Source organism: Desmodus rotundus, chromosome 3, assembly GCF_022682495.2.
Source record: "Desmodus rotundus isolate HL8 chromosome 3, HLdesRot8A.1, whole genome shotgun sequence".
Lineage (NCBI taxonomy): Eukaryota > Metazoa > Chordata > Mammalia > Chiroptera > Phyllostomidae > Desmodus > Desmodus rotundus.
In genome coordinates this window covers 147,134,008-147,202,807 of record NC_071389.1, presented here as the reverse complement: position 1 = coordinate 147,202,807, position 68,800 = coordinate 147,134,008, and the positions used below count along the sequence as shown (strand labels likewise).

Below are 68,800 nucleotides of genomic sequence, written 5' to 3'. Positions count from 1 at the left end.
GTTGGATTCCCAGTCAGGGCACATGCCTGGGTTGCAGGTCCTGTCCCAGGCTGTGGCACGTGCCGAGCGAGAGATAGCCGATCCGTGTTTCTCTCTCACATTGCTGTTTCTCTCCTCTTTCTCCCTCCCTCCCCCTCTCTCTAGAAATAAATAAATAAAATATTAATTAAAAAAACTTTATTCTGGATTACTTATGAGATATGAAAAGACGTAAAGAATAAAAACAGCTTAAAAAAACAAACTGTTAAACACATGTAAATGCCCCTCCGTACAGCCCTGGTTGTGGTCCTCCTGTTCCATGCAGAGGGGGCCACCAGTCCTTCTCTCTTTCCCATGTGCTGTGTGAATATTTTTACACTTTACACACATAGTACTTTCCCGTATATATTTTTGAGACTTGCTTTTCCCCCCTCAGTATAATATTTCTGAGAGTCCTGCATGTTGATACCATTTTCGAGCTAATTTCTTTTCAGTACTGAATAACTCCAAATTATATGAATACACCATAACTCATGTGTCCATTTTATGGTTCATGGACATTTAAGCTGTTCTACTTTTTTCTGTTACCCGCAATGCTGCTGTGAAAATTCTTGTGTATATCCCTTGGTTGTACGTGGGTGGGGATTTCTTGAGGGTATTTGTCCAGAGGGGAGTGGCCAGTTCACAGACCAGGAGAACCTTCAATGAAATTAGAGATGTTCTCCAAAGTGGCTTTACCATCTGACCTGCAGTCAGCTCTTCCATATTCTCACCAGCTTGGTATTGGTAAATCTTTTAGTTTTTGTGAATCTGTGATGTGAAATGCTTCTTGTGGCTTTTATTTACATCTCTCTGACTCCTAGCGAGGCTAGGCATTTTCATGTATTTTGCGGCCGTGCCTGTTTTCTCTGTCGGAGTGTTTGTCCTTTCTTTATTGATTTATAGTATTTCATTATATACTGTGCTTACTGGTCTGTTATGGGCTAAATAAGATCTTCTCCCAACCTGTGGACTGTCTTTTCACTTTTTAAATGGGTGACTTTTTTATTGTTATTTTTATTTATTTATTTTTAAATAAATGGGTGACTTTTAATGAACAGAAGTTGTTTTAATACAGTTGAGCTTTGTATTGAAATTTTTAATATTGTTAATTGCCCAGCTTATACTTCTGTAAGTATGAACACCTGGTTTCTCCACACACCTGCCAACACCGGCCATTATCAGTTTTAATTTTTGTTAATCTGGTAGGTGAAAAATGGTGTCTCGTTGTCTTAATAATGAGTAAGCCTGGACACATTTTCACAGGGTCACTGGCCTTTTGCACTTTTTTCCTGCTTTTTGTTCATTTTTCTATTGGGCAGTTTGCTCTTTTTTAATAGATTTTCCTGATTGATCTGTACGGTTTCTGAATGTTAAGGAAATTTGCCTCTGTTCTGCCATGAAGTGTGGCACGTGCTGTGCGTCCGCCCCTCCACGGCAGCCCATTGATGGTGGGGCTCGGGAAGCCTTGCCTCTGCCACACAATGTAGCCCTTGAACACTTGGCCATATTGAGCAACCAAGTAAAAAGCTGACATTGGGGACTGTGGGGGCTGCACGGAACCAGTGCAGTCCCGTGGGAGTGGGGCTGACCGAGGTGGGGAGCCCACTGTGGCTGTGTGCGCACCTGGGTGTCCGTCTGTGGGTGAAGTGTGTATGAACATGGAGCCGGAGAGAGGGTTTGGGTCGAGGCGATGGGGACGTGGCCTGCGTTCTCATTTCTGAAGTCGAATGTTACTAGTGCTTGGATGAGTAGGTCTGAGGTGGCTTGGGTAGCTTGTCTACTCTCGGCTGGTGGTGAGAGAAGGGGAACTGAATAGTTCCGAGGGTCCAGCGTGTGCCGGGTACACAGCCCTGAGGACACGCATTATTAGGTGGGGAAAGGGAAGCTCACAAAAGCTGACTGGCTCCGGGTCACACAGCTGTTTAAGTGGCCAAGCTGGGACTCGGCTCACTCCGACTCGGCTCACTCCCCAGCCCAGCTCTTTGCAGTGTACTAAGTACTAATCGTTCTGCTGTGATTAAGCGCAATTTGGGGGCTGGGGGTAGGGTACCTGGCTTTTATAAAGCGATTTATCAGGAGAACCATCTGACAAGAGAGTAAAATTAGGGCATGTTTTAAATAGATTGCCATCTCAACAGTGAAATTTCACATCTCTGTGTTTCAGTGTTAGTAGTTGGCTGAAGCAGGCCTTCCAACAGAACGCAGGTGAATGAACAGTAGTTGTGATTGGACGCCGTTGAAAAAGAGCAAGCATCTTAGTTCCCTCCTCAAAGAATGTTTGACATAGAAACCAGCCAGGATTCCACTTTTCCCCGTTACATGTGGTAGAATTTGGATGACACCAAACTTTCTCTTCACTCATTTTTTAAAGCCAATAGCTGTTCACTAAATCCACACCTGGTGACATTTGCTAAGGGCTGAGGGTGGTGAACAGAACAGACCCAGGGCCTGTACTCATGCAGCCTACAGCCTAGTGGGGAGGGTAATCAATAAGCAAACGAATAAAACACTTAACAACTGCGGTAAGGCTGTGAAGGACATATACAGGTGCTGTGGCAGGATGCCATGGGGACTGACTTTTGATGGGGGAGTTGGGGAATGTCACCTACATTTCATGGGTGATGGGGACTAACATTCATATTTTTGGTTAAAAATGTCTCCTCTGATCAGCCTCCCTATAAACAGTCCTCTTTCAGCACAGAAGAAACAGCACCAGTCTATGAAGAAAAGCAGGGCATAAAGGTATTTCTTCTGGGGGCTACAAACTAAACTAATAACGCGGCTCCCTGGTCAGCCTCTCCTGCTCAGTTCTGAATGAGAATACCACACAGCCTTTTCATACTCTCTGGGCGTGACTCTGATTTTTAATGGAGATTTCTTATTTCAGATGATTAACTACCACCCACCTCTAATGGGAGGATCTGAATGCACTGAAGGAGAATGTAAGCCCAGAGGTCTATCCAGAGCTAAGGTGAACAATCTGCTGCCCTTCGAGGTGAAGCAAGTGTGTAGGATTTGCTTTCTGCCCCCACACTCACTCCCCTTCCCTCCCGCCAGTCCACGGAGCAGGACGTGGCTTAGATGTTTTCCTGCCCAGCAGAGTTCTCTCTGAAGGAGTTTCTTTAGTTCACAAACACCTCATGTTTTGGTATGTTGGAAGTTGGAAGCATGATAAAGAGATATGTTGGAACCAGGCTTTCAGGAATGTAATTTGATGTTCACGGTTAGGAATAACCACCCATCTCCCAGGACTTTGGGGGATCTTTTAGTTAGTTTGTTTGCTTTTAGTTATGTTATATTTGTTGCTTTCTTAAATAAAACACCATTAACACACTTTACAAATTAACGACGATTCTTTGGACTCATCTAAGCCCTCAGTCCACACTCAAATTTCTGGTTCTTGGGGCTTGAAGTTTCTAGTGTTGCTCCTCTTTCTTTCTACATTTCCTCTTCTTCAGAAAGTACCATATAGCTCCAGCCAATTTCCAGGTGTTTGGTCACCTGCGAGAGAGATTTTGCTTTTCAGGAAGAGGAAATAAAGGGAAACTGGGCCTGAAGTGTATCTGATCTAAATTAAACCCTTACCTCCCTTAAACTGGTGTTTGGGAGCCATCTGGTGGCCAAAAGGTTTTTTTAAAAAACACAAACTGGGTCTCCTTGTTTCCCTCTGGTGGCGAGAGGTGGTATAACATCCTGGGGATCCTTTCCCTGCCTTGTTTAGGATTACAGAAATAAAGAGAGAGATCAGGAGGGAAGTGAGTTAACAGTTAACGTTTCCTTCACACCCATGAAGCAGGTAGGGCTCAGAGATGAGCCAGGAGAGTACCAGCCCGGGTGTGGCATCTGCAGTTGCTGCCTGCCGCCTGCAGGATTTTAAAGAAAACCCCACATATGAAAATTCAAGTTAACAATTTTGTGTGAAGTGGGGTGTGAATATATGACATGGTCTCAATTATTATTTTTAACCTAATCACAGAATTTCAGAGCTGGAAGAGATCTGAGAAATTAGTCAACAAAATTGAATCTTTACTTTTTAGCCTCTATACTAAGTGGTGTCAGGGACCTGAGATGAGTTAGACATGGAAAACCTCGTCCTCAAGGAGTTAAAAGTGTAGAGGAAAAGAGAGATATGTGAACAAGTAAGTGCCATGTGGCGTGCAGTCACAGTGGAGGGGTAGGCACGCTGGGGACGGAGATGCACAATGGCCACCTCTGCCTGGGGGTCAGCGAAGTCCTGAGAGGGGGAGTAGGTAGCACCTGACCTGTGTCTTGCAGAATAGGGAGATTTCCAGGCAGGCTGGGGAGGCTGGGGAGGCTGGAGAGAGAAGAGGGAGGCATAGGTGATTTGAAAGCACACACAGGGAGGCAGGGTGTTGCACTGAGTGTCCAGGTGTTGCAAATACGGCTGTGGCGCATGGTGTGAGGCTCACGGTGTGAGGCTCACAGCCGATGACCTACAAAGCCTTGCTGAGTAAATGAGTGAATGACTGATGATGGTGGGAGAGGAAGGTGAAGAGGTTGGGGGGGGAAGATCATAACAATGAGAAATAAGAACATGATGCCTGGAGAAGTGAGGGAGAGTAAGGGGGAGGGCCGTTGAAGGTTTTAAGTAGTAGAGCTACAGAGTCAGATTTGTGTTTTAAGAACCATCGTGGTAGCAGTGAGGAGAAGGCAGAGAACTAATTAGCAGGCTGCTATAATAATTCAGTGAACGATGACGAAGGCCTAGAACAGTGAAAATGGGAACATTGAGGAAGGAGTGGATTTGTGTACTATTTATTATTTTTATTTCTAATTTTCCCAGTTTTACTGACATACAATTGACATGTTACTTTGTATTAGTGTAACATGTACAACATAATGATTTGACGTGCACATAAGTTGTGAAAGGATTACCACAATAAGTTTTGTTAATATCCATCCCCTCCCATTGTTACACATTTTTTTTCTTGAGATAAGAACTTCTAAGATCTGCCTTCTTAGCAGCTTCCAAATATGCAGTGTTGCATTGCTCACTGCGGCCACCGCGATGCACATCACACCCACGGAACTCACTTACTTATCTCACGGGTGGGGGTTTGGATCTTCACCCAACGCCCTCCACAGCTACCCCCTCACTCTGGCAACTACCAATCTGAGCTCTGCTTTACGGGCCCATTTTCTTTAGATTCACATATAAGTGACATCACATGGTATATTTCTTTCTCTTTCTGACTGATTTCACTTAGCATATTGCCCTCAAAGTCCAAAGGTCCGTCTACATTGTTACGAATACCAGGATTGCTTTTTTATGGCTGCATTTTATACACACACACACACACACACACATATGTAATGAGATATATGTATATATTAGTAATGACATGTATACATATGTGTGTATGTATGTCCTTTTTCCATTCATTCATGCATTAACGGACATTTAGGTTTTTTCTGTGTCTTATTTATTGTGAATAATGCTGCAATGAACATTGGGGTGCAGGTGTCTCCTTTAGATAGTGATTTTGTTTCCTTTGGATATATACTCAGGAGGGGAATTGCTGGATTATATGTTAGTTCTATTTTTGATATTTTCAGGAATCTTCATACTGTTTTCCATAGTGGCTACACAACTCTACATTCCCACCAGTAGTGCATAAATGCTCCCTTTTCTTCACATCCTCACCAGCACCTACCTCTTACCTTTTGGATGGCAGTCATTCTAACAGGTGTGAGGTGGTGTCTCACTGTGGTTTTCATTTGCATTTCTCTGATGATGAGTGATGTTGAGCACCTTTTCATGTACCTGTTGGCCATTTGTATGTCTACCTTGAAAAAATGCCTATTTAGGTTCCTCTGCCCAATTTTTAACTGAATTTTTTGCTGTTGAGTTGTATAAGTTCTTTATATATTTTGTATATTAACCCCTTAGGTATACTGTTTGCAAGTATATTTTCCCATTCTTTTGGTTGCCTTTTGTTGGTTTTCTTTGCAGAAGCTTTTTAGTTTGATGTTATTGCTTTTGTTGTCAAGAAAAATCATTGCCAAGACTGAGGTCAAGGAGCTTACCCACTACATTTTCTTAGGAGTTCTGTGGCTTCAGGTCTTATTTTGAAGTCTTTAATCCATTTTGAATTGATATCAGTGTATGATGTAAGATGGGGTCCAGTTTCATTCTTCTGCGTGTGGCCGTCCACATAATTGTTTCCATAGTATTCTCTTACGGGCCTGTACTATTCAGGGTATAGAACTGGTTGAGGAAATGAGAGAGAGGGAAGATTCTTGGATGACTGTCACCCAAGGTTTTGGCTTGGGGTCTGGGTGGGGGAGATTTTCAGAGGACTGTAAAAACACTGGTGTCTATGAGTTTCTAGGCCCATCCGGATACGTGGGCCGGGGTGTAGGATCACAAGACTGAATGGAAGTGACCGGAGAGTGTGTGGAGGAGTGTGCAGTTGGTGGAGGTCGCTGAGGATGAGCTCTGGTGAGTAAACGGGTGGTGGGGCGGGGGCAGAAGAGAAGCTGGGAAAGAAGTGGAAGGGAAGCAACAGAGGCAGATGCACGGAGGGTAAAGAAAGTGGCTGGCAAACTCGGCTGGAGTCTGTTCTAACAGTCAGAAAGCTGGGCTGGTTTAAATTTTTTTTTTTTTTTTTTTTAATAATGCTTGTGTTTTCTTACCAGTGCGTTTATTTATTCAATGCTCATCCTAGTCTTTAATAAAGCTTTTTTTCTTCCACGAGCTAAATCCCCGGAGTCTCTGTTCCATAAACAGAGGCGGCTGCAGTTGCGGTGAAACGGGCCCCCCACTGCCAGGCCTCTCACGGGGTTGGCTGATGCACGCTTCTGACGGCTTTCCCCCCATCACAACAGATCTCTTTCTGCATTCCCTTCTCCTGGGGCTCCCCACTGCCTACGCCATCATTCCCTAGCCTGGCGTCCAGGGCCCCTGCAGTCTGACCTCAACTTCTCTTCCAGCTCTCTCTCAGAGCCTGTACCCACTTCCGCCAAGACAAGCTCTGAGACACGTTACAACGCGATCCCTCTTCCTCTGTGTTGCTACCAAAACTCTTTCCATTCTTAAAGTCAGGACTGAACAATCCTTCGTTCAACCTTCCCTGATTCTTCGAGTCCAAACTTTTTTTTTTACTTCTCTGTACTTCTGTAGCACTTAACACACACTCCATTCTTTTGTAGTAAACGAATCCATTTTCTTTCCTGCAAACCCGTTGTTAGAAAGTTCTCATTTTCCTTGTTTTCTCCCAGGAACCTGACAGAGCTCCTGTACATATGCAGATGCTCAATGAATATGAGGGATCATCGACTATACAGCAATCCTTAGGAAGTAGCTTACGTGGGGTGCTATGGTCAGAATGTTTGGGTACACCCCAAACTCATATCTTGAAATCCCAATGCCTGATGTGATGGTACTAGTGGGTGGAGCCTTTGGGAGGTGTGTGAGCCATGAGGGGGAAGCCCTTCTGCAAGGGATTAGCGCCCTTATGGAAGTGGCTCCTGAGAAGCCCCTAGCCCCTCCCACCACGTGAGCACACAGTGAGCAGGGACTGGCTAAGAACCAGGAAAAGGTTCTTACCAGACCATGCTGGTGCCTTGATCTTGGACTTCTCAGCTTCCGGGACTGGAAGCATTGAGTTTATGCTGTTAATAAGCTACCTAGTCTGTGGCATTTTCTTACAGCAGTCCTGGCAAACTACGACACGAGGGAGCAGAAAAACTAATAGATTTTTTTTTTCCAAGCTAGAAATAAAGGCTGGAGCAAAAGCACCACATAAAGAGCTGTTGGGAGGAGCAGGCCTCTGGGGCAGAGCTGGGGTGCCTGAGGGCAAGGACCAAGGTCTGAGGACTTCCAATGGGTGAGACGCCCAGGACGGGGCCCAAAGAGGGTTCGCCTGGAGCCGTCAGAAGCTTGATGACGTCTGGGTTCTGACGTGCAGCGTAAGGACTAACGCTGTTCATGGAATCTGCCTGGCTGGAGCGCAGTTTGGGTCCCACATCCCCACGTGTGACAGCACTTGAAAGTCTTGGGTGATGTACATTCAGTACTGACTGCTGAGCAAGGTGACGGGCATTTTGCATCCATTATTTCTGACCCTCGAAAAGAACCCTTCAAGATAGATACTATTGTCCACCTTTTACAGGTGGGGAATACAAAGTTTAATATGGTGCTCAGGGGCACATAGCTAATAAGTGATAGAAAGTAGCATTGAAATTGACTTCTCACCTTGCGGTTCCCGGAGTGGAGGGAGAGTTGGGGTGGGGGTTAGGAGGGAAGTAAGGGTGGGTTGAGACCTGTGGGTGTGACGGGAACGTGATGCGGTGAGCAGAGGCAGAGCTGGGTTTTGTGAGGCTGAAGCTTTTACAATTTGGGGGCCTTCTAAGGAAAAAATATGCAAAATTATGTACAAAATTGTCTATTTAGGTATTTATTTAGAATGAGAAAATGATGCTTTGGAGATTCAGAATACTTTCTTCTGATATCTTTTTAGGTGATTTACCAGCTCACACAGAAATGCTTTGACTTGCAACTTGGCTTCACCTCCCCTCCTGGACCCCTCTTGGACCCCAGAGGTCTCTCAAATGAGGGGCCCCGAGGCTGAAGCTTTGTTGGCCTCACTGCGACTCACCGGGGCGGTGGCTAGGGTGTGGGGTGGGGTACAGATCAGAGATGGGACGTGAGGACTGGGAGCAGGATGCGGACCGTACACGTCACCTGATGAAAGTAAATGAGGTGGGGAGACAGTGTGAGGAGAAATGGTGTCTTGTTTTTCAGACCTCGTGGAAAATAGACCCACGTCAAAACAGCCGTGTTAAAGTGTGACGCCCCCCACCAGGGCCCGCCCCAGTGGGTGAGCAGGTGCGGGGCTGGAGAGGCCCGCCCTGGTGTGCAGGGAGGTGTCTTAGGGGAAGGGCGCCCGGAGAATTTGAGTTTTTAAAACAGTCCATCAGCAACAAAACAGTTTTAATGTTTTAGATTTCTTTATTGCAACCATGCAGCGATGAAACAGGTGTGTGGGGGTGGGGGTGGGGCAGAGAGAGGGGGTGGAGAGAGAGAGTTTGTAAGCAAGCCAGAGTTCAATCTCTGAGTAACTTTTTTTCTCCTATCTTTTTAGATGGCTGCTAAATCCTGTTTTAAATAAATATGAAAAGATCTTCTATACTGGTGAAGACAATTATTCCAAATACCTTTTAAAACTTGACTGTTTCTCTACAAAGCAAGGATGCTGTGAGGAAATACCTGGGGCAGATTCCACCTGCAGCGGAGACAGCTGACGGTGGTCTGGGCCAGTGCACCCGGACCGTTGCTCTGTGACGCAGCCCCTGCTCCGGTGGTTTATAATCTTAGCGATAGGTGGGCCCTTGCTTTTCTCTGGGAGACCTGTGAGCGGAGCTGGGGCTGAAGGTCAGGCACAGAAGGTGAGTCTCCTGAATGGGAGAGGGATAGTGCCCCCACAATAAAGCCCAGCGAATGGTGTTGATTGTTGACAGTAAGAAGAAAACACAGAGGACACAGGTGAGCAGAAGTATTGACTAAGCCACGGATATGACTTACCTGCAATCCCCTGAGAGCTAGTAAACATTTTCTATGCGATTTAATAAATTTTACAGATCTCTTAATTTTTGCTCTAAGATTATTGGGGAAGGGTTATTGCTTATCAGTCTTTAACAATTTAGAGGGACTTACTTTATTCGATCCGTTCCAGGTAGTAACTGTGGGACTTTATTTTTTAAGAGGAGGAAAGGTAGAGAGGTGGAGGTCACGGCCTGGCCCGAGGAGCAGGAGGAGTGGGGTGCTCTTGGGGCCTAAGTGCACTGGGACTTGCGTGGCACTTTGCTGATCAGTAACGAGCAGAAGACTCAGGAAGCTGTTGGGTACACATTGCCTCACACACTTTTTGCTGGTGGCCGTCTTGCACAGGGGACAGTCACCAGTCTCACTCTGTGCTTGGAATGCAGCAAGGAGCACAAACATGGGTGGAAAAGTGTGGTAGGTGGAATAATGGCCCCCTAGTCCCTGGCATCTGTGAAGATATTAAATTCTATGATAAAAAAAAAAAAAGACTTCAAAGGGGAATTGAGGTTAGAAACCTTAAAATAGGAAGATTAACCTGGATTATCCAGATGGGCCTGATGTAATCACATGAGTCTTTAAAAGTGGAAGAGAAAGGCAGGAAAATGAGTCGGAGAGATGAGACTCAAGGAGAAGAGGCTGATGAAGAGGCAGGAGAGACTCAAAGCTTGAGAAGGGCCGAAACCTCGGCTTTGAAGACGGAGGAAGGGGCCATGAGCCAAGGAATGAGGGCAGCCTCTAGACTGGAGAGCATGCCCAGATAGCCGGCAAGGAAGTGGGGCCTCAGTCCCACAGCGGCAAGGAGCTGGATTCTAACAACCTGAGGGAGCAAACGAATCACTTCTCCCCTGGAGCCTCCTGAAAGGAATGCACGCCTGCCAAGACCTTGACTGTAGCCTGGTGAGGCCATGTCGGACTTCTGAACTACAGGACTGTAATAGTGTTTTCTTGCTAAATTTATGGTAATTGTTGCTGAAGCAATAGAAAACTAATCTTGCGGGTAGGGTACTGCTTAATTTCTTGTGTCAGTGGTCCTTCACCTTCTGAGGGTCATAGACACCTTTGCAAAATCTGACGAAAGCTATGCATCCTCTATGGGGAAGAACTCACATACACACAAAACTGAATGTAATTTAAAGGGGTTCAGGAACACACCAAAGCACATCTCATAGACCCAGATTCACAACCTGTTAATGGTAACCATCAGAGGAGACGAGCAGGGTGCAAGGAGGCTTTCCAGTGATAACCTTGTTAGCTGCCAGTGACGGCTGTCACGGTGCCCAGGAGAGTGCTTAGCTGGGCTGCACCGAACCAGTTCCGTTTTGATGAAGTGAGCTTCCTGGACACTGAGCTGAAAGACACTCACCTAGCGAGAGCTTTCAATGACGGGCCCCTCGGAACGGGCCCGCACTGTGGAGTATCACAGTCCGTCTTCATCAGGTAGCTACTGATACCTAGTGATTTGAGGATCACCCCCAAAACTTAAAATGTAGAACTCACCAAGTAAGAGTGGGTATTGATTTTATTCCCCAGAGAGTATGTGCAGAAAAATCCTTATAGATATTAGAACTTAGAAAATTAAATTTACTAAAAGTTGGTGACAATACTGTTTTGGAGATTACTAACATTATATAGACTTCCTATTTGTTTACAGCAGTAGAAATATTATGTGAGCCACTTAGGTAACGCTAATAGCCACATTAAAAAGCTAAAAAGAAAGATGAAATTAATTTTAATAGTGTTTTATTTAGCTTGGTATGTCTAAAATATTATGATTTCAAAAATATCATTTCAACTGCAATCAACATCAGATTGTCAATGAGACATATTCCATTCTTTTTTTCCAACGTAAGGCTTCGAGGTCCAGCGTGCAGTTCACACTCCCAGCACGTGCCAGCTCCGACTGGCACATTTCAGTGCCGAGTAGCCACACACGGCTAGTGGTGTTCATATCAGACAGCACAGGCTTAGAAAATAATGAAGCGTTAGAGTCAAATTTTTGAGGCATAAACATTACTTAATTCATACATATAAATACATATGGAAAGAGCCTCAGATGCCAAAACACTTTTTAGAATAGTGATTGTCACTTGCTGCTCCTTTTGATTGTATATGCGGTGATACCATTGGGAATATTGTGTGAAGGAAGGAAAATAATGACAATCTAAAGATATTTTTCAGGAGATTTTAACTTAACCTTATGTGATCTTCTCTGCACATAATAGGCCTTTAATATATACATCAGTTTACTTCAGTTTTTGTCATTAAAGATCAAATTTTAGTGTTGGAAAAGATTTTAAAAATCATTTACTTTTTAAAGTGAGGAAGCACAGATTAGAAGATTAGAAGGTGGAAAGAAAATAAAGAGTAGAGATTTTTTGGCCTTTCTCGCATGGGGATTTTATGCAGGAAGCTTTGGTTCTTTCTTCCTTCCTATTGCCACCGCCGCTACCAGTCACCGACTGAGTTACTGACGCGTCAGACACCAAAAGCGTCGTTATTAATCTTTCCACAGCTCTGCACAGCAGATCTCATTGTCCCCATGTACCGGCGAGGAAACTGAGACCTGCAGTATGTCCAGGATCATAAAGCTCATTAGTGCAGAGCCAAGCGTCAAACTTACCCTTTCCTAGACCAGAGCCTGTGTTGTTTCTGACACAGTCGGTAGAACTCCCACTTATCTGTGGGGGATGTGTTCTAAGACCCCCAGTGGGTGCCCGAAACCAGCATACACACGATACAGTTTAATTTATAAATTAGCATAGTAAGAGGTTAACAGTAACAAACACCAAAATAAAACAATCACAACAACATACTGCAGCGAGAGTTATGTGAATCTCGCACTATTAAGTAAAGTAGGGGCTACCTGAAGACAAGCACTTCGATGCCACAACAGTCGAGCTGATAACCCAGAAGGCTGCTAAGTGGCCGACGGGGCGGTTTGTTGGCCAAAAGGAAGACTCACATCCCAGGTGGGGTGGAGCAGGATGGCAGGAGGTTTCATCACGCTACTCAGTATGGTGTGCAACTTAAAACTTATGAACTGTTTATTTCTGGAACTTTCCATTTAATATTTTCAGACTGTGGTTGACCACAGGAACCTGTAACCTCTGAGAGGAAAAGCGTGGGTGCCAGGGGACTGCTGTCTGCTACGTAGGCTCCGTCAGGCTGGGGAAGGAGAGGACCAGGGGGGCCTGTGGAAGTACCAGTGAGGGGTTGGTGAAGTGGTGTGTGGTTGATGAAGCAGCCAAGGGAAGGAGGGGAGAAGGGTGAGAGAGGAAAGGAAAGACGCTGGAGGTGTGGCATAAAGGGTATGCCAGATGAAGCGCCGGAGTTAGTAGAGTGGCTTTTTAGGTCGATGGCTGGAGGCCCTTTCTTGACAGCCCACCGGGTGAGTGGGCTTTGAAAAGGGGGAAAGAGGAAGACAGTGGTGACTGCCTGACTCCCTCAAAGAGGAGCTGTGCCTTGTGGCTGCTTACACCATCTTTGCCCTTGACGGATCCGTGTTTTCCTGCCTGGGGCTCTGAGCGTGGTAAGAACTAAGTGAGGGTCGAAGGCTCGTGCCCTCTATTCCCTCAGCATCCTCGAGTTTCTAGGGATTTGCAGCGTGCATTTAGTCAGACCCAAGAGACCTCTAATGTCTGCTGTCTTCTCGCACACCTGCGGTAACATTTAGTCTCATACGCACAGGTTTAGTTTTTCCTTTTTCCTTGTGCCAGTTCTCAAAAGTGGAAAGTTATTTTCTTCTAGGATGAAACTATGTGAATGAAACTAAGGGAGATAAACATAATAGTCAGTCTTTGAGACACTGCTAGTAACAGGGGTGGATATACATTTGATGGTTACCTCAGGGCATAAGGTTGCTGGCGGGCGACAGCCAGACTGACTACAAGTTCTGAGCGCGCAGCATTCTTTTTCCAGATTCTCAGCCACGTTGTTCCAAAGCACAGCTGCCAAAACACAAACACAAAACAAAATGGAAAGTCCACATGGTTCCAAATCCACAAAATGAAAACCATGGACACAAGGAGAGCTTATAGCTCTATGGACTTCCGTGATAAGATATCTTGGATTTGCTTCAAAAATGAGCGTTCAGTAGGAGGTGGGTGGGAATATAGATGAAACGAGATTGGGTACGAGATGAAAGCTGAGTGGGGGTACACAGGGCTTCATGATTGTCTCACTTCTGCATAAACTTGAAACTCACTTGAAATGCCACCAGAGATTTCTATTACTAATTTATGTAAATTAGTACCCATAATTTATATAAATAAAATCACAATGAACTTGTTTTGCAAGAAGCTCTTTTCACTCAAATGTATATTTAATCTCTTATTTATAAGCCTTTTTAAAAAAAGATTTTATGTATTTATTTTTAGACGGAGGGGAAGGGTGGAAGAAGGAGAGGGAGAGAAACATCGACGTGTGAGAGATACATTCATCATTTGCATCTTGCGTGCCTTCAACTGGGGACCCGGCCTGCAACACAGCATGTGCCCTGACTGGGAATTGAACTGGCGACCTTTCGGTTCACAGGCTGGCACTCAACCACTGAGCCACACCAGCCAGGGCTATTTATAAGCCTTTAAGTTGTTTCCATATATTTTTTAATTTTTAAAAATATGTTTATTGGGGTGGAGGGATGGGAAGAAAAGGCATACAACTGTAATTGAATAACAATAAAAATTTAAAAAAAAAGTGAAAAAAAAAGTTTATTGATTTGAGAGAGGGAGGAAGGGGGAGGAGAAAGAGAAGGGGAGTAAGATAAACACTGACTGGTTGCCTCCCACACATGCCCTGACCGGGAATCAAACTTTCAACCTTTCGGTGTACAGCAACCAACTGAGCCACACAGGCCTGGGCATCCAATCTTTAATATTGTAAATAACATTCTTGCATATGTATCTTTTCTGATTTGTATCATGGCTGATTCAAAGGTATGTATATTTAACATTTTGATATGTGTTGCTAAACTGTACATAAGAATGGTTGAACCTATTTTTTTAACTGTTTAAAAAAATATTTCATTTATTTTTAGAGTGGGGAAGGGAGGGAGAAAGAGTGGGAGAGAAACATCAATGTGTGGTTGTCCCTTGTGCGGCCCTTACCGGGGACCTGGCCTGCAACCCAGGCATGTGTCCCAACTGGAAATCAAACCGGTGACCCTTTGGTTCACAGGCCAGCGCTCAATCCACTGAGCAACAGCAGCCAGGGCAGGTTGAACCTATTTATACTCTTACAGTACTCCATCATATCTAAGCCAACACCAGCCTTTGTTAATTAGCTTTGCTAATCAAATGAAAACGTGTTATCTCAGTGTTCAAATTATTTGTATTTCTTAGCTAGCAATAATAAACGTATTTTTGTATGATTATTAGCCATTTGTAGTGTGTGTAATTTGCTTGTTCATCTTCTTTACCAGGTTTATCTGTTTAGATGTTGAACCTTTTATTGACATGTAATAATTGCTCTTTGCATATTAATGACATGTACCTTTTGTCATATTTGTTGCAAATATTCTCTTGGGTTATTGCTTCAACTTCAATTATGGTGTATGTGTGTGTGTGGTTTTTCCCCCTCATGCAGTACTTTTTAATTTTATGTAACTTAAACTTTAATAGTTTTGGGCTTTGGGGTCATGTTTAAAAAGTCCCTGCTTGCCCTGGCCGGGTGTCTTGGCTGGAATGTTGTCCTGTACACCAAAAGTTTGTGGGTTCCATTCCTGGTCAGGGCACATACCAGGTTTCGGGTTTGATTCCCAGTGGGGTGCACAGGGGAGCCAATCAATCAGTTTCTCTCTCACATCAGTGTTTCTCTCCCTTCCTCGCTCTCTAAAATCAGTAAACATATCCTTGGGTGAGAATTAAAAAAAAGTCCTTTCTCACCACAAAACTATGAAACTATTCCAATATTGTTTTATTCTTACAGCATATTTTTTATTATTAAAATGCTGCTATAAAATGTGAACATTATACTTAATGTAGGCTATTTCTTATAATTTTAACCCCATAGATAAACAGTCAATAGTTTATATTTCTATAGAAATATATATATAAGTAATATACTTTTTGTTTTTCTAAAATTGCATGCACCTTGGACATCCTATTTTGCCAATACACCTACATCTACCTCTGTCTTTTTGAGTTGCATGGTATCGAATTGTATAGATCAGTTTTTCTCAGTCTTTCCCCATTATTGTTCTCTGAAGAAGATGTTTTAGACATTTATAACCATTTCCCCCTGAAATTTCAAAACCACATATATACAGTGTATCTATTTATGTACTTTATGCATATTTGTGCTTTATATATAAAAAATCAGTTTTTTGGTCCCTCCCCCCAAGAACCAATTTTCACCTCCTTGCTTGTTACAGTGCCCCTCTGAGAATGCACAGTATAGATATTCCGTATCATATCCCACATGTGTATACTGTTTTTCATGTTTCAATGTGATATCACCTGTGTTTATTTTTTAATCCTCACCGAGGATATGCTTAGCGAGAGGAAGAGAAGAACGAGAGGACAGAGAAGGAGGAGGAGGGTGAAAGGGAGGAGGAGGAGGAGGCAGAGAAGGGGGGGAGAGAGGGAGAGAGAAAGAGAGAAAGAGAGAGAGAGACACACACACACACACACACACACACATTGATGTGGGAGAGAAACATCAATTGGTTGCCTCCCAAATGCTCCTGGGCCAGGGAAGGAACCTACAACCTAGGTATGTGCCCTAACTGGGAATTGAACCCACAACCTTTTGGTGCACGGGATGATGCTCTAACCAACTGAGTCACCCAGCCGGGGTTTACCCATATTTACCTTTATACATATATTTTGTGTTCCTATGAGATAAATACTAGAATTGAAAAGCTGTGCCAATTGGAAGAAGATTTGACCTCGGTGGTAGGCACACAATACAATACAATATAGAGATGATGTAATTGTACACTTGAAACCTATATAATTTTATTAACCAATGTCACCCCAATAAATTTAATTAAAAAAAGAAGCTTTGTCAAAAGGTATTGATATTAAAAATTTATCAGACATTGCTACAGACTGGACCAATCATATACCATCCAGTATCTCTTGAGACTCTGGCTTCAATTTTTACATGTTAAATCACAAGTCCATTTGGAATTTATTCTGGGATGGTGAATAAGGCAAAGATCTAGTTTCCTATCCCAAATCTAGTTCATTGTCCATACATACTTTATTGAATTAATCTTTTTGATTGGCCATGTATTAAATATGGCAAATACTCCTGTATATACTCAGGCTTGAATTCTACCCCGTGACTGTTTACTCCTATTCCCTTACCACCCTGTGTGTATTACTCTTGCTTTATAATATGCTTTGATATCCGACTATACAGTTTGCTTTTATAAACTTCCCTCCTATTTATTGGTATTTTAATTTTTTTCTCAGAGTGAAGTTTGGAGTAGTTCTGCTTAGTTCCAAAGCAAGAAAACAACAACAAAAAGCTCTTAAAATACTATTGGGCCTAAGATTGGGATTATACTAAATTTGTGGATAAATTTAATGAGAACCAGAGTAACAAATTTAAAATAAGTCATAGAAGAAACAGAAATAATGTTGATTTAATGAGGTATACCTGTATCAGGATATTTTGGGTAGTAAATGACAAAAATCAGATAAAAAAAGAAAATTAAAAAAATTAAAACGTTAATTTTTAAAATTTTATTTATTTTTAGACAGAGGGGGAGGGGGAGAGAAAGAGAGGGAAACATCAATGTGTGGTTGCCTCTGGTGTGCCCCCCACTGGGGACCTGGCCTGCAACCTAGGCATGTGCCCTGACTGGGAATCGAACTGGAGACCCTTTGGTTTGCAGGCCAGCGCTCAATCCACTGAGCCACACCAGCGAGGGCTCCTGCCTTGATTTATAGTTATTCACATTAGTTATTTTAATATTCATCATACTAATTAGTCATCTTACTAGTCATTCATCACATATTATAAATGCACTATTATATATTATAGTTATTTTTCCACAATAGATGAGGCAGGGACTTAGTCTCACCTGTGTGTATATTTTTCACATTACTTAACAAGAATAAGAGCTTATAATTACCGAGTTAATGAATGTATATGTAACCTTTCTGAGATGTCCCTAAATTCTATAAAAACCAGAATACCATACTAACGGCTGAATCTCATATTATTCCCTTATGAGGACCTTGGGAGGTTTTTTTCCCCCCTCAGGCTTGTGTACCAAAACTATACTTCTCTTAAGCAAATTAAAAATAGTAACCTTACAGACCATGTGAAACTTAAAACTATGTTTTCCCTCTGCTTTAGTTGCTAAGAAGCTCGAGCCTAATTTGTGGTGTTACCCCTCTAGCACACAGGACCTTTTGGCATAATTTTTTTGGGTATTAACTTACCCCGCCTTTGTTTTGCTTTTCAATTACCGTTTGTGTCTATTTTCTCTTCCAATCTTTTTCTTCTATTAGAGTGTGTATCTTTTTCTGAGCACACCAAATCTTTTGTGAGAGAGGTTGAGTATCAATAAATAATATACATCTATAAAATATATTAAAAATAGTTCTTAAAACTTGCTAAAAGCACCTTATTATTATTATTTTTTGATCTCTGAATCCGCAGAGAGCCATCATCTACTTCAAAGCCATCAGGAGAGCACTTCTCCAACTTCCCTTCCCCACTTACAGACTCATTCACCTCTTTAAGAGAGCAACGCTTTATTTGTTCTTACAATATATATTTATCATGTAGGATACAGGTAAGTAAAAAGCAGAATAGCTAAAAAACAAACAAAAATACTATCTGGTAAGAAACTACACACTGCTGCTTTCATAACCCATTTCTCTGTCTTAACAATGCATTTTACATCATCTTTCCTTATTTAAATATTCTACATCATTTTCAGTGGTTCAAAGCATCCCACTGATTGTGAATCAACATAGCCAATCACATTCCCTTCCTAGAAAACCTGAGGGTGCCCTTAAACTGATAAGAGTGAACTTCTCTTATCTGCAACTGTGTTGTCTACGTCTAACCTAGCTTTTGTTGGTGGACATGTTGAATTGAACTCCACCCAGTTCAAAGCCAATGACTGTTTCCTCTTGAGAATTTCCTAGAAGGATACTTGCTGAGTCCTAGTACATAGGCATTTTATGTACTATGTACATGAGTCATAGTACATAGGCATTTTAAGGATTTTGATACATAGTTCTAAAATGCCTGAGGGAGAAGGAAGATGTGCCAATTTCTATTCCCATCTGCAATGCCTGTTTCACTAAAACCCTAGTCCAACACTTACTATTTTCTTTCTAATCATTGCCATCTTAATAGGCATTGAATATGCCACTTATATTTATCACTAATGTGGCTGAAGATACCTATTTATTGGCCACATTTATATGTACCTTTTGATATGTTTTTGTTACTCTTTTGCCAATTTGTAAGTTTTTAAATTGTTAATATCCATACCCACCTTGACATCCTCCTTCTCAGTTCTGTCTCCTATCAAAGCTAATTTGTGTACTTGATTTATGCATCTCATCTCCTATTTCTTCAGGAATTCATTCAGTTATTGAACTGTAACCTCTGACTACCAGTTTTTTTTTTTTCCTTGCACTAATAAACATCACCAAGTCTCTTCTCCTTAAAGAAAAGCTTTGAGTCTTTTATTTCACTTGCCATTCTCCTCTGGCTACTGACATTTCCCTTTTCTTTTACAACCAAACTTTTTGAAAGAATTGTCTTCGCATGGTGCACTCACTTCGTTTCCATCTCTTCAACTCACTACAGCTTTACATTAATATCTTCAATGCCTTCTTTGTTGCTAAGACTTCAATATCAGAATTATATCATATAAATATATATATGTGAAAAAGCAGGCTACAAAATGATTTTCCCCAAATAAACTTAAGCATGCAAAAAATAGTTATGCAGAGAAAAGAACCTGATAACACATGAAAAATTTAAGTTACTTCTGGGCGGTTAAATAGTGAGTTTACATTTTTTTTCTCACAATTTTAAAAGCAAGAATAATTTACTTTGACATTAGACCACGTTACAATGTAAATTAGAAATTCTCAATTTACATTTTCTGAAAGGAGGCAGAAAACTAGAGAAGTGACGGTAAGAAGCTAACGGGCCACGCACTTCACCTCCCTGCAAGGCTCCGAGTGGTGCGAGAGGGCGTGACCCAGACCCCTGGGCAGGCGTTCCCGCGGGACACTACTGGATAACCTCCCATTAGCGCCGTTGCCTCTTCAAAGGGCCCTCCTGTCCTCTTCACTCGTCCCAGATAGCCTCGGAGCACTTCAGCCTATCCTGCTAACCGCTCCAAACCTCACAGAATCTTCAATGGTCTTGGTTGCCCTGGTAACAGTCAGCGGACGCCCAGAGCCGTTTCCATAACTCTTCCCAGCATGCTGCGCGCCCCTTCCATTCACTTCCGGGGTCGGGGGGCTGACTCCCCCGGAGGTAGATCCTGTCATTCCTAGCCTTGCGGACTGACGGGCTCGGGTGCGTTTCTGCGCGGGGCCGCGGGGACTGTTTTTTCCCCTCAACATTCGAAATGACAGGAAAGCCGAATTTTTGTTGGACTCATTAAATGGATTAGATATTAGCTATTAAAAAGCTGGAAGGTGTAAAGCACTTTAAGATTATTTGCAATGTCATTTCTTGCTCTGATATATTTTTACAACTTTAAACAACTTCCTATAAAAAGCAAAAAATTTTTGCTCAAAAAAATGAAGGCAAGCACAAACAACCAAAACACTCAAATTTTACCTATCAGAAACAACCATGGTGAACACTTTGGAGCAGTCTTCCAGACCTTTTTATGTTTATAATAAAATTTCAAAAAGGAATCACATTGTATATGCTGTTTTGTAACTTTAAGAAACTTTTATAAACACATTTAATTGAGAAAAGACACTTAAACAACATGGCTACATGTATTACATTGTAATTCTTGTTGGACACTTAAACTTTTTATCCTTTTTGCTTTTAATTAGTGCTGCAATCCGGAAATGAAAATCTTTGGAGCTCAATCTTTGCCCATGCTTTCACGTCTTTGTGGTATTTTTCTCTTTTAACTTAGTCATTTGGATTTGCATTTCTCTATCTATCCCCTAATGCCTTCCCATTTCACCCCTAAGTCTTCGTACTGTAAGAGGAGAAGTCACACACATGGCATCCGAAGCCTACTCAGTTTTTAAAAGTTTATTTTTTTTTCTGGTCATAAAGGTAATGCACACTTACTGTAGAGTACTGGGAAATTCAGAAGCATAAAATAAAAATATATGAACACCTAGACAACTAATGATCGTATTTTGGCATAAATTTATTCTAGGTTTTTGTTGCCTTCAGAATGAGTACTGAAAACATGCTTGCTAATTTGGTAGGGAAAAAGGTCATCTTTTAATTTGCATTTCTTTGCTTATTCTTGTAGGTGAATAATATTTCAAATAGTACTTCCAATGTTTATAGGCAATGATTCATTTCAGGCGACACCCTCTCTCCCCAGCCTTCCTTGAGTTTTCCATACTAAACACACTAACTTGTAATGGGTGTTCACATTTTCATAGTATTTCAAATGAATGAATAATCCTAACATGCCATCCAATTTAGACAGTAAGCATCTGTGACACATAAAGGCACTCACTGCCGTTATTATTTAGATACATTTCTTACATGCACCATGTGATCCTCTTCAACCTCAGCAATTCTCTTATTCTGTCTCTGTCACCATACCTGACTCATCGTAGTAGGTGCTGAATAAATAAATGTGTGAGCTGAACTGAATAATTTAGTGTTAAAAGAGAAGCTCAAAAAAGTTAAACCCCGAGAGGTGTGACGAAGGCCGTGACAAGCACGAAGTACTTTGCACATTGGGAGGTCAGGAGAGACTAGTTTTGGTTAGGGTATCCGGGAGTGCCCCGCGGAGCTGGTAGGTGTGATCAGGATCTGGATAAGGACTGAGGGAAGGAGCGTGAGTTGTGGCTTGGCAGTGGAAGTAACCAGGTTGTGTCGTTATCAGATTTGAAGGGTCAAGGAAGTAGTCGGGTGAGTGAGTCCAGCAGAAGCAGAAAAAAAGTTGCTGCATCCTAAAGTATGAGGATTTGGATGTGTCCAGTCGTTATAATTGTAGCTTTCAAACGCTTCTGAAAAATACTGCTTTCAGTATGGCTCGGGGCGTCAGGGGAGAGGTGGGACACAGACTGCAGTCGCCTGCCGGTGGAAACGACGGAGAGGAGGAGGACGACAGAAACCCTCAAAGGGAGGAGACTCAGTAGCCAATACTGGGTAGGAGGAGTCCACGCGGAGGCGGGGCTGCGACGCTCACGGACCCGGCAAAAACCGTGAGGGGACGCGGCGAAGTCCCCAGCACCCACCGTACAGTCTGCCAGCGCAGACTCCCACCCCTGCACTTCCCGCCCGCCCGCGCCAGACTCCCCCGACGCCTATCGCCCCGCCCCTCGCCGCCTGCCCCGCCCCTCACCGTTCGCCCCGCCCCTCCCCACGCCTTTCGCCCCGCCCAGCGTCGCTGGGCTGAGGAGCCCCGGGGGCCCGACCTCTTCGGCCCTGCCCCGCGCCGCGTCCGGTCGGCGGCGGGGACGGAGGGCCTGGCTGTGGACTTGGCGAGAGGGTGGCTGCCTTTCCTCGGCTCACCCCCGGAGGAAGCAGCGGCGGGGTCCGCGAATGGCATGGCGGGGGCTCCGGACGGGCGCGGGCCGGGCCCCGCGGCGGGAGAGCGGCGGCCACACGGCGCGTGCCAAGCCTTCCCCGAGCGGCTGGCTCAGGGGGAGCCGCAGCGCGGCTTCCTCTCCAGCTTCTTCGCTAACGACCAGAGCTGCCAGCTCATGCTTCTGAAGACTCTGCAGACAAGTAGGAGCTGCTCCCGAGGCCGGGGTCGGCGGGTGACGCCGAGACTCGGCGGGCAGGGACGGGCCTGGGCGCCACTTTCGCGGGGGGCCCGGGTGTAGTGCCCCGTGCGGCACGGGCCAGGTTTAGCACCCGGGCGCAGGCAGAGAGGGGGCAGACTCGCCAGCCTGGGGCGCGGGGGGCGGTGGGTGGGCCTCGGTCTCCGGGCGGGAAGGGGCCCCTTTCAGCGCCACCCCTGGCTGCGCAGTGCCGGGGAGCGGGGCCAGGAGCCTGCCCCTTCCTGCCCCCCTCGCCGGTCTGGCAGACAGTCGGACGTCTGGCGCGAGGTGTGCGGCGGGAACGTTAGCGTCTCGGAGGAGCAGGGTGTCGAAGAGTCCACGCTGATGAAGACACACTTACTGTCGCAGTGGAAAACGACAATTTCACAAACCCGCTCTTCGTTGGAAGGGGGCCTTAGCCTTCATACATGGATGGGCTTCAGAGTGCAGAACCCCCGAAATGGCCTGTGGAATCGAGTGCGTTTGCATGAAGTGCAGTTTTTTGGATAGAGAGTTTTTAGCTTCATCCTATCCTCAAGAGGCCCAAACCTCCAAAGGGTCAAGAGCCACTGCTGTGGGTTCAGTAAGGGCACAACTACCTGCCCACCCATTTCTGTCTTCCCAGGGTTGTTGCACTAGAGATTTCTTGACTTTTTTACATCGACACAGACTTCCCAGACACATTTCAGACGCATTTAGAACTCAAAAGTGAAGCAAGGTTACTCTTTCATCGTTGGCCAGTCACAGTTCAAAAATCAACAACCCGGCCGTGGCCGGTTTAGCTTGGTGGGTTAGAGCATCCTCCTGGTAGGCCAAGATTGCGGGTTAGATCCCTGGTCAGGGCACCTACAAGAATCAACCAATGTGGGGAGAAAATGCAGACAACTGTAATTGAATAACAATAAAAATTAAAAAAGTAAGAACCAATGAATGCCTAAAGAAGTGAAACAACAAATCGATGTCTGTCTGTCACTCTTTCTCCCCCTTCCTCTCTCTAAAATCAATTAAAAACAAAACAAAACAACAACTCAACCACCCACAGATTTTCCGACTTTCTTGAGATTACCTGCATGTAGAGAATCAAGGGAGGTGGGAGGAAGAAGGGAAGTAGAGGGAATGATGGCATTGTATTTACAATGTGCATTGAATACCTCCTAGGTTTGGTGTGAGAAAAATACCGAGATGAGTAAAGATCGTCCCTGCCTTTAAGATGTTTCAGTGGCAAACAGTGGGAAGAACATGGGATGCACAGTTAGACATTCGTTCAAATTCTGCTCCCTCTCCCTGTTAGAGCGATTTACCTCTCAGATCCCCTCTATTCCTATCTGCAAAAAACAAAGGTGAGGGGGGAGAGGTTAGTTAAAAATACATCTTTCAGAGTTTTGAGGAATAGATTTTATGAATGTAAAGTGTCAGCATATCGGGAGCTGAGTAAAGGGTAGCCGTTCTTGCAGTAAGAGCCTAGCAGTGAAGGAAAAAGTTGAGATAGGATGTGAGGTGCTGAATATGAGTCCCAGGAGGAATTAACAGGCCTCAACCTTCCGGGGAGGACGACTGGGAAAACCGTGGTGTTGAAGCATCAGCCGGCAGCTTTGAAATTCTGCACCTGAGGCTGGGGTGACGGGAGAAACCACGCCTCATGGGAGACCTTTTCTTTTTCTTCAAAGCACATTGATTCTAAAATACTGCAGGTCCTTTTTGAAGTACAAAAACCACTGTGCTCCCTGCAATTTTTTTTTTTCCAGTAAGAGGAGGACTATAGATTTTTGAACCTATTTCAACTCTGTAAAAGTCCCCTAGTTGCTTGAGTAATAATGTACTTGATATGGTGCCAGACACCTGATATACACTAAATAATACTTATCATTAATAATAATTATTTTACTGTTAACACTTATGAGGAGACAGGTCAGTAAAGCAGTAACATAACCTAACTTTATCATCCTAGTTACTACTTTTCTTTTACTCCTGTTTTTGCTTTCAACACTAAAGTAACCTTGATTTCTATTTCTATTTTTTTGCTTATGCCTTATAATTTGTTGTGCATTTATACTCTCAGACGAGACACCTATGCGAAAAGTTATTAGAGGCATTTGGGTTCATTGTACCTTCCTCTCATTGTCATAGGCTCACAGACTTTTAGAAGTGGGAGGGCCCCAGGCCCGCCCTCCCCCCGCACCACGGGAAAACCACTGTGCCCAGAGCCTGTATAGACGGACCTCTTCTGGAACAGGTTATCTGTTCTTTGAGGCTACTGGTCATTGTATCAAAAACTCTAATTGTTGGGAAAATCCTTCCTCATACTGAGTTGAAATCTGCCTCATGTAACTTCTACCCTTTGGTCTTTGGTCTGCCCTCTTAAGAAATATTGACTGAATCTATTTCCACATGGTCATCCCTTCAAATACTTGAAGCTATTGTGAAGCTACTAGTTAAGTCTTTCTTTTTTCCAAATCTACAAATTCTTTCTTGCTACTTACTGAACGTAGTCCTGTACCATTCTAATTGCTCTGCCTCGTGGAAGAGCTTCAGTGGGCAGGTCCCGTGTAGAGTGTGGAACTCAGAATGGGACACTGTGTTACCAGTGTGGTCTGACCAGGGTAGACAGCATGGGGCTACTGACTGCCTTCCTCTAAATTGGGCACTGTGCTGCTGTTTGTTTCTATGGAGACGGCCCACGTTCCCTCAGTCTTTGATCATTTAAGTAAAAATGGTCTGTGAGAAACATACTTGGTATTGTCTAAGATGTTTGGTAGTAACCATCTAGGTGTTTGTATCAGTGTTTCATTTCATTAAAGACTTGCTTTCATGTTAATTTAAGCTTGTCTTTTCTTTTTAATCAATTTTAATACAGTATTACTTTATAAGATTTGTGAATTGCTTTTTGATAATATACTGCTATTTGGATGATTTAATTGGCCATTTTTTTTTCAATTAGCATTTGTAATTGAATCACTATCTTTTTTAGATCCATATGTCAAACTTCTACTTGATGCCATGAAACACTCAGGTTGGTAAGTAAATCTTTTTGAAGGCTGCTCTATATTCTGGCTGCTAAAAATAACGCCCCCAGAAGTGGAACTACTTATATTTCACTTCAGGCCACAAAGCCTTTCGCACGTGGTAGGTGGTAGTGATTGGCTGCTTCTCTGCAGACCAGCCTTATTCTTCTCAGACATCTGCTCTAACTCTGAGTCTCTGGCTCAACCTTTCACCTTGGTTGTTTAGTAAAGACAATACTGACAGTCTTTCTGAACGTAATTACTAAACTGGCTTTTCCACTCTGCCAGCCTCAGCATTGTCCTTAATGGAGAAGAAGCCTCAGCCTATTATGTAGGAACTGCCCAGCGGTTGTTTAGCTTTGAGGAGATTGGAGGAAGTGACTTCTGAGGTCCACTTACCATTCTGGCCCAACAGCAGGAACTCCATCATATTTCCACCATGGTTTTAATTAGTTGACCAAATGCTTTAATAGTTGACCAAATGCTTTATGCAATCATAGAGTTCATAGGATTTAAACTAGGATAGACTTTAGAGACAATTTTCTTATTTTACAGGTGAAAAAACTGAGTCCGGAAGGTTTTAAGTTGCTTTCCCAGTGTTTCTTCTGTGTTTGTGGTGGAGGGGGTTTGACGTGCGGGTCTCCTGAGCCGGGCTGCTTCCCTGTGTGCGCATGCACACCGCTTCTGTACGTTGTCTCTAATCCACTCTTGCCTTTTAGTGCTGTTAACAGAGAAAGACACTTTTCCTGTGAAGATTGTATTGGAAATGTCAGTGGAGGTTTTGATGCTTCAGTGTCTCAGGTAGGCTTTTTGCCAAGTTGTTTTCTTTCCTCCAGTTCTCCTAATGTCTGCTGAGGACCTTGTGCGTGCAGGGGATTCTGTTAGGTAGACTCTGCGTGGGATGGAAAACATGAATTAGTCATGGTTCTTGCCCTTAAGGAACTTCCGCCTTCACAGGGGAGATAAAAGATGAACACAGGTGGGCATGGGTGCCACAATGGGGCAGTGATGTGATTGACTGAGAGATGCCAACAGATTCAGCCAGAGGATAAAAAGCCTCTTCAGGGCAAGGAAGGCAAAGACTGTCCCCCAAACAGGGAAGCTCGAGCAAAGGTGGCATGCTGGGAAAGAACCAGGTATATTTGGGGAATGGCATGTTGTCTCATTTACTGGAGGACAGGAATGCGTGGGGAATAGGGGAAATAGGATTGGAAAGAAGGGTAAGCCATGTGGTGGGAGGCTTTGAATGCTAAGGTAGAGAGTTTCACTTTTACATGGTGTGAAGTGATATATACCTTTGAAAATTTTTGATTAGTGGAGTGAGATTTCTCATCTCTAAAATATGGGTAATGATTGTATATGTCTCATAGAATGGTTAGGAGAATTAAATGAGAGATTTGTAGAGTGCTTATCATAGTAAGCATAGTAGCATTCAGTACATGTTGTTATTAGTTTTACATCATTAGAGGGTTTTGAGAGAATCTCGGAGGTGGTAGATTATGTCATGTGATGAGGGTAGATGAAGGTGTTATAACTGTTTCTTTGAATATAACGGACATCTAACTGCACTTAATTGTTTCCTGATGGGGAATTTTGTATGTATTTTGGTTATTTATAGCTGTTTCACAGTAATCATGGGAAAAAGCAGTATAGCACAGGGGTGAGGGATCTGGGCTTTGGAGTCAGATAGACTTGAGTTCAAATCCTAGTTCCCCTGCTCATTAGCTGTGGGGCTTGGGCAAGTTTTTGCCTTATTCTCAGTTTCCTGTTTGTAAATTAGTAATCACAACACCTTCAGCTCTCAAAGTGGGTTTTGGTAAGTTCACTGCCCCTCTCCACCCGTGCCCCCACCCATGCCTCAACCTTGGAGTTAAATTGGACATGTTGAACCCTCATGTTACTTCTCAGCAGTTTTGAACACAGTGAGTACTCTCTTTTTGATTTTTTAAAATTAAAATTTGAATTGTGAAGTATCACTTTCATACAGAGGGTCAAAAATCTGTATGCACACTGTTGATCATAATAAAGAGTGAACACCTGGGCGCTGCCACCCAGATGTGAGAACGAGAGCATTGCCAGGGCTTGGAAGCCTTGTGCCCCTCTGGGACCACAGGACCTCTCCTTCCCTATTCTGACTTTTGTGACCGTCATTCTCTGCTTTCTGAATTACTTTACCATCTATGTATATAACCCAATAGTGTGTTATTTAGTTGCCTGCTCTTAAGGTTTATTCATGGAATACTTTGAGTTATAGGTAATAATTTGTAGTTTTACAAAATCATGTGGTATATAATATTCTGTAACATTTCTTTTGCTCAACGTTGAGATTCTTCCGTGTTATTGTGTATAGCTCTGGTTAAATTTGTTTCACTGTGGGTAGTATTCCATCGTGTGTCTGTACTGCAGTTTACCCTATCTAACATTGGTTCTTTCCACCTTCGTTATTGTGGACAACGCTGCTGTGAATATTTTTAAACTTTTCTCCTAGTGCACACGTGCAAAAGTTACTCCAAGGTATATGCCTGGGAGTGGAATTGCCGGGTCATATGTTACGCGTACATTCGACTTAGCAGGCAACGCCAACCACTTTCCTTCCCATGGTGTCTTCCCATAGCGATCTTCTGGTTGCTCTTTTGCTAACTCACTTTTCTCTGTCAGCTCTTAAATGTTGAATCCCCTTAGTCCTTGATGTTAGATCCTCTTTTTTTTTGCTCTGTAGTCTGCGAAGGGGAACTCATTTATTTTCCTAGCTCAGAGCTCTCTTTTGAACTCCACACCCATGCATCCCAGTGCTCACTTAATGCCCTCACTTGGGTGTCTTACAGGTACCTCAGACCTGACTGTCCAAGTCCAAATTGATGATTTTTACCATCCCTTACCCCACCCGACCTGGTCTTTTCGTTTTGCATATTTCAGTGAATGGTACTACTATCCATCCTACACAAACCAGAAATTAGGGATCATTCTTGATACCTCTGATTCCCTTCCCATATTCTACCCATAACTAAATCTTATCTAATTTACCTCCTAGAAACCATTTTGGCTCCCATTATCCTAGCTCAGTATCATTACCTCTTGTTCAGAATACTTCGTTAGCCTTCAGCTAGTCTCTCTGCATCCAGTTTTGGTTATCTTCTGCTTATTTTCCAACTACAATCAAAAGATAAAACCAAAATAAAATGAAAGCACCCCCCCCCCCCCCCGTTTCACTCCTGCCTTTCAGTGACTTCCCATTGCTCTCAGGGTAAGGACAAGGCAATCAGTTGTTTGGCCACTGCTGGCCTTACCAGTCTCATCTCATGCCTACCCCCTCAGGCTCCCCTCCAGGGCTTCAGCAATGGGGGCTTGCTTTCAGCTTCTCAAACACTGTTCCTTCAACCGTCCCCAGACCCTTTGCATAGGTTGTTCTCTCTGTCTGGTGTGCTCCCTTCCCACTCCTCAAATTTAACTCCCATTCATCCATCAAATCCCAGTTTAAACATTCCTTCTGCAGAGAAGCCTTTCTCAACCCTCTAGACCAGATCAGGCATTCTCATTGTAAGTACTTTTGACAGCCTGGGGTTTGCTTCATGGCGTCTGTCATTGCGTGTATTTAAGCATTTTGGTAAATATTGATTAATTTTTATCTCAGTAGATTATAAATATAGTAGCTCTCAATAAGTATTATTTGAGTAAGTGGATGTTGAATGGATATATGAAATATCTGGTATACTAATATACCCCAGTGCCGGCACATAGGAAGTACACACTAAATTGTAACTGTTATTATGAGGATCCCTCACGTCTTTATTATTCTTGAGAGGGTCCTGCTCAGTGGGCTGTTGGTTTCTTGCACTTCTTTCTGAAGGTCTTTCTGAGGACTTTTCCTGGCAATTCTAGCAGAGCGGGACAGTAGTGGTCATTTATTGTTGATTCATTGTTCATTCAAAAACTTGGTAAGAGGCATTTCACATATATTCTCATTTAATTCTCACAGTTCTCTGAGGTAGGTACAATAATTACCTCCTTTTTTATAGTTGAGGAAACTGAGGCACAGGGAGATTAAGAAACTTGTCCCAGGTCACCGAATTAGTGAGGAATGGGGCTAGAATTTGAATCTGCCTGCTTCGCTCCGAAGTCCATGCTCTAAATGCAGTGCCTTGGAGTTCAAGACACACTGATAGTCCAATGAGGACGGGACGTGAATTAGTGCCCTTAATCTAAGTGCTAGGATAGTCCAGAGAGAAGAGAAGGGGCAACTTAGTCACTGGGAAGGCTTACTGGAGCATGTAGTTGAGACCGGGCCTTGATGGATAGGTAGGTGTGGGGTCAGTGGAGGAAAGTGGGTAGAGGAAATACAAGCAGGTAAGTCCCTCTCATGTAAGAGAAAGGGTAGAATCCATGAAATGGGAGTAGATTTTAGATGTAACCAAACTTCCCTTATTTTGGTGCCTCCTAGATTGTTTTGTGCCAGAATAATATCCGCAATCAGGCCCATATGAACAGAGTGGTCACCCACGAACTCATTCATGCATTTGACCATTGTCGTGCTCACGTCGACTGGTTCACCAACGTCAGACACTTGGCCTGCTCGGAGGTGAGTTTTATTGTAGAAGATGCTGTTTTTTGTTTCTGTTCTTGCAGAACACTGTGCTTGAACAATTTATTCAAGTCTAAATTACTATTTAAATGTATTCTTTTTCTTACTGTCATAGTTCCATTTTAGTCCTGAATTTCTGTTTCTAATTATTGCATACAATTTTTGAGATACAAGAGATATTTTATCTATTTATCATTATTATTATTTATTAACCCATACTGAGGATATGTTTATTGATTTTAGAGAGAGAGGAAGGGAGAGAGAGGGGTGGGGGAGAGAAACATCGATGTGAGAGAGAAAGGTTGATCGGTTGTTTCCCATATGTACTCTTCCTGGGGATCGAACCCACGGCCTAGGTATCTGCCCTCACCAGGGGTTGAACTCACAACCTTTTGGTGTATAGGATGATGCTCCAACCAACTAAGCCACCCAGCCAGGGCAATAAGAGACATTTTAATTATTTTTTTAGAATTACATTAAATTTAATCTTTAAATCCTAATGACAGTGATGATTAACTTTAATTATAATAATAAACTGTTTCTTACAGAATAAATAATATAAAAAAATAAGGATAGTTAACTTTCGCTGAGGGCTGTGTGGCACTGTTCTGCTTGTGGATTTTTTTTAAGTGAACATATCCCCCAAGATTTGTCTTCATAATAAGATAAAGTATGAAGCTGAGAACTGGGTTACATGGCCCTTTCTCCTCCCAGTTCAAAATGCTTGCATCTCTTAATAGCCAGCATTCTCTTGCATGTGCAGTTGGGCTTAATGCATTCAAGCCTCAGCACAATCTTCTTTGTAGTTTTAGCCTTTTTATGGAAAATTGGCTTAGTCTGCCCACCATAGCCACTCTGCTTCCTGTCATAGTGCCGCTGTCCCTGCACATACAGAGAGCCCTTGCCTTCTCTACTGCTACTTTGTGGGATAGATGCTTGCCACACTTCTTACAGGAAGTCTGGTGGGTTTTAGGAATGTTCACCATGTTTGCGAGAGCACTGTTAGCACAGAAAGTGTTTGTGGATTCTTGTGTAATCTTCACAACAACCCTTGGAAGTGACTGCTGTTATCCTTATTTTATATCTGTGGAAAGTGAGGCATTTGTTTAGATTGAATAGGTCAGTAAGTGGGAGAGGCAGGAGTACAACCAGGTTCTTACCTGGTTTTCTGTACTGCCCTCTGTAGGTAAAGCTCCTTTTTCGCTCTAGCAGGGGTGTCCGACCAGTGGTCTGCAGGCTGCATGTGTCCCAGAATGGCTAACAATGTGGCCCAACACAAAATCATAAATTTACTTAAAACTTTTTTTTGCTCATCAGTTTTTGTTAGTGTTTGTATATTCAATGTGTGGCCCAACACAACTCTTCTTCTTCCAGTGTGGCCCAGAGATACCAAGAAGTTGGACACCCCCACAAACATTTAGTCTAAAAATACAACATAAAAAGATATTTGTTATTGAGCATTTTGGATTGCTCTTAAGAATATAAATATAAATATGCTCCTAGAAACTACTATAAAGGACACATGGACAAAATCAAGGGGGAGGGTTGAGGTGGGGGAGGGAGGTGGGTTCAGCTGGGGTGGGGTGGAGGGATGGGGAGAAAAGGCATACAACTGTAATTGAATAACAATAAAAATTAAAAAAAAATATGCTCCTAGAGAGACCTAATTATTTCGTACTTGCATTTCATTAGTCAAAGAGTGCAATGTGCTCAGAAGTTAAAGAAACTCATATAAATTTAAAGCTTATACTTTATAACTTAGATTATTTTCTCTTTCCCTTGAAATTAATAAGTGACCTCACTATGTGTAATTCTAATTCATATTATTTAGAGAGTAGACTGAATTCTGAGTTTTTAAACAGGTCTCTCTCTTGGGTGTTATGAGGTTTAATGCCTGTTAGCTAAAGTGTGTACGTGCCTTGAGCTCTTCAGAGGAATAAGGCCACGTTATTGTGAAGTAATACGAAGTGAGTCATTCTGTTTGCAGTGAATTAGTAAAAATGTGGTCAGGTTAGCTGTAGAATCTATGTGGGTGGTCCCAAGATTTTTTCATCTATTAAAGCTGCTTTTTACTTAAAAAATGTAGTAAATTAAAAAATCTGTCCTATTCAGGTTGTCAGGCACTCCCAGCCCAGTGCCTTTGGCACTGTCTGATGCAACTCATGGATATCTGCTCTCGTGGGAGGCAGTAGAGTTAAAAAAATTCTTTAAAAAAAAGTCTTATGGTTACTCTGATCTCAGAAGGACATACTAATTTTATAATCTTTTACATTAAAAAAATTGGTGGATATAAAATTATAGAGTGTGAGCACTTACTTTCCTTTCCCTTGCCTTCTGTCTTTGTGGTAGGTTCGGGCTGCTAACCTGAGTGGAGACTGCTCTCTTGTAAATGAAATATTCAGGTTGCACTTTGGACTAAAACAACACCATCAGGTAAAAACTTACATGCAATCACTTACCTTCAAGAGTGTTAAGAGTGGAAATAATGAATAAAGAAATGAGAAGTACATTTAGTATTTGAAATTTGAAAGAACTACTCATATGAAAAGAACAAATTATTTTTTATGTTTTTGTTATTTTTTAAATTATATTTTATTGATTATACTATTACAGTTGTCTCAATTTTTCCCCCTATCCCCTTCCACCCAGCACCCCCCAATCCCTCTGGCAGTCCCCACACCATTGTTCATGTCCATGGGTCAAGTGTATAAGTTCTTTGGCTACTTCATTTCCTATACTGTACTTTACATCCCCATGGCTATTCTGTAACTACCTATCTGTACTTCTTAATCCTCTCACTTCTTGACAGCACCCTCCCACCACACCCACCTCCCATCTGACAACCATCACAATGCTTTCTGTGTCCATGATGGTGTCTCTGTTCTTGTTTGCTTAGTTTGTCTTTTAGATTCAATTATTGATAGATATGTATTTTTGCCATTTTATTGTTCATAGTTTTGATCTTCCTTTTCTTAAATAAGTCCCTTTAACATTTTATGTAATAATGGTTTGGTGATAATGAACGAACTCCTTTAGTTTTTTCTTGTCTGGGAAGCTCTTTATGGGCCCTTCGATTCTAAATGACAGCTTCGCTGGGTACAGCTGTCATGGCTGTAGGTCCCTGATTTTCATGACTTTGAATATGTCTTGCCAATCCCTTCTAGCCTGCAGTTTCTTTTGAGAAATCAGCTGAGAGTCTTATGAGACCTCCCCTGTAGGTAACTAACTGCTTTTTTCTTGCGACTTTTAAGATTTTCTCTTTCTCTTTAACCTTTGGCATTTTAATTATGATGTGTCTAGGGGTGGGCCTCTTTGTGTCCATCTTGTTTGGGATTCTCTGTGCATCCTGGACTTGCATGTCTATTTCCTTCACCAAATTAGGGAAGTTTTCTTTCATTATTTTTTCAAGTAGATTTCCAATTTCTTGCTTTTTCTCTCCTCCTTCTGGCTCCCCTATGATGCAAATGTTGTAACACTTAAAGCTCTCCCACAGACTTCTCACACTATCCTTGTTTTTTTGGATTATTTTTCTTCTTGTTCTGATTGGTTGTTTTTTGGTTGCTTATGTTCCAAATCATTGATTTGATTCTTGGCTTCATCCACTCTACTGTTGTTTCCTTGTAAATTTGTTCTTTATTTCAATTAGTGTCTCCTTCATTTCTGACTGGGTATTTTTATGCTGTTGGTCCTCACTAAGTTCCTTGAGCATCCTTATAACCTGTGTTTTGAACTCTGGATCTGATAGATTGCTTATTTCCATTTCATTTAGCTCTTTTTCTTCAGTTGTGATCTGTTCTTTCACTTGGGCCGTGTTCCTTTGTTTCCTTGTTTTGGCAGCCTCCCTGTGTTTGCTTTTATGTATGAGGTAGAGCTGCTTTGACTCTGTCTTGGTAGTGTGGCCTAATGTAGTAGGTGTCCTGTAGGGTCCAGTGGCACAGCCTCTTCTATCATTCAAGCTGAGTACTTGAGGTGTGTCCTACATGTGGACTGAGTGCACCCTCCTCTTATAGTTGAGCCTTGGTTGCTGTTGTCAGGTCAATGGGAGGTATTTACCCAGGTCAGTCAGCTGCAAGGACTGGCTGTGACCACTTAGCACCAACCTCTGCCCTCCATGGAGGATCAGCTATGCAGGGACAGGGTGGTGGTGCTCCAACGTGGTCCGTAGCTGTCCACTGGGTGTATAGGTCCTGGGGTTTCCCCAGTGATGCAGGTCAAGGTCAGCCCCCATCTGTGTTTTGCCTAGCGTCACTCTGCCTGAGCTGTAGAGCAATTTGAGATGGCTGCTACTGTGCTGGGCTAGGAGATTCTCAGGTGAAGCCAAGCTGTGAACCTAGGCTGGCTGCTGCTAACACCATGCCTGGGGCCACTTAACAAGAGGTACAGGGGCAGTTGTTTGTTTGAAAGGATTCAGGAAGTTGTGCAGCCTGAGCCAAGACCAGCCATTCATATGGAAAAGCCACTGGTAACAGCTATAAGGTGGGTTGGAATGTCAGGGGTTCTCCAAGGTGGGGCAAACAGTGTTAGCCAGTTTGATGGAATCTCAGAAATGCATTGGACTTCCAGCTCTGTGGCTCTGTGCGGGGAGGGTTCAGAAAAGGGACAATGGCCTCTGCCTGCCTTTCTGTCTGGGAGAAAGCTGCCCCTCAGCTTTTGCCTTGATGCCAGACCCCTCAGTTCCTGTGTGCCACTGCTGCCTTTCAAGCTGCTACCCTGGTGCTGGAGCTCAGAGGGGGTGAATCTGAGTAAGACCATGTGTGGATTGTGTAAGAGGGATTGCTTGGGACCTTAGCTGTTTCTTCCACTGATTCAATCCCTGCTGGTTTTTGCAGCCAGAGTTATGGGGACTTAACCTTCCTGGCTCTGGAACCCTGAGCTGGGGGCCCTGGTTTGGGGTTGGGACTCCTCACTTCCAAGATTTCCCTCCTTAATTTTTATCCATCACACATGAATCTGAGACCAGCCTGTTCTGTGTCTCTTCTCCTCCCAGCTGTCTGGATGGATGTGGTTTCTTTATTTCTGTAGTTGTCAGATTTCCATTGAACTTGATTTTGATGATTCTGAGCGATGGTGGTTCTATAATTTAGTTGTAATTTTGATGTGGTTGTATGTGGAGGCGAGCCAGATAGAATTTAGTTCTGTTTTATAATTATGGGCAAGCTGTGTGACAGAGAGATTTTAATAGTGAAAAGAACTGTTATGATCTTGTTCTGGGATACTTTTGGTTGGGGGTAGATAAGGAATGGAAGTGAGACCACAGCCTGTCTTACTTTTACCCTAGCAGTCTGGGACTTGCATTTTAAAACTATCACAGTGTTCTCAAGACTAAAAAGTAATCCCTTTCCGAAGAGACTGCATTGCAGCACAGGTTGTGGCTGTGGATGTCATAGCAAAGTTTTGGGTTGGCACAGATGTGGTCACGATGAACTGAGTTGAGAGAGATTTTGTAAACAAAACTAAACAAAGCCAGTAACCAAAACCGAAAAGAAAACTATAGACAAGGTAATCCTGTTGGAAAGCTTTGCTATCACGTCTGACATCTGTCTGCCACAGATAGATAGCGGGGGCAGAGTATAGAACTGATGGACTGACAGTGAATGTGAGCAGTTCTGCCCACGGCGCCTAAGGAGCTCTGTGTCCACACTTAGGAGAAAGGCTGGTCAGAGATTTTCTAGGGGAAGAGCTTGCCGGGCCAATTTGTGAGGGTCATGGGCATCAGGATAGCAGTTTCAAGCAGACGCCGAAAGGGTAGGCTTGGAACAGCAACAGAAAGGCCCTTGTTCTCTGGAGAAGAGAGTAACTGAACTCTGGAGTGGAGGGTAGAAAGTCACAGTGAATTGCTAAGGGAAATTGTGAACTTAGTGAATGGGAGCTCGAGGAGAAGCCTGCTGCCTGGAGAGGGTGATGACTCAGGCAAGGCTGTTATGCATTCAGCCTGGGCTAAGTCAGCTCAGCGATGTGGCACCGAGGTGCTGTGTGCCCCGTGTCTTCCGTGCCCTTGAGTCCCTGCTGCTGTGGTGAATTCAGCTTGGGCTGCGTTTGAGTGGGCTGTATGCTCTGACTCTCAGCGGGAAGGGTAGCAGTAGGATGCACATTGGCACACCCCGAGAAGAGGATAATGTGGTTAAAACATGTGATCTAGGGTCCAGAGTCTTTGATAAAGTCTCTCTCTCTCTCTCTCTCTTTACCTTGGGTAGCAGTAGCAAAAAAACAAACAGAATGAGCAAAAGGATAGTGAACATGTGGAGGTAGTGGGAGCCTAACTGAAGGAGAAGAGTCTTCAGGAATGGAGTCTTGCTTTTGTACCAAGAGATATAAACATCAACCACAATAGCATTGTAAAATTGCACACTTTTAACAGGAATTTATTATATCTAGAAAGAAGTGAATCTGAATTGTGATCTATATATACTTGTGTCTCCTTATGGCTCCAGGAGACAAATTTTTACCAGCATTTATTTTCCGTGGAGGGCTGAGATTTCCTGTTTTTCGGGCAATTGCATTTGTGGCTGCATACCATTCTTCCTCTCCTTAGTCCTTCATCCCTAGGGGTTATTTTAAAATTAGTGCTTGGTGTAATTGAGTTTGAGAAGCACTGTTGTATATTCCACTCTCAGGGAGCATCTGCAGTTGGGCATGCTGACCAGGCTGAAGTGCGACTGGGAACACGCAGAGAAAATCAATGATCGACGGGATGCACAGCCATCAGAGCCACTTTGGTTGCTTTTCAGGACAACGTTCAATGCCATTCTTTTGAGTTGTAGTTTGGGCCTGTGGAGAAATACATTGAGTAAAAGCTGTCCAAGACTTGGAATGGCAGGACCTTAAGTTTCTTAAAATATGTAGAATACTGAGAAGTTCTAGTCAGTTACTACGTCACATTAGGTAAATTATTTTCTTAGGAAGAAAACTTTAACACCCATGCAAAGAACACTCAGAAACAAAAAGTTTGATTTTTTTCCCTGAAAAATGAAGATGTGTACATATGTGTGGTTTCCTATTGCCTGCAGGGAATAGTGCTTCTCTTGAAGGAAAAATTACCTAGCATCGGTCAACTGCTAAGGAAAAGAGTTGCATAAGTAAAGCATATTCTTTAAAAAAAATCTGTGATTTTTAAAAAGATTTTATTTATTTATTTTAGACAGAGGGGAAGGGAGGGAGAAAGAGAGACAGAGAAACATCGATGTGTGGTTGCCTCTTGCACGCCCCCTTCTGGGGACCTGACTTGACCTCCAACCCAGGCATGTGCCCTGACTACGAATTGAACTGGTGACCTTTGGTTCACAGGCAGGCACTGAATCCACTGAGCCATACCAGCCAAGGCTGCATATTTTAAATTTATTTAAATTTTATTAAAACTTCAACCAGAACCTTATTTATCCACTTTTCTATGATTTTGCAAATTGGTAGGTATTGTTTGGCAATCACTGCAAAGAACTTCAGAGAACGACATCTGCTGATATTATTGGAAAGGATGAGAAAATTGGAGGAGGTCTTATTTATATCTAAATAATTTTAGGTCGAGCTAAGTATGTTCCATAATTTAAGAGTTATGTTTCTTCTTTGGAATGACTGAATAAAATAATAGGAAACTGAGTTTTGATTATGGTTCAGACACTGTATGAAATGTTATTATTTCATGATTAAATTTTCATATAAAATTAAAGGCACATACTTTTTTTCCTCTTAGACTTGTGTGAGAGACAGAGCCATCCTTTCTATCCTGGCTGTTAGAAATATCAGCAAAGAAGTAGCTGAAAAGGCCGTTGACGAGGTTTTTGAATCTTGTTTCAATGACCATGAACCTTTTGGAAGGATCCCACATAACAAGACTTACGCAAAATATGCTCACAGAGACTTTCAAAACCGTGATCGATATTATTCAAATATATAAAGACAATGACATTTTATGTTACAGAGCTTCAATGATCATGGAGAAAATATGGTTCTTAAATGCACAAATGTATGAGACATGAACAATAAATTAAATACAGATAAAACGAAAGATGCTGATTCTAGCATATGATCAGAAAAGTGAAACTGCCTTAAACTCCAAGGCAAAAATTGTATAGCTTACCATTTGGTAAGTAAGGCAAATAAATTACATTTTTGTATTTTCTACGTTTACTTGTGTTTTTTATTATTGTGATTTTGGTTTTTATTACATATGATTTTTTTTAGATTTGATTAAGAAACCTGTGAAGCGGTACTGTTATATGATGTTGATAGGTGGCCACTGTTGGTATTTATTCATATTAAGTGTACAGAAAAATGTCCTGAAGTCTTTATAGGACATTTATTGTGACATTGTTATGATCAAAACATGTAAGGAATGACAGCTGGAAGTAATTCAGTCAATGATCAGTGCCTTCCCGCTCCCTGCTCTTCTTTCAAATGTATGTGGAGTCTACGTGGCTTAACTTTCTGGGGACGGTCTTGATTAGATTTTTCATTTCTTTTCTTTCCTTTTAAACATTTTTAGCAAAGGCCAGTGTATTAAATTTATAATGCAATTGAACTTAATTTTTATATATTTATAAGATTTTTCACATAATTGTTCTTAAATCTCTTGTTAAGACCTATTCTGAGTTTTGAATTCAGAAAACATGGCCATTCTATCTGTTTCCCTTAACAGTTAATTGTCCCCCAGCTGTCCCAGCAAACATCTCTTGGCCCACGTCCAGACTGAAAGACAGTAATGCCTGTGTGTATGGTGGCTAATTAAAGGTTTAAAGATAAAGAACTTTAACTTCATTGAGTTAAAATTTGATTAAATATAAATTATAAAGTGATAACTCAAACTTAGGAACTTATTAAACATTAGAGTGTGGTTTGAGGATTCTGGGAAGAGGGTGGAATAGGAAACAACAGAAATCTGTCTTCCCACCGAGACAAAATTGCATTGGCTGAATCTGTCTGATGTAAATATTTGGGACTTCTAGAGTCTGTTGAAGGCTTGCACCTTCCAGGGGGAGTCTTAGGTGGTCTATTGAAGCTAATTTGGATCAATTTCAGCTTGTAGCACAGTGATGGCTCCCCATGTCCCGCACTGTGCCCTGTGGCAGGCAGCTGTGCGTGTTTTCCTGGGGCAGGTTGCACACAGATTGTGGGAGCCAGGTGGGCAAAGAAGCACTCTGTCCTCCGCATATTTGGGGTCTGCTCTGATTGTTGATTGCTGCTGCTTTTCACAGATCTTCAGACAAAGAGATGGTGGCATTGTTGCGTCTCCCATTTCTGCAAACTGCTTTTCATTTGGCTGAAGTGACCTGCAGGGTATTTAAAGGGTGGATGTCTTTTTTTCCTATTAATATTTATCTTTTCCTTCTTTTGGGAGCCAGACATTGAAGACTAGACATTAAAAAACAATAGCATATACAGGGGAAATTAGAAAAGTCACTTTGCATGCCCAGGAAAAGGTGCAAGCTCAGAAAAGAGCCAGGAAGACCTTAAATTTATACTTCAGGCAGATCTTTGACACAGAGATAGCCTGTAACAACAATACTCCTGACCCTCTTCCCCCCAGACAACAAAAATCCCCCAGACACCAAATAACAGCAAACACTTAGGAAGGGAGAGAATCTGATTTTTAGAGTTCCCTCATTGTTAGATTCAAATGTCCAGTTTTCATATAAACACGCACACACACAAGGCATACAGAGGGTACACAAGGCATAGTTAGGAATGTATGCCTCAAAGGAAAAAAACCCAACAAACTCTTTGGAAAAGAACTGATGGTAGATCTACTAGACAAACAATTTAAACAGTTGTTTTAAAGATGCTGAAAGACCCAAAGTAAGGTGTGGAGAAAGTCAAGAAATGATGTATGAACAAAATGGAAATATCCACAAAGAGATAGATGATTTAAAAGGGAAACAAAAAGAAATTCTGAAGCTGGAAAGTAAAATAACACATGAAAAATCTACTTAGGGATTCAAAGGCAGATTGAATAGGAGAAATAATTAGTGAACTTGAAGATAAGACAATGAAAATTACTTAGTCTGAGGATCATAAATAAAGAAAAATCAAAGAAAAAGGAACAGCCCTGGCTGGGTACTTCAGGTTGTTAGAGCATCATCCTGATATACCAAGGTTGTGGGTTCGATCCCCAGTCAGGCACGCACAAGAATTAACCAATGAATGCATAAATAAATGGAACAACAAATTGATGTTTTTCTCTCCCCTCCCTCTCTCTAAAACAATAAAAAAAAAGAAAAGGAAAAAAATGTAATAACCTAAAGGACCCGTGGGGTACCATCAAATTGAACATTTGTATTGTGAGAGCCCCAGAAGGAGAAGAGAGAGAGCAAGGGGCAGAGAGAATATTTGAGAAATAGTGGTTTGCAATGCCACATTTCGTTTTGTACATATTTTAAGATACTAATGTATTTAAAAGAATTATTTGTTTATGTTTTGGGAAACACAATGTATAAATACATAGTTTTACGAGATCAAAAACTGAAAGGGTTGGTGATAGAATTTTAAAGAAGAAGAATTTTTGTGTGTTATAGAAGTTATGCTGATATAAATTCAAAATAGAGCATTAAAATTTTAGGTAGTTAAATATAATCCCCATGGTACCACAAAGAAAACAGCCATTGAATATACAAAAATGAAATGAGAAAGCAATTTAAATGTTTCACTACAAACAATCAGCTAAATACAGAAGAAGAGAATAATGCAGGAAATTGGAGAGAAAAATCTGCAAGGCACGTAAAAAAATAAGCAAAGTGCCAAAAGTTAATCCCTCCTTATCAGTGATTACTTCAAATGTAAATAAACTCTCTGATTAAAAGATTACAATAAAAAAAAGATAGATTGGCGGAATGGAAAAAAGTATGACCCAACTATAGGATGTCTACAAACACTCACTTAAGATGCAGACACAAAGAGATTGAAGGTGAAAGGATGGAAAAGGATTCCATGCAAATAGTAACCAAAAGAGAGCAGGGGTAGCTATACTAACATTGGACAAAATAGACTTTAAATCAAAGGTTACAAGAGACAAGAACATTATATATTAATAGAAATTCAATAGAACAAGAAGATATGACAATTATAAACATGTATACACTAACAGATCGCCAAAATATATGAAGCAAAAATTGGCAGAATTGAAGAGAGAAATAGAAGTTCTATTCAATAATAGTTGAAGACTTCACCACCCCACTGTCAGTAATGGATAGAACAACCAGACAGAAGACAATTAAGGGTATAGAGGACTTGAATAACATAGGAAGCCAATGAGATCTAACAGACCTGTGCAGAACACTAGGCAACAACAAAAGCATGCTCCTTCTCAGGTGTACATGGGACATTTTCCAAGTTGACCATATGTTTGCCAAAAGTTAAGTCTCAATATATTTAAAAAGATAGGAATCACACATCTCTGATTATGAAGGAATGCAGTTAAATCAATAACAGAAAGAAAATTGAAAAAATTCATAAATTTGTGGAAATTAAAAAACACTTTGTGTTGTTGTTAAGAGATTTTATTTGTTTTGCCCTGGCTGGTGTGGCTGAGTGGATTAAGTGCCGGCCTGTGAACCAAAGGGTCACTGGTTTGATTCCCAGCCAGGGTACATGCTTGGGGTGCAGGCCAGGTCCCCAGTGGGGATGTGTGTGTGAGAGGCAACTGATGGATGTATCTCTCTTCCCTTTCCCTTCTCTCTAAAAATAAATAAATACAATCTTAAAAAAAATATTTATTTATTTTTCGAGCAAGGGGAAAGGAAGAGAGTAAGAGAGGGAGAGAAACATCAATGTGAGAAAGAAACATAGATTGGTTGCCTCTCATATGCGCCTGGATTGGGGACTGAACCCATAACCCAGGCATGTGCCCCAGGAATCAAACCGACTACCTTTCGCTTTGCAGGATGATGCCCAACCAACTGATTCACACCGGTTAGGGCTAAAGAACACACTTAAACAGCCGATGGGTCAAAGAAGACATCACAAGGACAATTAGAAAATACTTAGAGATGAATAAAAACAAAAACACAACCTACCAAAATGTATGGGACACAGCGAAAGCAGTGCTAAAGGGGAAATTTATAGCCCATTAAATGTTTATGTTAAGAAACAAGAAAGATCTGAAATCAGCAACCTAACTCTACAATTTAAGGAACTAGAAAAAGGAGAGCAAACTAAATCCAAAGCTAGCAGAAAGAAAGAAAGAAAGATTTGACCAGAGACCAATGAAACACAGAATTAAAAAAAAAACACTAGAGAAAATCAGTGAAACAAAAAAAATTGCTTCTTTGAACAAATCAAACTTGACAAACTTTTAGTGAGATAGACTAAAAAAAACATAGACCTCGGATTACTAAAGTTAGATATGAAAGTGGGGACATTACTACTGATTCTACAAAAATAAAAAGGGTTATAAGAGAGTACTGTGAACAACTATATATCCACAAATTGGAACACAAAACCTACCAACACCAAGCCATGAGGAATTAGAAAATATGATTAGACCTATAACTAGCAAGGAGATTGAATCAGTAATCAAAAGTCTGACAAAGAAAACCCCTAGCTTCATTGGTAATTCTATCAGACATTTAAAGAACACCAACCCCACTCAAACTTTTTGAAAAATTGAGGAGGGTACACTTGCCAACTCATTCCATAAGGCCCGAGTTACTCTGATATGAAACCCTGACAAAGATACTACAAAAAAAACAAAGTCACAGGCTGATATCCCTTATGAACATTGTTAAAAAAACCCTCAAAAAATGCTAGCAAACCAAAATCAGCAGCATATTAAAGGGATCACACACTATGATCAAGTGGGATTTATTACTGGAGTGCAAGGATGGTCAGCGCCTGAAAATTGACCAATAAAATAGACCATATTAACAATGAAAGAAAAAGACCTTATAGTCATCTCATTGATGCAGGAAAAGCATTTGACAAAATACAACACACTTTCTTGATAAAAACACTCAACAAACTTGGAATAGAAGGAAACTACCTCAACATAATAAAAGCCATATATGGAAAACCCACACTGAACATCACCCGCAATTGTGAAAGACAACAATTTTCCTCTATGATTAAGAACACAGCAAGAATGCCTGTTTTTGCCACTTCTATTCAACTTGTGACTGGAAGTCCTAACGGGAACAATAGGCAAATAAAAGAAAAAAAAGGCACCCAAATTGGAAAGGAAGAAATAAAAGTTTTTTTCTTTGCAGAAGACACAATCTTAAATGTAGAAAACACTGAAGATTACACACACACACACACACACACAACTGTTAGAAGTAATAAATCCCAGCAAAGTAGCAGGATACAAAGTCAACACAGAATAATCAGTGGTATTTCTATACACTAAAAAACAGTAACCTGAAAAGGGAATTAAAAAATTATTCAAATTACAATAGCATCAAAAAGAATAAAGTACTTAAGAATTAACTACCCAGAGCACATAAAAGACTTCTACAATGAAAACTACCATTTGTCACTGAAAAGTAGTAAGGCGCACATAAACGGACAAACGTTCCGTGTTAGCTGATGGATCGGAAGCCTTACCGTTGTGAAGACGTCCGAGCTGCTCACGGGGCCCCACGGCCTCACTGCAATCACTGTCAGAAAACCAATGACTTTTTCTTCTTGCGGAAACAGAAATCCATCTCAAAAGTCATGAATAATAAACCCTCACAAATATGATTATGTGATTTTTGACAAGAGTACCAAGACCATTCAGTGAGGAAAAGACGGTCTGAGATGGTGCTGAGAACACTGGAAATCCACATGCAAACTAAGGAAGCTGGACCTTTAACACCATGTGCAAAAACTAACTCAAAGTGAGTCAAACTGCATCAAAGACACAGTGAAAAGAATCATAAGATGTCTTTAATTAATAAATTAGACTTCAGATAAAATTAAGGACTTAGGCAAACTATGGATTTGAAGAATATGTGTATTTATCTGAGAAAGCCTTCTTATGTGAAAATGTAAAGCTTTATAACTCAAAAGACAAACAACCCAACAAACAAATAGCACAAACACTTGAACAGACACTTTACAAAGGATGACACATAACTGAACACGTGATCAACGAACACGAAAAATGTTTATTATCATGAGTCATCAAAGAAATGGAAATTAAAACCACAACAAGAAACCACCACACACCCACTAGAAGTGCAAAAAATTTAGTAGACTGCTAGAAAAATTTATGAGGATGTGAACAAGCAAAATACTCATACATTACTGGTGAGAATGTAAAATAGTAGAATAATTTTGGAAAAAAGCCTGGCAGTTTCTTGTAAAGTTAAACATATATCTACCCTTTGAGGCTGCTATTCCAAGTGAGGTATTTTACTTAGGAGAAGTGAAAACAAACCTACAAAAAGACTTGTACAAGAAAGTTTATAATGGCTTTATTTATAAAACCTCAAAACAGAAACAACCAAATGTCTACCAACAGAAGAGTGGATAAACAAATTGACATGGTCAATCCATGACACGCTTTTCAGCAATAAAAAGGAATGCATTACTGATGCACACAATAAGAAGGATGAAGCTCACAGACATTATACTGAGTAAAAGAACTTAAGATACAAAAGAGTACTTACTTGATGATTCCGCGCATATGAAATGATAGAACAGGCCAAACTAATCTATGTTGAAAAAAAATCAGAACAGTGGTTGCCTGGAGGGTGGGGGAGAGGACAAAAGATTAGGAAGAAGGAGAAGGAACCTTTGGAGGTGATGGGAGTGTTTTATATCTTCGTTGTGATGAAGGTTACACAGATGTACCCATGGTTAAAGTTGTATGGTTGATATTTGGACATCACAATATATGTGAAATGAACCTTAAAAAAGAACTGAATGGCAGGTGAAGAGTAGGTGGAGGTGGAGGTTAAACAAGGCGGCACGATGTTGATTATTGTCAAACCTGAGTGCTGGGTGCAAGGATGTTCATTATAGTATCCTGGGTACTTTGCACATGTTTGAAATTTTTCACAATTAAGTGTTCTTTTTTTTATAATTGGGGGAAAGGAGTTAAGATGAATATGCACCAAATTCTAAATGCAATAATGATTTTTAAAAAGTTAAAATCATGAGAAATGGCATTACTACACAGTCTTTCTAGGCAGGAAATTGACTGCTAAAAAATTAGAAAACCATTGTTATGTTCATTTCTGCCCTTGGGGGAGAGAAGGAAGGGCAGACAGAAGGGTGAAACAGGTAATCTTAGTCTGCAGCAGTCACACAGTGTCGTTTCCCCTTCTCAGGGGAGGGGGATATCCAGCCACCATGTCACCAAACCTAGTCATTTGTTAATTAAGCTCACTTCAGAACAATACCCTGAGTGTATGTTTAATTAAATGTTAATTTATGTTGATAATAACAGTGCACTTGAATTCTTAAACTTTTTTTCTGAATTTAAAATATTTGAGAAGCAAGAGCCAAGCATTCTAATAATCTGCATATTTTTTTGCATTATTTTCTTTCTTGATCTTTTCTGCTGGTTTCTGCTTCTAACTTTGACAGTGCAAGTATTAGAGTTCCAAAGAGCAGAATTTGGTTCTATGGAAATTACCAAATAGAATATCTGTGATTAAATAAGGACAATATTGTTCATTCAACAGGTACAAATGCTAAGTTAAAAGGAAAAAATTAATCATGTGACATCCTACGTGGCAAGGGACAGCTACTCTTGAGTGCTAACTGCATTCATATTGGCTCACATCCAAGGTAGTAGAATAAGAGGGTGAAAAATCTAATTGGGTTAAGGAAGCTCTCCTAATATAATCCTTCTTTTTCTGAAACCTAGTAAGTTCCAGAGTCTTTTTGGGTCTATAGGGTCAAAGCCAGACATGTCTGTAAGGGGCCAGGCAGGCCACTGGGCTGGACACTTATTAGTAAGACACTTATTAGTGTCTCTGAGGAGCCTCTGAGAGTCAGGTGGCTGACTTGGGGCTCACCGAGGGAACTGTTGCTCCCCTTCCTTCTCACAATCACAACACGAGGAGGGGAATCAGTCGGAGGGAAAAGCAGACACTGCATTTCTCCAACAAATATTTGTCAAGCACTCGCTGTCGATAACGTACTGATGTAGGTACTAGGGATACAGAAGTGACCAATGTGGATCGGGTCTTTGTCAGCGGGGGAGTAGCTGCGTCAAAGAGGAAGAAGTATGGGGTGAAGTGGGTAGGTATAACATGGCAGCGAACCTAGAGAAAGTGACATTTAAGCTGGGACCTGAAGTATGAAGAGGAGGTAGCAAGTTAAGGGGTCAGGAAGGAGACTTCCAGATGAGAGGAGATCCTTTGTGGGAAGGCTTTAGGGTGGGGTAGGGGAGGTGGGAGAAGGGTTATGGAAAGGGATAATGTTGAACAAACTACCTGGTTTCCAAGGAAACTTGTACCCAATTCCCAGGGAGAGGAGAAGCTATGTGACCTGAGTCTCAAATTAAAAAGGTAAACTTAAAAAAAAAAAAAGGGCGGGGGAGTGGGGGGGTGGTAAATATAGTGGGAAAGAATGAAATACTCTATAAATGGTTTGGGGAAAACTGGGGATGTCTGGAAAAATCAAGTTAAATCCCTAACTCATTCCTATACCTAAATAAACCCCAAAGATATCAAAGATGTTAAGAGAAAAGAAAGCCACAAACATGACAGAACATGGAATTAAAAAAAAAAAACTCTTAGAATTGAAAAGCCTAAATTAACACAAAAATCATGAAACTACAAAAGATTATATTGATATACTTAATGCTATATTTAAAGTCTTCAAAAAATAGTTAATTAAAATACAGTATTTTCAACAATGAATCAAGAAATACCTGCTATTTTATAATAAAATGATGACAATTTTTACATCTATGTAAAAAACCCCAGAAAAATAAGCAAATGACATGGCAGAAAATACAAATACTGCCTCTTAAGCATAGCACTGATGTGATCTTACTCATAATAAGAGGTATGTGAACTATGACATGCTGTTTTCACCTCTGAGGTTCACAAGCATCAAAAATAATATATGAGAAACTGAGATCCTCCTGCACAGCAAAAGAAACCCTCAAGAAAATGAGAATGCGAATGAGAGAAAATGTTTACAAATCATGTATCTGATAAGGGTTAATAGCCAAAAAATATACAGAACCCACACAACTCAATAATAAAAACCAAGCAATAGATATTTTTCTCAATAGACATTTTTTCCAAAGACAATATACAGATAACCAACAGGTATATGAAAAGATGCTCAACCTCACTCATCATCAGGGAAATGTGAATCAAAACCACAATGAGATACCACCTCACAACCGTTAGAAAGACAGATAAGTATTGGCAAGGATATGGAGAAAAGGGAACCCTTGTGCTCTGCAGGTGGGAATGTAAATTGGTGCAGCCACTGTGGAAACCAAAAATAGAACTACCATGCAATCTAGCAATTCCACTTCTGGGTTTTTATCCAGAGACAATGAAAACAATAACTGGAAAAGATATCTGCACCCCCACATTCCCTGTAGCATTATTTATATTTACAATGGCCAAGATAAGGACGCAGCCTAAGTGTGCATAAATAGATAATGGACAAAGACAATGTGACATATATATTTTCACAATACATATACAGAGAAAGACACATACAGTATGATCTCACTTATATGTGCAATCTTTAAAAAAAACCCAAAACACACTCCAAAAAACCGAGCTCGTAGATGCAGAGAACAGATTGGTGGTTGCCAGAGGTGGAGAGGCAGGGGCTGGGAGGTGAAGGTGGTCGAAAGGTGAAAACCTCCAGCTATAAACTAAACTGTGGAGCTACAAAGTGTAGCATGGTGATTGTAGTTTATGACACTGTATTGCATATTTGAGGACTGCTAAGAGTTAACCTTAAAATTTCTCTGCCCTGGCTGGTGTGGCTCAGTGGATTGAGTGCTGGCCTATGAACCAAAGGGTCACTGGTTTGATTCCCAGTCGGGGCACATGCCTGGGTTGCAGGCCAGGTCCCCAGTAGGGGGCACATGAGAGGCAACCATACATTGATGTTTCTCTCCCTCTCTTTCTCCCACCCTTCCCCTCTGTCTAAAAAGAAATAAATAAAATCCTTTTTAAAATTTCTCATCACAAGAGGAAAATATTGTTTTGGTGACTATGGATGATGAAGGGTGTTACTAGACTTATCGTGGTCATCATTTGACACTGTACACAAAGAGCCAATCATTATGCCACACACCTGAAGCTAATTTAATACAAATAAATTAAAAAATATGATGCACTCTCATACATGGCCAGTGAGGGCACAATTAGTCTGTAACCTCTAAGGAGAGTAATTTGACAGTTGTTATTTGAGTACCATACCGTTGACAGAGCAGTTTCCATGATACGTCTCTAAGTGAAAACAGCAGGGCATTGAGAGGGGAGGGGGAATACATGTCTCCACCAGGGTAAGCGAACTGGATATTGAAGAGGGAGGAAGTGTTACTTTTAAACCTTTTGAATTTTGTACATGGGCATTATTATCTAAAAATTATTCAATGCACATTCACTTGTTATTTTTATAATATTTTCTAAACTAGTATGTCAATATAACCAATGAGTCTTTGTTCTAAGTATGAGCAAACAGTTGCAATATTTATCTAGATGTTGTTGGATAGATGATAAATTTACTTTTGTCATGTTAGTTTCATTTTTCAAGCTACAGTCCCCAGCACGTCTTTTTTTTAAACTGTCTACCATCGAGTTCCCATTTTAACTGGATTCTCTTTCGTAGACTTACTGCTGGCACCAGTTTTCTGCGGTACCGAGGAGTCCCAACCACTCGTTTCCAGAGCTACAGCGCACACTAGCTTTACCACAATCTTAAAAAAGTGCTCAGTACAAACCTGGCTTGAGTGCTTTCGTTGAGCTACCTCACACACAAGATGTACCACCTGCAGCACTTTTCAGCGCACAGTTAAGTGGTATTAAGGGCATTTATGTTGCTGTGCAGCCCTCACCGTCCTCCATCTCCAGAGCTAGGCTCATCTTGCAAAACTGAAACTCTGTACCCACTGAGCAGACTCCCTAGTCTCCATTCCTGGGCCCAGCAACCAGCACTGGGTTCTGGCTCTGATTCTGATGGCTGTAAGTACCTCAAAGGGTTGTTGTGAGGGTTAAATTAACATACGAGAGGAGAGACTCAGAAGAGTGCCTGCCACGTACACAGGGCGTGGCAATAGCAGGGTTACAGTTGGGGGCACGTGAAACAGAATGTATTCTTGTATTGTTACTTGTTAGTTACTGTGTTATTTTCCATGCAAACCACTGTGACCCTACTTTTGCCCCACCCTGTGTTATTAGCTATTGTTATCTAGGGATCCCTGTCCAATAGAACTAACTTCCTGCGACGCTGGAGACCTTCATTATCTGAACTCTCCACTAGCTATGCCAGACACATATGGTTACTGAGCACTGAAACGTGGCTAGTGTGAGGAGTGGTATTTTAAATTTTATTTATTCTTAATCAATTTAAATTTACTTGCCACATGTGACTAATAGCTACCCTGTCGAGCGGCACAGATCTCGAGCTTGGAGGAGACGCCAGGCTTGGAGGTGCGGAGGGAGTTGTCCCAGGTATGACAGTTGAAGCCGTAGAAGGAAGAGGAACAAATAAAATGGGAAAGGGCAAGGGCTGAGGACTGGAGAGTGGGGCGTACCAGCAGCATTTGGGGTTCTGTTGGAGAAAGAAGAGATGGAGAGGGTCTGGTCAAAGAGACGGGAAGGAGGAGCGGTACCCTACAAGAAAAACAGAGAGTGAGTTCCACCAGTCACCACTGTTCCACACCAATGACCGAGTCATTAAAATGAGAACTGTAAACATTGTTGACCCTACTTTCGTGCTCCAAGCAGGTCTTGTCACTTTGAAGGTGATGGGATGGGGAGGCTGGCTACCGAGTGGAACTTGAGGCCCCGGATGGAACTCCTGCCTTTTCTGGAGAATACACGCAGGAGACCTGGCAAAGGCAATAATTTTGAGGTAAAATATAAGTGAGTGCTTGAGGAGAAAATATTTTAGTACCAACTCTCATGACTAATTCTGGAGAGATTTTAAAGACAACATTATTTGCACCTTTTTCTACAACATATCGCCACAGAACATTGTTAGGAGGCGTCGCAAGGTAAGGGTGGCGGTTTCCATATTAAAATGTTAATGTATGGTCGAATCGACGGTTTTTTGAACCTGAAGGATCAAATAGTTTCATTTAATTGTATTAACCAAATTGATTTTAAACCAGCAGAATTATTCGCAGTGCTTAAGAAGTCATTACGCTCCATCCAAGCATGACAAATGGGTCACCTTGGGATTTGCAGCTGGAGTTTTCCTTTACGCAAATGCATTGGGAACCAAGTCATTTGTCCTAAAGAGACTCTCTCAGCAAAGGTTCACCAAACCTGTCTTGATTAATTTTTCAAAAGCACAAGAGGAGATTTACCAATTACACTTCCAAGGGTTGATTTGATCAGCTGCACGTGGGCGCACAATCTGCATATCGCGGCTCTAAGCGCCAGCAGACTGAAGCAGTTAAAAAAGGTCGATGGAAATGAACTATGAGCTAAATTCTAGTAGGATCTAAGCTTGTATGCTCTAAATTACTGCATATTTGAGACGCTGCACATAAAATGATCTAATGCAAATTCTCACACCATCGCTGAAAAAGTCGTCAGGGAGCAAACATTCACTCCTTTTGGCCAATGTGGGGCACTGTGACAGAACACAGTCACTGGAGGCGATACAGTGACCCGCTGCATGACCACTTTAAGGTAAGTTGTCCTTTTCCCCTCCCTCCTTCGTCCAGGGCTGTTACCGTTACAGTAGTGTGGTTAGAAGTACTCTGCATTTTCAGTTCACACAGACCTTGTGTCATTCCGTATGGAAGTAAGTTGCCCTTCCCTTTCTGGCCTCTTCTAAACTCTTGCTCCTCTAAACTCTAAACTCTGGCCTCTTCTAAACTCGTTGGCCCAGCACTAACGACTTGAACTGGAAGCTGGTTAGAAGTGCCCATTGGTTTGCAGCACCTCAAAGGCAAGAAGCACTCCCTGAAGGTGGCCTCCGGACAGTGGTTTGCCACCTTGGCTGCACATTAAATTTGCCTGGGCTGCTTTTAAGTCCGAAGGTTCCTTGGGACCCCACTTCAAGGATTCTAGTTTAATTGGTCTGCAGGTGGGGCCTGGGAATCCTTGAGATTGAAAACTTCCACATGTGATTAATTCTACTGTGCAGGCTTGAAATTCACTGACTTATGTTGCATCCTAGGTGCCCTTGTTCTCAAATTTACGGTTCTGAAAACAAAACAAAATGAAACAAACATTTTATATAGTATCTTTGTTGCCCCATAAAAGATATCTAGGAATTCAGGATTTTTTTTTCATTCAATTAATTAATTGAATTGAACATCCATTAATTAAATAACTTTTCTTTTAAGAACAAACGTTTTTAATCAATGCCTAGCTGACACTGCTAATTCTTTTTTTTTTTGCTTTAGGCTTTGATATGCTAAAACCTGTGCAGTGTCTCACATAATGTGAGGGCAGAAATAGAAAAACAGAAAGAGACATTTTGCTTTTATCATTATCACAGTAGGATAAAAACTGAATATTACAAGAGAAAAGAATTTCTCATAAAACGAGGTAAGTTCTCCAGGTAAAATCAGGAAACCCAGTTAAATTCAAATTTCAGATAAACAATGGGTATTTTTTTTTACTCAATAATTTAATATTTTTTAGTATAGGTATTTAAAATAAGTATATCCCATTAAGCACATGGGGGTTATTTTTATTTGCTAAATCTGGCGGCCCTAAGTAATAGGTCATGTAAAATAAACCGTAAGTTATATCGATGATAAATAAGAATTAGAACCTATGTGCCCTGCTAGCGGGATGCCTACCCAAATTGCCTTTTATGGAATATGTTACAATTTAAAGAACAATAACATATAGTCCATGATTACAGCCTCAAAGGAATTCTCTAAGTGGTTTTTGACAAAGATACCTCTTTGAAGTGAGGATTGAAATATGAGATAATAATTTTAAAGAATTCCATGCATTCTGATTACCATTTTATTGATAACTGTTACTAATTTATGTGCAAAAAATTTGAATCAAAATGAAACACCTATGTTTAAAAAAAGCAAAAAACAAAAAACAAGGAAAAGAAAAAGCAGTACAAAACAACCCGAGCTGTTGGAAAATTTAGCCAGCAGAGGGTGCAAATGCATCACTGATGAATTTTGAGTGACTGCTTTGTGCAACTTAGGTTTTTAAAATTTTTTCTAGTTCTGTTTTTAAATGTTATTTCTTATTTTATTTATTTTAATTATATTTTATTGATTAGGCTATTACAGTTGTCCTGATTTTTCCACCTTTGCTGCCCTCCACCAGCACCCCCACTCCCTCAGACAATCCCCACACCATTGTTCATGTCCATGGGTCATGTGCACAGTTCTTTGGCTACTCCATTTCCTGTACTGTACTGTACACCCCCATGGCTATTCTGTAACTACCTATTTGTACTTCTTAACTCCCTCACCTCTTCACCTATTTACCCACACCCACCTCCCATCTGGCAACCATCAAAACGCTCTCTATCTCCATGATTCTGCCTCTGTTCTTCTTGTTTGCTTGGTTTGTTTTTTAGACTCAATTGTTGACAGATATGCATTTGTTGCCATTTTATTGTTCACAGTTTTGACCTTCTTTTTCTTAAATAAGTCCCTTTAACATTTCATATAATAATGGTTTGGTAATGATGAACTCTTTTAGTTTTTTCTTGTCTGGGAAGCTCTTTACCTGTTTGTTGGGCAAAGGAATCAAATCTTGGCTGTAGGTCCCTGATTTTCATGACTTTGAATATTTCTTGCCAATCCCTTCTAGCCTGCAAAGTTTGTTTTGAGAAGTCAGCTGACAGTCTTATGAGAACTCCCCTGTAGGTAACTAACTTCTCTTGCTGCTTTTAAGATTCTCTCTTTATCTTTAACCTTTGGCATTTTAATTTTGATGTGTCTTGGAGTGGGTCTCTTTGCATCCATCTTGTTTGGGACTCTCTGTGCTTCCTGGATTTGGATGTCTATTTCCTTCACCAAATTAGGGAAGTTTTCTTTCACTACTTTTTCAAATAGATTTCTGTGTTTTGCTCTTTCTCTTCTCCTTCTGGCACCCCTAGATGCAAATGTTGTACCGCTTGAAGTCCCAGATGCCGCTTATACTACCCTGGTGTTTTTGGATTCTTTTTTCTTCTTGTTCTGATTGGTTGTTTTTTGGTTGCTTATGTTCCAAATCATTGATTTGATTCTTGGCTTCATCTACTCTACTGTTGTTCCCCTGTAAATTGTTCTTTGTTTCAATTAGTGTATCCTTCATTTCTGACTGGATCTTTTTTATGCTGTTGAGGTCCTCACTAAGTTCCTTGAACATCCTTATAACCAGTGTTTTGAACTCTGCACCTGATAGATTGCTTATCTCCATTTCACTTAGTTCTTTTTCTGAGTTTTGATCTGTTCTTTCACTTGGGCCATGTTCCTTAGTCTCCTTGTTTTGTCAGCCTCCCTGTGTTTGTTTCTATGTATTAGGTAGAGCTGCTTTGACTCTGTGTCTTGGTAGTGTGGCCTAATGTAGTAGGTGTCCTGTAGAGTCCAGTGGCACAGCCTCCACTATCAGCCAAGCTGGGTACTCGAGGTGCACCCAGCTTGTGGGCTGAGTGCTCCCTCCTCTTGTAGTTGAGTCTTGATTGCTGTTGGCAGGTGAATGGGAGGGATTTACCCAGGTCAGTCAGCTGCAAGGACTGGCTGTGACCACTTACACCAACTTCTTCCCTTCGTGGAGGATCAGCTGTGCAGGGGCAGGGTGGTGGTGCTCTGACATGATCTGTAGCTGACCACTGGGTGCACTGGCTCTGGGGTTTTCTGGGTGGTGCAGGCAAGGTCAGCCCCCACCTGTATTTTGTGCAGGGCCATCTATCTAAGGTATAAAGCAATCTGAGTTGGCTGCTACTTGTGCTGGGCTTGGAGATTCCCAAGCGAAGCCAAGCTGTGACTCTAGCCTGGATACTCCTAGTGCTTGGACTGTGGCTCCCTGAGGCCAGCTATTACTTGTTTGAGAGAGGCTTTAGGAAATTGTGAAGCATCTTCCAAGACTAGCCATCCATATGGAAAAGCAACTTGGGTGGGCCCAGAAATTGGGTGGGGCAGAGTCTCTGGATATCTCCAAGGTCAGACAAACAGTGTTAGCCAGGTTGATGGAATCTCAGATATGACACCAGTTTGCTGGCTCTGTGGCTCTGTGGGGTGAGGGCTCAGAAAAGGGACAATGGTCTCTGCTTGCCTTGATGCCAGACACTTCAGCCTCTCACTAAATGCCACTGGGGCCTTTCAAGCTGCTACCCCAGTGCCGGGGCTCAGAGGGAGTGAATCTGAGTATGTGAGTCCATGTGTGGGTTCTTTAAGAAGAACCGCTTGGGACTCTAGAATTTTCTTCCACTGACTCAGTCAATGCTGGTTTGCAGCCAGAAGTTGTGGGGACTTATCTTCCTGGCACTGGAATCCTGGGCTGGGGGGCCTGCTATGGGGCTGGGACTCCTTGCCCCCAAGATATCCCTCCTGAATTTTTATCCACCATACATGGGTGTGGCTTCAGCTCATTCTGGGTCTGCACCCCTCCTACCAGTCTGGATTGATGGGGTTTCTTTAATTCCGTAGTTGTTAGCCTTCCATTCAACTCAATTTCTGATGGTTCTGAGTGAAGGTTGTTCTATATTTTAGTTGTAATTTTGATGTGGTTGTGCTAATAGGTGAGTCATGTTTATTTGTGCCGCCATCTTGACCGGAAGAGCAACTTAGGTTTCACTTAAATGAAATCTATTCTAGTCAACTTGTCCACACAGTGTTGCTAAAACAGATTAGGAACAAAAAGCAGTTCTAGTATATTCTTCAGCACTTGCATTGCCCTAAATAATTTATTTGTTTGGCCCAGGATCCTGGGCTAAGAAATATTCTTTAGCCCATGTTGGCAATCGGAAGCACTGTGTTTTGTATTTAAGCTTGAGCGGTGGGGTCTCTGAAAGTGTGTGTGATTGTGTCAGTGATCATAGATGTAATTGAGAAAGGCAGTGGCGGGTGGATGTTTATCAAGTGGAGGAGGTAAAACCTCAGTTGGGGTGGATGGTGGCCATGGCTGGCCTGCCTTGCCTCCTGAATCAGAGAATGAGTGTTACACAGCACAATTCTGCGCTCAAATGAAACACCTCACAGGTGTGTGTAAGTCTAGTGAAATTCAGGATAATTTCATTTTCCTGACAAAACTGACTACATGGAGAACAAAGGAGCATTTCTTGTGGGCCTTTGTGCTAGGCTTGACCTTTATATATTTGATTTCATTTCTATCTCATGACAACCCTGTGAGGCCGGTGTTCTTATCATCTGTTTACAGATGAAAAAAAACCCCCCGAGGCTGAGAGGAAAGATGTTTCCATGGACATTATTCTTGTCTACGGGGGAACCCATTTAATATTTGCCTAATGTAGCATTTCCCAAACTTTATTCTGAAAGACATAGGAGCCCTTCAAAGTTTCATAAGTTTTTCATATTAAACAATTTTGAGAAATGTTACAAACTTTGAGCCTCAGAGTTTCACAGTGCACAAACAAGTTTCAAAGTTTTAAAAAAATTCTGTGGCAGTAAAACATTTAATTTTGTACAACTCAAGTTTCTCAATAGTAATTGACTAAGAAACCCTTTCCGCCCCCATTTTTAATAGATGACCATCAATATTGCAAGATACATGCCTTTTGTGGAACACGGTTTGAGAAACATGGCTCCAATTGTGTAAATATCTGGAATCTATTTCATGGTAGGAATAAAAGGCAGTTAGTTCATCGTCACCATCATCATCATGATCAGAAACATGTGTTCAGCCCCTTTGGTTTGTTGGGCATTGGGTTGGGTCCCAGGGATGAGCCACAGACCCAAGAGTTTAGATGTGGAGGCAAAACGCCTTTTGTTTGAATGGGAAGATAGCTTTAATTTCTGTGGCCTTATTTGTCCAACTTTTGTAGTAGGATGGGGATAATGGATAACACGGCTTCCAGTGATTTCTTAACGTGGAATTCTGTTTTGTTCCCCTAGTGAACAATTACCACTTCCTTCCATTAACTTTGTGTGGCTCAGATGTTTTGAGGATGAGAAATTTGAACATTTGATTATGAGTAAATCCTAGATAGAAGTCATTAAGAATCATACATCTCGGACGCACCCTGGGAAACCAGATGTTCTTCTTTTCACACACAAGTGCACACACTCAATTTCAGCTCATCAGTGCATCACCTCTTCGTGTCATTTGTCAGATGAACGAAAGCAAACAAAGGATGTGGATACCTGTGTCAGGGCACTGGCCAAAGGATTTGAAGTTTAAAGGATAAACATTTCAGGTATTTTTCAGTAATTTGATGGCTAGCAAGTTATCCCTAAGCTAGAGAACTCGAGCCCTTTCTTCTCCAGAGATGTGACATTCACATGATGCTGGTGTGTTTTTGCTAAGAATCTTTTAAAGCCTTAACAAGCAATGCACCATGCTATGAACTGAGCAAGTAAAATTAATTCATAATTTTACCATTAATAAAGGATGGAAATGAAATATTCAGTTGTGATTCAGTATGTGAAGGAAAATGTGAAAATGAAAAATAATCCCGATAAGTCAATCTGGAAATCTATTTTTCTGAGGTATCCACAGGCCTCTAACAAAAAACCAAATTTTCCTCTTGCCTCACCGTATTCCAGCCGGCTGCGCCACTTCACTCCGGGCACCCTGGGAAGCAGAGCTCTACAGAAAGGGCTCCGGGCGCGCAGCCGCGCTTTGGGAAGTGTCACCGCTCGTATCTCCATCTGATCGAGTTCATCTTCTCGGGGAGAATATACAAAAGGTTTTGTCTTTGCTTCTGCGTGTCTTAGCAGCCTTCTTGTCCTATTAAATCACCAGGCCTTATTTATTCAGCTCACAAATAACTGAGCAGTATAGAAATAATAGGATACTGATGGAATTTTTTTTTCACATCATGACTGTAGATAAGTTACCTGAGACAACTTTTCAGAAGTCAATTTCATATAATGGTTGAAACCAAAATCCAATGAAAGGAAGTCCTTTCTTCACATAATGCAGTCATGATTAAGAATGATTATTTTCTCTTTACATTGATAACCTAATCCTTAATCCTCCTTGTGAGATTTGCTTTACTCTCTAAAGAAAAAGGACATTTCTGGAAATGTGCTTGTGCTCGGCTTGTTGGAAGTACAAACTCACTAGGCTTGCGACAGCATGGACAAACCTGGAGCGGATTATGCTCAGTAAAAATAAACCAGTCAGAGAAACACAGACACCGTGTGATTTCACTCATATGTGGAAACTAATGACCAAAGTAAACTGACAAACAAAATGGAAACAGACTTACAGATACAGAGAACAGACTGACAGCTGTCAGAGGGGAAAAGGTTGGGGGGGTGAGGGAAAAAGGTGAAGGAATTAGACAAAAAAAGCAGAACAAAACAAACTCATATACAGACAATAGTCATTACCAGGGGGAACTGGGGGTGGGGAGATGCACGAAAAGGTAAAGGGGGATAAATGGTGATGGAAGGAGACATGACTTGGGCTGGTGAACACACAGTACGATACACAGATGATATATTATGGGATTGTACCCCTTAAGCCTAAATAATTTTATTAACCAATGCAACCCCAATAAGTTCAATTATACTAAATAAATAAATAAGTAAATGCCAAACTCATTAGGAATAGCAGGTAATATCCATGTAGGAAACGTTCATATGAAATTGGGAGTGGCTCATGGCGTTACTTTGGGTCGTTCCCTGGGAGGACACAGCAGGTATCTGACAATATAAATGGGATAATTCTTGTCATGGTGCCAACTGTCACCCTTCGCAGACTTTCTGTCCTGTGTCTCAGCCTCATGTAAGTACACTGAGGGATCCTGGGAGAAGCAGGCTAATTCACTGTATGAATCTGTTTCCTACATTAAGAAATTGAGATTGCAGAACAAAAGGAGTTGAGTCCAGGATTTATTGGTCACAGTCTCTTCCAGCACCACTAACAAGTCACAGATCCAGGATAAACTTGTTAGGGCAACTCGGCAACTCGGTACTCACCTGTTTGTAACAGCGATCAGTGCTTTTACAGCACCTTAAGTCCAGTTGTGGCATAAAGTCATCAGTTAACCAAAACCTTTCAGTTAACAAAAAACCTTTCTTCAATACTTGTATTCATTTCCTTCACAAGTATTTATTGAGCACCTATTATGTGCCAGGTATCGTTCTGGGCACTAGAATATTGGTAAACATGATGGATGAAGTCCTTGATTTCTTAAAGCTTACTTTCCAGTGGGAATAAAGACAATGAACAAGTTAACATGGAGTCTATAAAAAATTAAATGGGATAATGTAGATCAGCGTGAGGAGTGTGGGAAGAGAAAAAGGCGTCTCTAAGGGAGTGTTTGAGGAGATGGAGTCAGCTAGGGAGGGAGAAGAGCAACCCAATCATTGGAAACAGCAAGTGCAAAGTCCCTGAGGCATAGCAAACTTGGCATGTTCGGGGTCTGAAAGGAGCTCTTGTAGTTGGAGCCTGGTGAGCAAGAGAGGGAGAATGGAAGATGAGGAGGGAGAGGCAGACGTGCACTGAGACATGTGGGATCTTGCAAGGCCCTGGGGAGGGGTTTAGGTTTTATTCTATGGGCAGTCGAAGGCTGCTGGAGAATTAAGAAAATCATTCCAGCTGCTGTGAGGAGAATGACTGCAGGGGCCAGAGTGGGAGCGGGAAGACAGTTCGGGCTACTTCAGGTAAGTCCAGGGGCTTTGAACTAAAGTGGAAACGGCAAGAAGTGATTGATTCCAAAATGTATTTTGGAGAGAGAAACAATAGGATATATTGATGAATGGCAAGTGGGGACTGAGGGAAAGAGGCATTTGTCCTGAGCAATCTGCTGAGGTTGGAAAGAAGAGTTTTAGGGAGGGGATGTAAACTAAGGGTCCGATTTGAACATGGTCAGTTTCAGGTGCTTATTGGACATCAAAACACTGATAACAATTAAGTCAGAGTTGAAGATGTAAATTTGGGCATCATCTGTATATTGATGGTATGTGAAGACCAGGGACTGGACAGGATCTTGGGAGAGAGCACAGATTGAAGAGAAGACAATCCAGAGCTGTATCGTAGGCCTCACCAATGTAGAGGGGGTGGGGGAGGACGAGCCAGCAAAAGAGACAGAGACGAAACAGCACAGTAGGCGGAGAGCTGGAGAAGGGTGGTGTTATGGAAACCAAAAGAAAAACTGTCTTAGGGAAGCAGTGTTAATGGCTCCTGAGAGATATAGTAAGATGAGAAGGGAGAAATGGCGATTAGATTTGTTTCTTTAAAGCTTATAGGTGACCTTGAGAAAAGTGACGCCCCCGACCAGGGTGACAAAGAGGATGGAACTCAACCTTTGTTGTCAGGGAACTGATGATGTAGTCACAGAAACAAAACCAGTCCCAAGCAACACTTCATTTTGCCATTACACTCAACTTCTCAGAGTATTGTGTTACCATGGAAACCCAGAGTTATTCTACGGGCTAATATTATCTCTAGGTGTACGGGCCCCTAGAGGTTGGGTAGTCTAAACTTTCACCTTAGACTTTCATGAAGGGGCAGCAGATGTCAGCATTTGCGCAAACATTTTTGGGGATGGAAGTTCATCTTGCAGCAGTCTATGAGCATGGAGGGTTACCATGCCACGATGTTTTTCACATGTGTCTACATATCGCCTATGCCTGCTAGTCCTCCATTTGTCTTCATCTCCTGTGTGTGTGTGTGGTGGGACTGGAAAGAGCACAGACTTCTGAGTTAGACAGGTGAAGGTTCATATCGTGGCTCTGTCACCTGCTAACTGTTCAATTTCAGGTAAGTTACTTGTTAGTAAAATGGGGACAACACTGCATTTTTCATAGGGCTGTCACGGGGGAAGAATGAGGAGTGTGTGTAAGACACCGAGTGCCTGGCAAACAGGTGTGCAGAAGTTTGTGACCCCTCTCCGGTAGCTCTGTGGGGAGGCCAGCTCTTGGCTTGACTGGGCCTTCCTCTGGAAAACTTCTTTTTTTAAAAAGATTTTATTTATTTATTTTTAGAGAAAGGAAGGGAGGGAGAAAGAGAGGTAGAGAAACATCAGTGTGTGGTTGCCTCTTGTGTACCTCCTACTGGGGACCTGGCCCACAACCCAGGCATGTGCCCTGAGTGGGCATTGAACCGGTGACCCTTTGGTTCACGGAGTGGCAGTCAATCCACTGAGCCACACCAGCCAGGGCTGGAAAACCTTTCTTGACACTTCCTACCCCTCCTGACCACACTCAATCAAGTTTTCTTCCCGTTTTTTCTTTGTGTGTAATTTTACTGTACCACGTAGAACATAGCATTGTGATTGGTTACTTCATTCCTCCCTGACCATATCGTAAACCCTCAGAAATTGGGAACTATTTTACTTTTAGGGAGGTAAAACAGCATAGTAATTCAGGGTACAGCCTGAAGTCAAATTTCTTGGGTTTGAATTCCAGCTCCATTGTGTCAGCTAGCTAAACGGTCCTGGACGATTTGCCGTGTTCTCCCATTGGAGGAATGGGAGTAATCCCCACCCAGCACTGCCATACTTGGGTGAGGATTAAATGGAATAGTTCTGATAAGGTTGTGGATGTAGTCCCTGGCACAGAGCCCACACGCCATAAACGTTAGTTATTTCGAGGACAGCTTGGGAGCCCCTGCGAGCCTGTCTGGGGACGAGTGTCCTAAAGGAGCTGGTGTGAGGACTGACTGAACAAAATGACTAAGGAGAGAACGTGGATCGCTACCGAGATAGGTGAGTGTATCACAGGGAGCAATCATTTTAGATGGTCTTTATGCAAAAACTAAATTTCAGAAGTTACACGTAAAAGCATTCTTATTATAAAAGTTCAAACAATGTAGAATTCCATCACAAAGAAGAAGAAGTCCCCGTTCATTCTCTTTCTCCTCCCCAGGTCCTCACTGCTCCATCTGTGTCAATGTTAACTTTGATGTGTGGCTTCCCGATCTGTATTATTTCCTGCCTTTATAGTTTACTCTTTTGTTTCAGGCGTGTGCCTTCATGCCCGTAGATTGAAAAACAAAATCTGCTACCCAGTCACCCCAAATGTCAGAGATTAATTAAGCATTTAAAATTAATTAGGAATTAATTCTAAGTTAAGTTAGAAACTTACTACTAACTATTCATTTTAAAAATAATCGCTTCATACCTGAATTAAATCTTTCATTTTTCTCTTCAAGGTGATTCGTGTGCAGAGTAAGGAGACTCCCCTTGTTTGGAGATAATGGGAAGAGGTGCCTTGTTCCAAAATTGTCTCCCACTACTCTGTTTTCTGCAGTGTCCTAGTTAGAGCTGAATTTCTTGGAGGTAAGGCATTTACTGTTGCTAGAAAGCCCTTGTAAAGCTGCAGGTAAGCGGAGTTCCTGGACAAGGCAGCTGTGGGAAGGAAGGGCCCTGAGGATCCCGGAAGCTCTGCCTGTGTCAGAGTCTGGCCTTTGGCCTGTCCTGCGCAAGGCGTCAGAGACCCAGCTCTGATTCAGAAGCCTGTCCTCTCTCGGTTCCTGCCCCTTGATTTGGTCACACTCTGGTTCTTCAGTGAATGTTCCTGTCCTTAGCCTGCTTTCGTATTTAGAAAAACCAGTAGGAGGAGCTCTTTGGATGAGCTGAGGCTACAGCCATCCTTTGATTATCCATTTTTTATTTCTAAGGCATTGTGCACAGACCTGGAGACATTTTACTGTGGTAGATATTTATGTTTCTTTTAAAAATAAATAGAAAGGAACACATTTGAATTTTTATCAAATCATTAATCTAAATAAAAACAAAGCTTAGAATGTTGCCTCATATTTTCTAATAATGCTTTATTACTAACATTTTCTTATTATCCTAAAAACTAGTTACTTCTCTTCTGATTTTATAAGATAAAATTAGTGGTTGAAACATTATTATAGCTATTTTAGAGTTGAAGACTTTTTTCCAGCTTAGAGTAACATCTTTTGGGAAAATGTGATTGTGTATTCATAGATGTCCCTGATTTCCTAATTAATTCTTTAAGTTGTTATAACATTTTAATACTTTTATTTATTTTTTATGTTTTTTAAAACAATTCATCTTTATTGTATTTTTTCCATTACCATTTAGTCCCCTCATACCCTCCTGCCCCCAGCAATCCCCACACTGTTGTCCATGTCCAGGAGTCCTTGTTCCTTTTATTTTGCTAAATCATCTTTCAGCTAAGTCTTAGTGCTTAAGTGTCATTGTATTTTGGACAATGCATTTTACATTGATAATTCATCCCCCTCACTCCCCAGTTAATTATAATACATTGTGAGAACTCACTGGTTGAAATGCAGGTAGATGCTGCTGTTGGGATTCTCTCCCCTCCGCGGCCAGCATCGTAAGTGGAAGCTAGCAGCTGTTAAACTGCACCCCTATGAACACCCCAGTCCTTCCAAACGATTATAATGTTTTGATGAAGTAAAAGCATTTCTCACAAAGACGTATGATTGAAAAAGAAGTTCATTCAGTTATGCATCAATGTTTGTTAAGAACTGGGCAATACACTAGGAGCTGGTGAGATATGAAGCCACAGCTCCCTTAGCTCGGGTTCATCCCTAAATCAGAACCTCTCATGGGCTTGCTGGTAGGGAATTTTATCTTGGGAAACAAACAGGAGTGAAAACTGGAAATAGTGAAATAGGGAAGGAAGCAAAGTGTTACTGAGCTGGCTGAGCCCTGTGGGAAACAAGGGCTCAGTCCCAATGGGAGCCCCTGAGAAGCTATATGGCACACCCCTCAGAATTGCCCACTTGAGATATGGAGGTGGGCAATACTTGATCACTTGAATTAGGATTGTCCTTGGAGGTATTAACTCCCTCCATTTCCAAATTGGTGTAAGAATCACAGTGGCTGAGTGACTCTTGATGTCCCCTAGCAGAGTCAGAGACCCGCAACAGAAAGCGAGAGATACTGGTGCAGCTGAGAGAACCACTTTCAGTTTTCATCTGCTGGCTGCCATGCCCACGGCTGGACTGAGAAGTGGGCCAGCAGGACGTGAAGTAAGGCAGAAGAGGAGTCTGACAAAACAGCCATGTGCTCATGGGCGTTATTACCTAGTGGTGGACTCAGACAATAGGCAACTACAAACAATGCAACGTGAGACAACAGGACAAAGGGGGAGTTTGTCAGCTAGAACTGTGTTAGGCTACATGTATCAGAAACTCGACAGTTTTCACAAGAAGTCCAGAGGAAGGCTGTGCAGGGCTGGCGCATACACTCAAGGAAGTCATGCAGTACCAGGCTCCACCCAGCTTCCTACTTTTCCATCCTCACTGTCTGGCTTTCATCCTCATAGACTTAAGATGGTTGTTCTAATTCTGGGTGCTTCGTCTGTGTTCCAGGAAGGAAGACAGGGAAGGGGTAATTGGCAAGGTCATGTACCAGTAAGTCCAGCTGTTTTTATTAGGAAAACCACAGCTCTCGGCAAGCTTGACCCAATCGAATTCTGCTTACATATCATTGGCCAAAGTAAGTTATAGGATAATTCTTGACTCAAGGGAGTCGGGGAAGATGAGTATTTTTAACTGGACACATTGTAATCTGAACAGAATTGGAGTTCTGTTAGTAAGAAAGAGGGGAGAAGGGATATTGAGTGGGCAACTTACAGTTTCTGCCCCAGAAGCCCAGGGTCCTATGGGAGCATGAAGAAAGGAACCCAAATCTGGACTAAGGTGGAGGGAGGTTTGTTAAAGGAGCTCTTGAAGATGACTCTTTTCTTTTCTTTTTAAAAAATTTTTATTGTTATTCAGTTACAGTTGTGTGCCTTTTCTCCCCATCCCTCCACCCCACCCCAGCTGAACCCACCTCCCTCCCCCACCTCCACCCTCCCCCTTGATTTTGTCCATGTGTCCTTTATAGTAGTTCCTGTAATCCCCTCTCCTCACTGTCCCCTCTCCACTCCCCCCTGGCTATTGTTAGATTGTTCTTAACTTCAATGTCTCTGGTTATATTTTGTTTGCTTTTTTCTTCTGTTGATTATGTTCCAGTTAAAGGTGAGATCATATGGTATTTGCATTGTGCTAAGTGAAATAAGGCAGACGGTGAGGGACAAATACCATATGAAGGTGACTCTTGGGCTAGGTCTTGAAAGATGAGTTAACCAAGTACAGAATGTGCGAACTTGTGTTTGTGTGTGATGTCAGGGGACAAGGAAGGGGATGAGAGGAGAGATAATCTAGACCTTATGTAGAAAAACATGAAAATATCAAAAATTATAGCATGTAAGAAGAATTTCAAAGAGATACACGATGGCTGGAGAATTGCATGCAAATGGATAGTGATGAGGTACACCTCTGACAAGTATTCCAGGACCAGACTGAACTAAAAAGGGCCTTATAGGCCATAATGAGAAATTTGGATTTTATCGGGATGATTATGGGAAGTTGCTGAAATATTGTAAACAGGGAGGTGATGTGCTAAAATCTGTATTTCAAAAAGTCAGTGTGAAATTTTGTTTTGGAAAATGGAGGACACAGAGCTGGCGATACTAAAATACTTGCTAATCCAAGGAAAAAGTGGTGTGGAATTAAGCTTATAAGGATAGAGAGAAGGGGACAGATTCAAAAAAATATTCTGGAGACAGAATTGATGGGACTTGGTGGACAACTGTGATGCAATTTCTCCAGTCCAGTAACACAGGAGGAGCAGTAGATTTTGAGGGTGAGATGATGCATGGATATGCTGAGGTGGAGGCTCCTATGAGACAGACAGTCAAAAGGTGATGTGCAGTAGGTAGTGAGAATGTTGAGATTGGAACCTTTGCAACCTTTGCAAGAGATGAGCTGGAATCATAGATTGAAGGTCACTGGCATAGAGGTGGCAGTCGAAGCCTTGAGCATGGGTGAGGGCCTTCAAATGGAGAGGGTATGAGAAAGAAGAGAATAGAAGATGGCACCATAAGGTACACTAACGCTTGGAGGATGGACAGAAGATAAGCCATAAAAGAGGCAGAGAAGGAGGGTGAAAGAGATACAAGTACCTCCAGGATAATGTGATGTAGTGAAAGCCAGGGAGGCAGGAGAATCAGCATATGGTGCACTGGTTAACAACGTGAGATTCAGAGTCACAAAGACCTCATTTTCAGTCTGTCTTCTACTCATTACTAATAGTGGGATCCACATCAAATTTATTTAGCCTCTCTCTGCCTCAGTCTGTTTCCTCATTTTGAAAATTAGGCTCATAATAGACCTACCTCAGCATTGTTGTGAGGCTTAAGTGAGATGATGTATAAAAAGTGCTCAGGATTGTGCCAGAGAAAGTTCTTAAAGAATGGTAGCTATTGCCTTGGCAAGGTAGCTCAGTTGGTTAGAGCATTGTCCTGATATGCCAAGGTTGCGGGTTCGGTCCCCAGTGAGGGCACATACTAGAATCAACCAATGAGTACATAAATAAATGGAACAACAAATCTATGTTTCTCTCCCTGTCTAAAATCTATACATAAAAAAATTAAAAGGAATGATAGCTATCATATTAATATATTAGAAGTATCATCTTAAGAGTGTCAGAGATTCAGATAGATTCCAAGAACAACTTTGTAAAAAGGTTGGAAAACACCCATTGGACTATGATTCATTGGAAACCTTATTCCTTCAATGGCACGCTGGAGGCAGGAACCAGAACGAGGGGTGGGGAGGATCTGAGGGGTCAGCGGATTGTGAAGAGGTAGATGATGATGGGTATATGGGGGTTTATTATACGGGGGGGGGCAAAGATGGATTTGCAGTTGTGAGGATATGAAACACAGAGTTTATTCTTGTATTATTATATATTAATTATTGTATTATTTATTTGTATTACAACTATAAAACTACTTTTGCCCATCTTTATACTATTCCTCTGCTTTTCTGGATATTTGAAGATTTCATAATAAAAAATTAAAAAAAAATATTTTATTTTTTCCATTACCATTTGATCCCCTTCACAATCAAAAATTTAAAAGGGGCTTGAATAATGGCCATTAATTGTAAAAAGTATTTTACTTTTCCTCCAAAATATTTAACACATGATAAAAATAGCAGAAGCCCTTGGCGAATAGGAGGACTCAGGCTTTGCCTGATGGGGAGAAGCCCAAAGGGTAATTTCTGGAGTTATGATGTTGCCAAGGAAAAACTCAATTGTTTGTACTTATCAATCAAACTCAGAATATGCACGTGTTAGTCCCTACACCAGTGTGAGTTTGGGAGTCAGATTGTTCCCTTCAAATCCTGACTCTGCCATTTGCAAACTGTGAGACCTTGCACGACCATTTAACCACTCTGTGTCTTCGTTTTATACATTTACAAAATAAGAATAATAGCTCCTACCTCCTATGGTTATAAAGAATACATGAGCAAATACATGTACGGTGCTTAGATCTGTGTTGGAAACTAGGTGCCCCAAAATGTATTTATTTCTAATATAATTCTATCTTTCTAATCTAACATTTTTCCATTTAAGTAATCTTATATTGAATAGTTTTTTTCCCTGAAGAAATTCAGAAGTGGTGTTATCTTGCCGTTACTCCTCTCAGGACTGTGGCAGGTATAAAACTGTGATAAAGTGATACACACCACTTAATTGAGATACCTGACACCATGTTAGTCAGGATAGGCTATACTGTGCTGCCGTAACATATTAGCCCCCAACTCTCAGTGGCCTACTCCATAAAGCTTTGTTCCTTGCTCAAGTTGCACATCCAGTTTCAATGGGCAGGTAGTGGGGCATGGTGTATGGGGTGGGGAGGTGGTAGAGCTTTGACTCACAGAGTCATCGGGGACCAGACTGACAGCAGCTACATTTCTGGAATGTCTCTGTCCCAATAGAGCAAGAGAGAGACTGGAGATAGGCTTCTTTAGAGTACAAGTGATACAAGTCACTTCTCACATGTTATTGACCAGAACCAGTCACATGGCCCCTTCTAACTGCAAGAGGGCTGGGAGTTATCATCTTTTGAATGACCACCAAGGAAAGTAAATCTATACATGGATGCAGATGAGCAATGTCTATGAAAGCACATGAGTATTTAGGCTTCTGGGGTAGCTGCTCTAGGTGAAGGGGGCAATGTGAGAGATCATGGGTTTCACTCTAAGAAACCACAGAGAAGTCACTGAGGCTTCTGGGGGCTAGCAAAGTGTACCCAGATATATCTCGCCTTTACATAATGAGCTAAACTACAGTTAAAACCTAATTTCACAGTCTGTGGAAGCCCCAGACCTCAAATAGATGGTTGAGAATTGATTGTGCATTAAGAATAGACCTATGAGAGCATGCGGTGGGAGGAAATCAGGAGCACGCAGTCCTCAATCACAGACCACGGGCAGAGTTCTGAGCTCAAAAACCAGGGCACTCAGGCAGCATGTTTTTGGTAACTTGTCCTTTACCTTAACCTTTGGTTTCAGTTGGCAAACAATAACTCTGAGCAGTAATAAATCAATTGTAGTCAGCTGTCCAATAGTTTAGGTTTTAAGATTTAAATGTAGGCAAATGCTAATTTATTCATTTATGCCTGTCTAACTGCTAAGACATGGAAGTATACCCTTTCTTGTAAATAGAAAATAGCAACCAAAGTGCCCTTGGCCAAGAAGTACCGTATTTTTCGGACTATAAGACTCACCTTCCCCCCCAAATTTGGGAGGAAAATGGGGGTGCGTCTTACAGTCCGAAAATATGGTAGCTTCTCCCCTCCCCAAGAGGTAACTTTAAAATAAGACTTAAATTGGTTTTTAATATTTATACAAAAAGTTGTTTTCCTTAAACAGTTATCAATATTCTTTAAAAAACGAGCCTGGAATAAAGGAAGTCTTATTCAGGTGGATTGTATTAGTAGAAAACATTTGAATAATTTCATTACATGAAAAATGAGGCAAGAATTCTTGTGGTGTGCAATCTTCAGAGGCTTTGTCCCTTCTAAGCAGGACTGTCTGTTCTTTGATGACATAAACCCTTTCTTTTCGCTCTTAGAGAATGAGGGTGAAGACTGCATGCCCTCCCAGTAGGAAACCCTACCGGAGTGATGGTTTGCATCCTCCTCCTCCTAGAAGGTATTTTACCTGGCCAAACTCCCCAGTAGGCCAGTAAATGATGACAACACGTTTATCCATATTTTTTCTTTTAATTTGCCTAGAGCATGAGAAACTACGGGTCTCAAGAGAGGGTGTTAAGGTCTGTAGACCATACTGCTGAAGTGACTATGAGCCCAACTTCTCTCTTTTTTCACTTTTAAGCACTGAATTTGGAAACAGTCTATTCTAGATGAGAATTTGAAGCTGATCCCATGCAACCAAAAAATGAGCTGTCACCCCAGCTGACTGCATTTATGTTTTCACCAGAGCTTTTCTTCTTCATGTGGCTGGCAGAAAGAACAAAGTTAATTCAGGCTTAATATGTTTTTTGCCCAGTTCTCTTTTAAAAAATATTTTATCGATTATGCTATTGCAGTTCCAAATTTTTCCCACTTTGTCCCACTCTGCCCAGCACCCCCATTCCCTCCAGCAATCCCCTCCTTAGTTCATGTCCATGGGTCATGCATGTAAGTTCTTGGTTTCTCCAATTTCTATACTATTGTTTTTTTGAGTGATATATATATATTTTAAAGATTTTA

General features: G+C 41.7%; 1 protein-coding gene and 1 long non-coding RNA gene across 5 annotated transcripts; one reads left to right on the top strand and one right to left on the bottom strand.

Moving 5' to 3' along the window:
- Nucleotides 1-11,784: 11,784 nt before the first annotated feature.
- Nucleotides 11,785-19,975, bottom strand: LOC139440800 (uncharacterized). Its single transcript, XR_011651025.1, has 2 exons — nt 19,669-19,975; nt 11,785-13,536 (listed from the first exon to the last, which is right to left on the bottom strand). It is a non-coding gene; the product is annotated as an uncharacterized lncRNA (long non-coding RNA).
- Nucleotides 19,976-22,172: 2,197 nt separating this feature from the next.
- ATP23 (ATP23 metallopeptidase and ATP synthase assembly factor homolog) lies at nt 22,173-38,196 on the top strand. 4 transcript variants are annotated; one of them, XM_053921241.2, is made up of 6 exons: nt 22,173-22,462; nt 25,466-25,511; nt 26,219-26,300; nt 29,938-30,075; nt 32,428-32,511; nt 37,766-38,196. In XM_053921241.2, the coding sequence occupies exons 1-6, from the start codon at nt 22,282-22,284 to the stop codon at nt 37,967-37,969; spliced, it is 735 nt and encodes a 244-aa protein (XP_053777216.1). In that variant the 5' UTR covers nt 22,173-22,281; the 3' UTR covers nt 37,970-38,196. The 4 variants fall into 4 exon arrangements, with proteins under 4 accessions (XP_053777216.1, XP_053777213.1, XP_053777214.1 ...); XM_053921239.2 differs by lacking the exon at nt 22,173-22,462 and adding an exon at nt 22,657-22,974; XM_053921238.1 differs by lacking the exon at nt 32,428-32,511 and having other exon boundaries at nt 22,193-22,462.
- Nucleotides 38,197-68,800: the final 30,604 nt, after the last annotated feature.

Coding starts and splice junctions, on each gene's coding strand:
- ATP23 (XM_053921241.2), top strand. CDS start 22,282: ATGGCGGGGGCTCCGGACGGGCGCGGGCCGGGCCCCGCGGCGGGAGAG. Junction 25,512..26,218: donor GCCATGAAACACTCAGGTTG/GTAAGTAAATCT, acceptor CTTGCCTTTTAG/TGCTGTTAACAGAGAAAGAC. Junction 26,301..29,937: donor TTGATGCTTCAGTGTCTCAG/GTAGGCTTTTTG, acceptor GGTGCCTCCTAG/ATTGTTTTGTGCCAGAATAA.